The sequence below is a fragment of the Homo sapiens genome, chromosome 1 (assembly GCF_000001405.40).
Source record: "Homo sapiens chromosome 1, GRCh38.p14 Primary Assembly".
In the NCBI taxonomy this organism is placed as follows: Eukaryota; Metazoa; Chordata; class Mammalia; order Primates; family Hominidae; genus Homo; species Homo sapiens.
This window is the reverse complement of record NC_000001.11, coordinates 104988060-105060148: the sequence shown is the minus strand read 5'-3', so window position 1 is coordinate 105060148 and position 72089 is coordinate 104988060. Positions and strand designations below refer to the sequence as shown.

The following is a 72089-nucleotide window of genomic DNA, read 5'->3' as shown; positions in this document are numbered from 1 at the left end:
AATATTATGTCAAACTGTAGTTCCCCAGTGTTGGAGGTAGGCCCTGGTAGGAGGTGACAGTATCATGGGGTCAGAGTTCTCATAAATGGTTTAGCATCATTCATCATTGGTACTGAACAGTGATTGAGTTCTCATGAGACGTCATTGTTTAAAAATATATAGCACCTTCCCCCTCTCCCTTTCTTTCTGTTCTAGCCAACTGAAGTGCTGCCTTCCCTTTTACCTTCTTGCATGAGAAAAAGTTTCCTGAAGTCTCTCCAGAAGCTTAGCAGATTCCAGCATCATGCTTCCTGTATAGCCCATAGAGCCATGAGCCAATTAAATCTTTTTTCTTTGTAAATTACAGTCTCCATTATTTCTTTGTAGCAATTTGAGAACAAACTAATACAAATATATTTACCATTATGTTGAACAAATAAAACAATAAAATGTGATTATAACATGCAAAACAACCTTATCTTTTAACATTTGGCATTGCTAAACTGTTAGAGAACATCTATCTTCATTCAGAACACCTTAAAATTCTAAGCAGTTTTACATTTTTTTTAAATTTACTTGGATAATTAAAGTATCTTGTACACTTTCAACCACAGAACATGGTCAGAACTGTCTTCTTCTACCTTGGATTTACTTCCTACAAAAATCCTGGAGTAGAAATATGATCTGGGGACATGATCGGTTACTGTACTTTTTTCTCCATCTGTCAATTTTTCATTTCTCCTCAGTTTGTTGGCAGAGAATGCTGACTTTCCCAGTATCAAAGGGATTTTTTCTGGAGCTGGGGAAGAGAAGGAATCAGAAACTCAAAAAAATAAAATAAAATAGGGGTGAGGGAAGATCTTACCAAGGTCTTATTTGACTGGTGAATTTGTTTTCTAAGATTGGTGCTTACTGGGATTCATAATGTTCACAACTCTTGTGGTGTGTTTGTAATTTCAAGGTCCCCTATGGTGACCTTGATACAGTAAAGTTAACCAATTCAGATAATATACTCTCTTGCTCCTCTTTAGAGACATCCACTCTTATTCCCCTAAACAGTGTATGCCACAGCCTCTGATTCCTGGGTTCCCCTTACCCCAGAAGGCTGAGGTTGGTCCAACTTTGGCTATGTTACTCAGCAACCACTTGGCCTTTGAAACACTATATTTATGTATGTAACTGCTTTGCCCCTTACAATTCTGGAAGCAGACCATTCTCAACACAGCTACCTTTCCTTGGTGCTCTTTAGCCAGCTGGCCAGCAATAGTTTCTTTCTTTTAAACTTTCTACCATATTGGCCTGGCAACAGCCTAAGTGTACCACTGACTCCAGGTGACACAAGTAACTCTCTCCCTTGAAGCTTCTTGTTTTAGGCTTGTGTTGAATCAGTTTTTGTCACTTTATAACCAAGTTTTGTCAAAGCAGTCTAGCACTAAACTTCCAAATAGAAAAAAATTCACATTGATGTTTTATACTTAATAGCTCCTACATTATCACAAACTGACACATAAAAAGCCTCATTCTAACATCTTGTACATGTGCCTTCCTAAAATCCCCAAACTGTCTGACCCAAATGATTATCTATTTTTTTAATCTAACCAGTTGTGAACGTTTGCCACAGCTAGACTTATTATTGCTTAGAGATGTTTAATAATGTTAGATTTGGGGGAAAATGGCAAATCATGTATAAATACAATAGTTTTTTCTTTATAAAGATTTACTTTAAGGATATGAGTTGATCTACTAATCCAAAGAAGTAACAGTATGTTATTTCTCATAATCAATAATAATTGTACAAATATTAGAATAGATATAAGCAATATTAAAATACATACATTAATTGTAAAGTAATTAATAAGTGAAAGTTCTTTGTAAGGAAACATTCTATTATTTATTTTAAATTTAAATAGAGGGACTGAAGCAACCACAATAAATATTAAATTAACAGAATATTTTAAATTGATAAAGTATTTTCATTTTTATCTCGTGGTCAGGGATGGGCCAGTCAAATCAAACAAACTGTAGAGTAGATAATTTTTAAAGAATATCATTTATGATTAAAGAATGCTTAAAGAGATAAAATATAATAAATTACCATTAAAATAAGTCTATATTAAATGTAATTTTATTTTTCATTGAATCAAAAAAATGAGAATTTTGACATAGAATTATGACTTTGAAAATAAAATATTGTTGTTGGAAAATACCAAATTATTACTGATGAAAGGCTGTTTACTAAATTACAAAACACTCTCTGTAATAGTATTTAAACTTCAACAAAATAGCACATGCATTTGAGTTGAAATGTGATACAGAATACCAAATTAAGCATTTCAGTTTAAAAAACTGTCAGTGAGAAGAATTTACCTAAAGGATAACGTGATGACAAAAACAATTTTGGAGGAAGTAAAATTCATGTCATTGATTTCTAAACTTCTCTTTGCCTTACCTTGAGAGGGTAGTTTGTAGGCTTACTTTAGTTTCTTTAAAAAGCAATCAACAAACCACGCAGGAGAAAAGTGGGCTGTATACCAATGAAGAAGACGATTGGGTTATAAATGCTATTTCTCCTTAAGAAGTGTTTCTTGAGTCATCGATCATGAAAGTGACCTTGCTGCTCAAAGCTGACTGAGTCCTTAATTGTCTGATTTCAGAAAGCAGATGAGTTAACCCAACCATGCTATCAATGTCATGTGAATTCTCATGTTCATCACAGGTCAGTGATAAGGCAATGTCAAGTTCTATCTTTCACTAGAAACCTCTTTGTGATCTTATATGGCTTTATTGAATTTCTGTACCTTGGGTGAATTTTAACTGCACTATTACCCATATAATTGCAACTAAAAATATGAAAGGTAGAATTTTTCTTTGTTTTGTTTTCTCAGCTATTGAAAAAGTTTATACCTTATTCAATATTCATTTCTTGCTAGTTGTTCATTTCAGATTAAAAAAGTTGATATTAAAGCAGTTTGTTTAATATATTTTTTAAGTTGCTGGTTGTTTGGCTATCAAGATATCAGCTGGTAAAGCTTTCTCAGAGATTAGTTTTTTTCTCTGTGTTAAGGAGAACCCAGTTTTAATGTTTTAAAAATTGTAGCAACTTTTTAAAGGGGCCAATTTGTATAAACTCGAAATGACTTTCAAAAGTATGCATGCAAACAATTTAGTAAGAAATCTAACTATTCCATTTAATTTACACATGTAAATTATATTTTCATACAGAAGGTTTGTATATGAAATTATAGAGCCTGCATTAAAATTCAGTCTGAAATGTCAAAACTATTAATCTACTCATCCTAAAAACTTTGTATTTTAATTAGAATTAGTATTTTAATTATTAGGGATGTTTTTATTTATTAAAATATGACAAATATATCAGAATAGTATAATTACAAATGACAACTGTAATTAGATTTCTTCTTAACTACTACTTTTAGGAAATTATCTTAAACGAAGCCTGCTACAGGAGTAATCCTTTATCAGTAAAACAAACAAAAAGCTAAACAAAATAAACTTTAATGCCACTGCTATAAGCAATACAATTAAGTTAATAAAATATAAAAGTGCAATGATTCTTTTAGTTTTTTAATTTACTCTGTAAATTTTTTTTACTGAGTAACTAATAGATATCACTTATCATGCTGTAATCTGGATATACAAAGATAAATACAATTTGTTTTCTAATCCTGAGATGCACAATTTGTAAGATTGCAATCAAATTATTATAACAAAATGTTATATTGATGTATACAATTATTAACATAATTATGTAAAATGCCATGAATAACTCAGACTAGTAGATAAATCTGGCAGAGGAACAACACTTGGGCTAGTTTATTCAAAATGAATTGAAGTTTAACATAAATAGATAGATTGATATAAGAGAGAGAAAATTCTAAGTTAAAAGAATAGCATGAGCAAAAGAAAAGAGAGAAAAAGAGCTCAATGCATTTGAGTAGTGTGCATATTTCAGATTTGCTACTGCGTAGGACATGTGGATGCACTTGACAAGAAAAGGCAGGACAATCTGATAAATTGTATACGTCCATTTTTATCAAGAGAAATATTTTATACATTGTTCTATATGTACCTAGAAGACAAAAAATCAATCAACTCTGATGTGATCATCTGTGTGTCTATGTGTGTGGGTGTTTTGAAGGGGCAGTTGGGGAAAGAAGTAGGAGCAGTCATCTATCATCTTAGATGCCACCAGAGTGCAGAAAAATACATATTGGGAGGGGGAAAATGTAGAAAAAGATCTATTAAAGACTTTTCCTTTAACAAATTGGTCAAGTAGACATTTTTGTGATCAGCATAGATGAGGCTATAAAATGTGATGCAACATTCTAGAGTTAAATGTAGAAGGTAGGTAGCCAGTGTACATGCAGCTCTGAAAGCACCTCTTTATCCCTCTGCTTCTTACCCAGCTTGCTCTTGGTTATCTAGGGCCTTCAATTTTGTTTCTCCTTGACTTAATTATCACATTATTTTCTTTGATGGCTGACTCAGTTCAACTGTTGTAAATATTCAACTTGATGTTTTCTGAAAACTCTGTGAGCTCTTCTATTTTTGTGATATTGTTTTCACAATGTTTTCATTTCTGATTAATCCCAGAATGTTTTTCTTCTTGCCTGCCTATCATATTATACTTGTTTCAGATCAGAGGTGTGTAATTGTCTTATGGGATGCCTAACCTACTTTAAATTAGAAAATTGACACTACAAAGATCACTGAGTACGGTAATAAAAAAAATCCCCAGATGTGATTCCTTGCTTACCACTGTTTTCATTCTCTTTATATTTTCCTATGTTGGAGTTGCTGTTCTGGTTCATTGCTGCTTGATAAGTGTATTTTTTCCTGAACTTTGCTCTGATGTAGTACAAATATATACCACATCTGAGTTGTATACTATCTGCTCCTTGCTATATTTTGGCAATGCAAACTCTTCCCAGACCTGTGTAAACTGTTTTTGAGTTCTCTCTTTTTCACTATGGTCTAGAAAGTACCTCTATTAATAAGCTGAATAAATTTTATAATGTAATACCTCCATTTTTTTTTCTTTCTCTGAAGGATCACAGTCCTGTGGTGCCTATTGCTCTATATTGGAATACTAATATTTCATATACATTAACTAGTTACTCAATTATTTATGGTAGTTACCTATTCTAACAGTGTTCAATGGGCCAGTAATAGAGAAATCTGTGTTGCCAACTTATCTGTGTGTATAGCCAAAGTGAAAGTACTATCCTCTTTGGACTTATGGTGGGAGTTAAGGCGTTATTTTCCTGGCTTTGGAGAAGTTCTGATGATTCTATAACTCAATCAATATCATTTGAATTAAGAGTTTTTTTACCCAAATTAGCAAGTGTTGATTAATTTTCCTTTCAACTAAGAATCCTAAAATACATAAATGGCAGTAATAACTTTGTTAAATGTATGTTGCAGAAAAATCTGGTCCTCATGCCTATAGGCTCAGAAAAAACTTGCTCCAATTTCTGGCAAATCAGTACTGAATTTCATATATAAAGGACATTTTAGCATTATTCAATTTCCTAAAGCTACTATATAAAATCATAAAGCTAAATTATTAATTTCAATTAAATATATAACTCAAACAATATGCAAAATAATTTGTTCTACATTGTTGGTTATTTGCCTTTAGGAATCTCTGAAATATTTTATCATAATCTGAAGAACCCATTGTAAATATGTTCAATTAGAAAACCATAATTATTCTATTCAAATATTTATCATTAATAGACTAATTCAGCCTGATGTACCCATATCCCATTAATGATTATAACATTCACATGTATTGTATTCAAACCCTTTATACACAACATTGAATTGAGGAGTGCCTTGCCTGTGGAACCATAATATCTAACCTATTGGTCAAAGGCTTTTCTTCCCTGGATACTGTGTGGAGAATTCCCACAGGTGTTTTGGTTAAATTCTTTATTTTGTTGTGCCCCCTCTTGTTCTCTGATTGTATAGTTAATTAATTCACATTTGTTTTGATTACATTTGTTTTTGGTATGTTAACAAGCTCTTAGAATACAACCAAGCCTTTCAGACTTTGGAGCTATTCCCTCCCTTTATGATTATTTTGCTTTTGTTGTTTTAATGTCTTTTTTCTTACTATTGATCTTTTGTAACCATTGTTCTAGTCCATAAACAACAGTAATTGTTGCTAAAGACAATGATATAATTTATTTTTGTTCCTGTTATTGTTTGTTTTTGCCTAAAAGGAGAACACAGTGAAATAAAGTTAGAGAAGTTGATAGAGTCGTTAATTTTACGTTAATAAAACATAGCCTCAATCGGTAAACTGTCTGCATTTAAACAATTTTATTGGGAAAGAGAATCAATTGAGGGATTTATTATTAAAATTAATCTAATTTTTTAGAGTCTCTGGTGGTGCTTGGGAAGTTGGCATAAACATGGTATAGTCAGAAAAACTGAGTAAGCGAGTAGTAAAACACAGTAATAGGTTATAATTAATAGCAGTTAACCATAGCTGCGGAAAGAGAAAAGTGGAAATGAATGGAAAAAATATATATATTTATTGAGCATCAGAAATGTGTCAGATATGACCCTACATTCTTTACATGCAAGTCACATTTAGATAGGGTTGTTTTTATTTCCATTTTGCAAACAAGTGATGAAGAAGCGATGGAACTTGCATAAAGTTACGGAACTATAAGTTGTGCGTACAGTAACTAGACTCAGGCAATTTTTCCCCAGAGGCCACTATCCAACATCACCTTAGCATAAAATCCAGGGTTATTTGTTACTCCTTCGATTTCTTATTATCCTCTAAGGACAGAAGAAATAGGTCTTAGTTACCACTTTGATTTTTTTAATCATAAAAAATTGAAAGAGTAAAAAAATGACTCTGGATATTATACTAAGTTAATATTGCATAGTGGCCTTTGCAGCAAGATTGCCGAAATTTAGAACCTGGGTGCACAACGTACAGCTGCACGACCTTTTGCAAGTTCCATAACCTCCTCATTGTTCATATATAAAATTGAGATAATAATCAATCATATCTGAAATTATTTTTATATATAAATAATGTAAGATAATACGTAACACACTTCAGGTATTCAATAACTGATGTGATATTTATTTTCAGACTCAGAGTCACTTGAAAAAAATGTTGGAATCATGGAAAAAAGTAGAAAACAAGTTTTGTGGGGGAAATAATATATTCAACAATGTAGAGTGAGTTTTAGTTGGTTGATAAAGTTCTAAGAGAAGGTATAGGAAAAAATGTGGAAATATGAGTCAAGAATATAAAATATCAAGCTTAAATTTATTGCTTTTGTAGTTGTCTCCACAGAGATGATGCATACAGCTTAAAGAAGATAAAAGATCACTAATGGAACAAAAATAGAAAGAAGAGGAACAAAAAGGAAGGATTTGTGGTACAACAGCCTTATTTTGACTTAGTCATGATATTTATCATCTTGCTATTTATTACAGCTAGCATTGCTATCTTCAAATAGCACAAAATATTTTGAATTACAAAATGAAATTATTAGTGCATGTATTTCTATGTTCTTAAACATAATTTTAAAAAATGTTGCTTAAAATTGTACAGAATGCTAAGATACAAGAGACAGGGAAAATTTTATTTGATATTTACTGATAATCATTAGCAAGTCAAAGTAATTAGTAAATTAATAAATAAAAGAACATAAAAAATGTTATATGTTATGGAGATTGGATGTGAATATATATTATATATATTTATATGATATCTTTATATGTCTATCATCTATCTATCTAATAAAGAGGAAAGAAAAATCAGCAATCTAATATACCATGCAGATGACAATTAATTAGTATACTTATCTGAGATTTTGAGATGATTTTGACTATGATTTCATATGCTCTTATATATACAAAGTTATGCTAAAACTGGAAAACAGAGATACAATATATTTGCTGAATTTCACGAAATTCCTATGGTTCCTTTCCTCAAGTTAAACAATACAAGGATTATAGGCTGGTGAAAAATGCTTGAAATCTGAAGTAATATTATCAGATTATCAGACCTTGAATAAGCATTTCTCTGATATTCTACAAATTAATGAATTCTGTAGGCCTCATGGTTTTGTTTTGATTGTTGCTTTATACAAAAGGACCTAAGAATATTAAACCCAGGCTTATTGTGAGGCAATAATTTAATAAGAATGAGCTATTATCTAACCCTTATTATGTACTAGAAACTTACAACTTCGAATAGCCTTTTCTAATAATTTCTAAAAATCAGTTTAACAGGTATTTACTATTCCTATTTCTATTATGCAGATAAAGAAAACTAACTACATAGGAGTTAAGCAATTTGCCCAATATCTTACAGCTAATTTGTCTGAGCGAGGATTCTAATCTGAATGGTCTAATTCCAAACCTTATCCCCTCAATCATATGTATAATTATTTGTAAAATTGTTTTGAAAAATATAAAAGTTCCAACTGAATGTTACATTTTTGAATTTTTAATTAAAATTAATCCAAGATTAAAACAGTATAAAATTCAAGTACGCATATTTAATTACCAAATATATTTATCTGTGCCCACATCAAAGTATTATGTGATCTCCAAAATTAAACTTTAACAAGATTTACAGCCTCTAATCAGCATTTGAATTTATTTGGCCTTTGCTTTATATTTATGCTTACATTTAAGCATTTAATAAATAAAGAATTAAGGTGGCACCATTAAATAAAATAAGCTCGGAGAAAAATTTAATTATTAAAAAAATCCAAATGTTGGAATGAATTAGTTTATGAAGAAAGTAATTCAAGAAATATACAGAAGAAAATATAAACATGTATACAATTATTTAGTTGGCATATTTCCTATATTTGCAAAAAGAAGCAATTCTACAATATTGTGATGAGTCTGTAAGGAGTCACTATTTAGTGTGATAACTGAATAAATGTGCTGTAATAGCTTATCACTAAAGTTGACGCTACAGCCAATAACGTAAAATTACACTTAAAAATAATTTAAAATTCATTCTTTTGTATCACTATATAGTATTCCATTGTATAAATATATCATATTTTTTCCACTTATTTCTTGATGAACACTTCAGTTGATTCCATATCTTGGCTATTGTGAATAGTGCTTCAATAAACATGTGAGTGCAGAAATCTCTTTAACAACCGATTTCATTCATTCCCTTTGGATATACACTCAGTAGTAGAATTGTTGGATCATATGGTAGTTCTATTTTTAAATTTTTTAGGAACCTCCACACTGTTGTCCATGATGGCTGTGCTAATTTACATTCCCATCAACAATGTATGAGTTCCCTTTCCTCCACATCCTAGACAGAATTTGTTGTTTTGTTTTTGTCTTTTTGATAATAGCCATTTTAATGAGAATGAAATGATATCCAATAGTAGTTTTGGTTTGCATTTTTCTGATGACTAGTGATGTTGAGCATTTTTTTTCACATAACTCTTGGCAATTTATCTGTCTTCATTTAAGAAATGTCTATTCAGATATTTTGCCCATTTTTAATGGATTATTTATTGTTTTTTTTCTGCAACTGAGTTATTTGAGTTTCTTATATATTCTGGATGTCAACTCATCAGAACTATAGTTTGCAAACATTTTCTCCCATTTTATAGGTTGTCTGTTCACTCTGTTGATTGTTTCCTTTCCTGTGTAGAAGCTTTTTAGTTTGATATAATCCCATTTATCCATTTTTGCTTTTGTTTCCTGTGTTTTGAGATATTATTTAAAAAATCCTTGCCCAGACCAATGTCAGGAAGCATTTATTCAGCCATAAAAACAATAAAATTATGCCATTTGTGACAATACAGATAAACCTAGAGGACATTGTTAAGTTAAATAAGCCAAGTATAATAGGGAAAAATACCATATGGTCTCACTTCTATTTGGAATCTACAAAGGTTGACCTCATAGAAGTAGAGAGTAGAATAGTTGTTACCAGAAGCTGGGGAGGGGAGGAGGGAAGGGGATTGTTAAGAATTTGGTCAACATGTAGAAATTTACAGTCAGATGAGTGAAATAACCTCTGGTGTTCTATTGTAAGGTAGAGTGATGATAGTTAGCAATAATGTGTTGTACATTTAAAAATAGATAGAAGGGAAGATTTTGTATGTTCTTACCACAAATAAATGACAAGTGTTTGACAGGATAGATATGCTCTTTATGCTGACTTGATCATTACACAATACATATATGTATAAAAATATCATACTGTACCCACAAACATATACAATTATTATGTCAATTAAAAACAAAATCTACAAAGCTAATAAAAAATAAATAAATATTCAACTTCAAAAGAATATTTAAAGAAGCACTTAAAGAAAATTTAAAGGAAATATTTGACATTTAAAGAAAATCAAATTTAAATATTTGTTTTAAAAAATAAGTGCTTTTAAAGACATTTCCTCATGTATATTTTGACAAGCATCGATATGGTTAAAATAGATAATTGGCAGTAATAACTATTTCAAGTTATTCATTTGTGGGCAAATTGGAAAGGGTCTTATAAATCCATTGCATACCTTTTTGTAGCACTTGGCAATCTACAATATTCCCATAGACCGAGATCACTTTCCCTTATACATCATGTAAAAAAAAAATAATTATAAGAAAAAGAAGAATCTACAATAAAATGGAAATTTTTATAATAATTCTTAAGTAATTTATAGAGAAATCATTGATAAAGAAAATAATACAAACTATAACTATTTTAACACTAAAAATAACCTCAATACAATATTTTTGTTAGGTATATATTTAAAGTGCATATTGAGTATTTACCAAACAAACAAATAAACAAACAAAACTCAGGAATTGCCTAGAGCAAGTGTCTACAACAAATTTCTAAAGATTGAAAACATCCAAAGTACAATCTCTGTCTGTAATAGAACCAAGTTACAAACCAAAACACAGACCATGAATGTATTTAAAAGCCAAGCAGAAATTTCTAAGTAACCAAAGGATCAAAGAAATCACTATGAAAATCTGAAAATATTTTGAATTAAATAAATATTGAAATATAAAAGTTAACCTTATGGAATGCAGTTAAAATCATGCTTGGTGGGAAATTAGTCTTTAAAGCATTTATTTTAGGGTAGGTAAAAATGTGAAAATTAATTCACTAAGCATTATGTCAAGAAGCTGAAAAACAAATGGAAGTTAAATTCATCAGGAAGTAGAAAGTTTTTAAAAGTGAAATAAGAATTTATTAGAATAGAAAAATAAAATTGAAGAAATTAATAAAACAAATTTGACTATTCAAAAAAATTGATAACTTTCTACCATTTCTGATCAAGACAAAATGCAAGTAAGCATAAATAGCCATGTTAATATTCAGAGGGGGACATTACTGAAGATATTATAGTAATTTTAAAATCATCCAATAATAGACTTTATGTAGATTATTTTTATAATTTAAATAAATTTTCAGAAAACCACATTTACCATAATTAAGCAATGGAAAACTAAACCTAGTATTGCTATAAATATTAGAAACACTGAATATGTAATTTAATATCTTCCCATGAAACTAAAGATTCATAGGACATTAGCAGTAAATTTGATCAATTATTTTAAAAATCCCAATATTTCTAAAACTCTTTCACATGACTTGTCTTATGAGGACAGTAAAGCAAGATCAAACTTGACATTTCTATAAGAATAGAGGAAAATTTCTTTTATTAGATGGGAAATTGTAAATGAAATATTAGCAGTCAATGATACATAAAACAGATAATAGAATATGCTCAAATTAGATTATTCCAAGAATAAAAAGGTGACTTAACATTAGAAATTCAATTTTTTTATTTTAATTAATTAATTTTTTGAAATAGAGTCTTGCTCTGTCTCCAGACTGGAGTGCAGTGGTGCGATCTTGGCTCACTGCAACCTCCGCCTCCCGGGTTCAAGCAATTCTCCTGCCTCAGACCCCTGAGTAGCTGGGACTACAGGTGCACGTCATTATGCCCAGCTGATTTCTGCATTTTTAGTAGAGACAGGGTTTCACCATGTTGGCCAGGATGGTCTTGATCTCTTAGCCTCGTGATCCACCTGCCTAGGCTTCCCAAAGTGCTGGGATTATAGGCGTGAGCCACCGTGCCTGGCCAAAATTCAATTATTTTAATGCAGCACAAGACAAACAAAAGATAAAAAACAAGTAAAATTTCCACATGAAAAAAGAAAGTACTTCTCTGTTCAGCCAATTCTATTATTCAGCATAACTTTCACAAGAGGATTTAAAGTATCTGTGTAGCTGCTAGCACTTATGGCCTATGGAGAAAACATCAGGTATTATAGAGATTCAGTTGTATGGGATTAATGAAGAGACGGCTTCGTGGATTTAATAGACTCTTTATCTAGCTCATTCTTTGATCTATTTGGCTTTAGGTGGTTTGGCTTATGGGGACCCTGGTAATGAGCATATGCCAAACTCTTGGTATTATCCTCCCACTAGTCATAATAATAGCCTCCCTTGTATGCTATATTCTCTCAAAGGTTTTAAATGTTTGTATATAGCCATCTCAAGAATGTCAAATGGTCTCTCTTCAACTGGATTGACCAGAGCTGAAAGAAATGTACAACCATGAGGACACTGTAACCTATGAATGACATGCTGAGACCAGCAACCCGAGATAATGGTACCTGAGAGTGGTGCTAAGGCCCCAAGCTTTGGTCACACTCTCACTTAAGTGAGAATCTCAGCAAAAAGGGTGAATTTTTTAAAACAAAATTATGGGAGGCCATTTTTGGGGGCTGAGCTCATGCACAATGCCCCAACAGACCAAACCAAACAGAAATGGAGCTGCTTATGCAAAATGTGACATAATCAAACTAAGACTTTAAGGAAATACATAGATCCTTAAAGATGTGTTCAACAAACCAGGTTTTGTTCTTCTCCTGTAAACAGGACGTTCCAGCATAGGAGATAACCCTCTACTCAGTCCTTGTTCCTACCTTTGCAAAACTGACTGTTCTACTCTTTCCCAGTAGGTTTCAAGACCAAGTAAGTACATTTATGATGGTAATAGTGACATCGATGACTAAAGTTTTGGTCATTCTCTCAAAACAGAAAATGACCCAAAGAGGGGAACTGTTAAAGTTAATTAATATGGCCTGAGTAGAACTCTGTACTTCTATATTTGAGACCTTGCAGACAAACTGTAATCTAACATAATAGACACACAAGATTGAAAACCTAATTTAGGAGTATTCACCTGTAACAGTAGCTGAGTCTTGTCCAATCTCAGCAGCCATACCTCAACCACTCATGCACTGCTGAGTGTTCAAACTGTGTTCAAATAAGGCAAATGTTGAGCTGTAACCAATCCATTTGTTTCTGTACCTCACTTCTGATTTCTGTACCTCATTTCCCTTTTTTTCATCTATAAATTTTATTCCATGACATGGCTGTGCTGGAGTCTCTCTGAATCTGCTGTAATTCTGGGGGCTGCCTGATTTGCAAATCATTAATTACTCAAACTTATTTAAATTAAAAAAGTGAATATAATAAAATTCAATAACCACTCATGATTAAAAAAACCTAGCCAAAAAATATATGAAAAATGCTCAACATCACTAATCATCAGGGAAATGCAAATCAAAACCATAATGAGGTATCTTCTAACTTCAATTAGAATGGCTATTATCAACAGAAAGTTAAATAAAGAATATTCTTACTCATGTGGAAGTTTGAAAAAGCAGATCTCATAGAAGTAAAAATAGAGCCGAGGATATTAGAGGCTGGGAAGGGTACTGGGAAGGGAGGAATATACAGAGGTTTGTTGAAGGATACAAAATTACAGTTAGACAGGAGAAATAAGTTCTAGTGTTCTATACCACTTAAGAATATTATAGCTCACAAAAATACATAGTTTCAAATAACTGGAATGAGGATATTGAATGTTCCCAATACATAGAAATGATAAATATTTGAGACGATAGATATGCTGATTACCCAGATCTGATCACTATACATTATATGTATCAAAACATCACCATGCACCCCATGAGTATGTACAGTTGTCAATTAAAAATAAATTCAAAATGATACCCTAGTAAAATATATGTAGAAAAAAATTTCTAAATCTGATAGTGTCATTAAAATAAACTTACAAAAACCGTGATCATTAATAGTAAAATCTTTAAAAACTTTCACTCTGACATCAGGAACATGATAACGATTTCTACTGTCATCATTTCCATTCAAAAGCATACTGGACATCTTACTTGAAGTACTTAGACAAGAAGATGGTAAAATATCTAAAAGTGATAGTTAAACTTTTGCTATGAGCAGAGCTTTGAGTGCACATGTTCAGTATTTTAATTATGACTATACAATATATAAAATAATCTACAGACAAATCACTGAAATTAATATATGAGTTCATAAAATTATCTGAATGAAAATTTAATGTTTAAGATTATTTATATTTCTGTATGGATAGAACAAATACCATTGTCTCATCACTTCATTGATTGTTTATTTTGTTGCATAGATGATTTTAGTGTTGATGCAATCATATTTGTCTATTTTTCCTTGTATTACTTGTGCTTTTGAGGTCTTGCCCCCAAAATATAGTTTTATTATTCAGGTTTTATATTTAAGTATTGAATCCATTTTGAGTTGATTTTGGCATATGGTGAGAGGTAGGGATCTAGTTTCATTCTTCTGCATATAGTTACCTCATTTGCCTAGAACCATTTATTGAAGAAAATGTCCTTTTCTTGGTGCACATTCTCGGCACCTTTAGAGAAAATCAGTTGACTGTAAATGCGTGGACTTATATCTATATTCTCTATTTTGTTGCATTGGTCTATGTGTCTGTTTTTGTGACAGTGCCATGCTGATTTGTCCACTATAGCTTTGTGGTGAATTTCGAAGTCAGTGTGATGCCTCCAGCTTTGCTTTTTCTGCTCAGGATTGCTTTTCTATTTGGGGTCTTTGGTGGTTCCAAATAAATTTTAGGATTTTTTTAGTCCGTGCAGAATGTCATTTGAATTTTGATGGGGATTGCATTGAATCTGTAAATTGCTTTGATAAATATTATTATTTTAACAATATTACTTCTAATTCTAAGGCTATCTTCCATTTATTTATACCTTCTTCAATTTTTTCATTAGTGTCTTATAGTTTTTTATTGTAAAGATCTTCCACTTCTTTAGTTAAGTTGATTCCTAGATATTTTATATTCCATGTTTGCTATTGCAAATAGGATTGCTCTCTTGGTTTATTTTTCAGTTGTGCACTGTTGGCATATATGAATGCTACTGCTATTTGTATCTTGATTTTGCATCCTACTACTTTACTAAATTCCTTTTCCAATTTTAACAATTTTTTGAAGACTAAGTTTTTTTCTAATTTAACATTATGTTCTCTGCAAACAAGGCTAATGTGACTTATTTCTTTTCAGTTTGTATCCCCTTTATTTTTTTATCTAGCCTATTTTCTCAGGCCAGGACTTCAAGTATTATGTTGAATAAAAGTGGTAGAAGTGAACACCCGTGTCTTGGTACATCTTTAGAGGAAAGTCTTTCAATTTTCTGTTGTTCAGTCTCATGTTAGCTGTGGACATGTCATATATGGCCTTTATTATTTTGAGGTATGTTCCTTCTCTACCCACTTTGTTAGAGGTTTTATCATAAAGGAATGTTAAATTTTATTGAATGATTTTCAGTACCAATAAAAATAATCATATGGTTTTTGTTCTTGGTTGTTTGAATATGATGTATTGCATTGATTGATTTGTGTGAGTTAAACTATATTTGCATACCTGGGATGAATCCCACTTGATCATGGGGAATAATATTTTTAATGTGTTCTACAATTTGATTTTTTAGTACTGTGTTGAGGACTTCTGCATCTATGTTCATTGGGGATATCGCCCTGCAGTGTTGTTGTTGCTCTTGTTGTTGTTTTATGTGTCCTCTGATTTTGGTATCAGGGTAATGTTGCCCTCACAGAATGAGTTTGGAAGTATTCCCTCCTCTTCACTTTTTTTGAAGGTTTTGTGTAGAATTGCTATTAGTTCTTCATTAGAAATAATTCAGGAGTTAAGCCATTATATCCTAGGCTTTTCTTTGTTTGTAAACTTCTTATTATGGCTTAGGTCTCCTTATTTGTTATTTGTTTGTTCAGATTTTCTATTTTTTATTATATTTATATTTTTGTGTAGTTGTACATTATAGTCTCTATTTAACTTTTCTCAGTTGTTTAAGTCTTTTTAGTTTCTGATTTTATATTTTGGGCCTTCTTTATTTTTTTTTGTTGTTGTTGTTAGTCTAGATGAAGTCTTGTTAATTCTGTTTATCCTTTAAAAAACAACTTTTTGTTTCATTCTTCTTTTTTATAGTTCCAAATTTATTTATTTCTGCTCTGATTTTATTTATATGTTTATTTATTTATTGCTTCCACTAATTTTGAGTTTGGTTTGTTCTTGCTTTTCTACGTCTTGAGGTGCACTGGGGTTGTGTTGTTAGGTTGTGTCTTTCTACTATTGCTATAAAGTTTCCTCTCAGTACAGCTTTTGCTGTATTTGGTAGATTTCTTTATGCAGTATTTCCATTTTTATTTAATAAATTTTTAAATTTTATTCTTAGTTTCTTCATTGTCCCATTCATCATTCAGGAGCATGTTGTTTAATTTCCAAGTGTTTGTGTGGTTTCCAAAATACTTGTTATTTGTTTCTTAGTTTATTTTATTGTGGCCAAAAAGATATTTGATATGATGTCTACTTTTTTGAATTTGTTGAGATTATTTTGGGGCCAAAGATATGGTCTATTCTGAAGCAGGTTCCATGTGTTGATAAAATGAATGTGTATTCTGCAGCAGTTGGGTTACATGTTCTGTAAATGTCAGGCCATTTTGTTCTAGTGTGCAGTTTAACTCCAATTTTTTTGGTTAATTTTCTGTCTGAATGATCTGTTCATTACTAAAAGTGGGGTGGTGAAGTCACCCACTATTATTATATTTTATTGTATTTCCTGCTTTTGATTGGTTAATGTTTGCTTTATATACTTTGGCACTCCATGGTTGAGCATATACAATATTTAAAATTGTTATATCCTCTTGCTGAGTTGACCATTTTACCATTATATAGTAACATTCTTCTTCCCTTTTTATAGCCTTTGACTTGGTGTTTAATTTATCTGATACAAATATAGCTACACCTATTCTTTTTTTATTTCCACCTTCATGGAATATCTTTGTCTATTCCTTCACTTTTAGCCTGTGTGTCTCATTATAAGTGAAATGGATTTCAGTAGGCAGCACACTCCTGGGTCTTGTTCCTTTATTTATGCAGCTACTCTATGTCTTGTTTTTTTTTTTTCCCCCAGGGTCTCACTCTGTTGCTCAGGCTGAAGTGCAGTGCTGTGATTATGACTCACAGCAGCTTCAACCTCTCTGGCGTCAGGTGATCCTCCCACTTTAGCCTCCTGAGTAGCTGGGAGTACATGTGCATGCCACCAAACATGGCTAATTTTTTCTTTTTCCTTTTTGTAAAGACAGGGTTTTGCCATGTTGCCAAAGCTGGTCTCAGACTCCTGGGCTAAAGTTATTCATCTACCTCAGCCTCCCAAAGTGCTGGTATTACAGGTGTGAGCCACCACTCCCTGCCCACTCTATGTCTTTTAATTGGAGAATTGAGTTTACATCCATTCAGCAGGGAGTTGCTGCTATTTTGTTGTTTATTTCCTGATTCTTTTGTAATTCCTCTCTTTTTCATTTCTTACTACCTTGCTTTGTGGTTAAGTGGTTTTCTGTGGTCTATGTTTTAATGTTTTGCTTTTTATTTTAAGTGAATCTATTATAGATTTTTTGCATTGTGGTTAACCAGAAGCTTACAAATAATATCTAATAGAAAAAAATGTTTTGAAAAGAGATGACAGCCTATCTTTAATCAAAAAGAAAATAATAGAAACAAAGAAAAAAAATTTAAAAACACATCTATAGTTTAACTCCATATCCCCTCTCCCATTTTGACTTTTTATTATCTCACTATATTTATTTTTATGTTGTCTATATCTTAACAGGTTGCAGTAATTCTTACTGTTTTGATAGATTTGATTTTCGGGATTCATCCTAAAGTTAAGAGAGGATTGCACACCACAATTATGGTATTAAAGTATTCTAGGTTTGTCTGTGACCTTGGTTTTACCAGTTGGTTTTATATTTTCAAATGTTTTCCTTTTGCACACTAGTGTTTTGTTTTGTTTTGTTTTTCCAGACTGAATAACTCCCTTTAGCATTTCTTGTAAGATATATCTCATGGTAGTGAACTCTCCGGTATTGTTTATCTTAAAAAAATGTTTTATTTCTCATATATGAAGAATATTTGAGGAATATTTGAAGGAGTGCTTTGCTGGGTAAAGTATTCTTGGATGAAAATTGTTTTCTTTCAGCACTTTGAAAATGTCATCTCATTCATTCCTGACCTATTGGTTTCCATTTAGAAAGCCTGTTGCTAGAGGAATTGGAGCTGTCTTTTATTTTATTTGCTTCTTTTTTTCTTACTGCTTTTAGGACCTTTTTTTTGTCCCTGACTTTTGAGAATTTTATTATTATATGAGTTGGGGCCTTATTTGGACCAAATCTATTTAGTGTTCTCTGACCTGGACACTTATTTGTGTCTCAAGTTTAGAAAATTTTTATGTGGTTATTTGTTTCAGTAAACTTTCTACTCCGTTTTCCTGCTCAATTCCCTCTTGAATATCAGTAATTTTTAGATTTGGTCTTTTGAGGTAATTTTCTATATCATGTAGGTGATTTTCAATTATTTTCATTTTTTCTCTTTTTTTCTCCTCTGTTTGTGTATGTTCAGTGTCATTAAGCTCAGCCATTATTTCCCCTCTCCTATCCATTCTGTTGTTGACAGCCTTTAATGAATTTTTCCATTCAGCAAATATATTTCTCAGTTCTCCAATTTTTTAAAAAAATTATTATTCCAATTTCTCCATTAAATTTCCAAATTTCATTTCTATGTTATCTTGGAGATCACTTAAAACTCCTATTTTTGAATTATTAATCAGAGAGCTCAAATATTACCATCTCATTGTCATCAGTCAGTGATCCCTTGCTTTGTCCATTCTAGGACATCATGATTTTCTGTTTGCTGATGTTTCTTGTGAATGTCCATCTATTTATTTACACTGAATTATTATTTATTCTACTCTTCTCTTTATGATTTGTTTTGGCTTTTATTGGCTATATTGTTAGATATCCTTTATAATTTATGTGTTGAATTTTTTCCCCAAATTTTCTGTTTGCTGCTCCCTTTTCAGTAATAGATGGTGCCTTAGGACCAGGTTTGCCTCAGTTATGCTAAATCATCAAAGAACTGCTGATATCAAATTGGGGATATCCCAAAGGGGATATCCTTACAGTGTGAAAAGGCTGGCTAGGGGTTCATGCCCAGGGCACCTATAGAACATATCTCCTTCAACATGGTGCTGCCGAATAGCCATTCTGGTTTGGTGTTTCCTTTGGCCAAGTTACAGAGTTTCTAGGGCTTGGGAAGGTAGTTTCACTTCTTCTCTTTGTCTTCCCTTTTGCTGTCCTCTGAGATTTATCTTCCTTTTAAGGCACTTGCAATGCTTCCTGTGTGTTGAGACAGAATCAGATATCTTGACAGGGAACCAAAGGTGATGGGAAAGCTGGTTGTTCACCTTAAACTCTTATTTCCTAGTGGAAATAGGAAACGGTGAGTTGGGGAGATATTTTTTATGTACTTGGGTGGCAGACAAATTGGGAGAGTAGCATCATAGACATGGAATTTTTATTCTTCTACCATCTCAGATTTTTAAATTTCTCTGTGGCCCTAAGAACTGTCTCATTCTCATATTTGAATTGTGAAATATTGCTGGTGATCATCTCAATGCTGTGTATTTGTTTTGGTTCACTGTGGTGTGGGGAGGGTTAATAAATCCAACTTTCTACTCTCCCATTTTGCAACTGAAAGTCATCACTTTTAGTTTCTGGAAGACATTCTCTATAAAAAGAAGCTTAGTCTAGACTCCTGAATGCTACTGGCCAAGCAGATTGGCAAACTGGATTCTAACTAAAACCAATTTGATTCCAATATGTCAATAGCCAATAAGAAAAACTGGGGTCCCAATGCAACACAATGGAGCAAGAAGGACTATTTTGGCAATTCCAGGGTTGACTACAGTGCCTCTTAGTTATTCTTTGTTTTTTTTTATTTTAGTGAAAATGTTACAACACAGACACACAGACACACAGACACACACACACACACACACACACACTACTAAAACTCATATCATGTCATCAAATAAAGAACACTGTAGAGTTGAAGTGCTTAGATGAGTCAAAGGGAATGTGAGATGAGTAGTGAAAGAAGGCATCTATAATGACCTGGCTAGGCCTCTTTGCCAGCTATAATATTTTAGGCTTCATGTAGAAGTGTGAGAGAATTGATATCACCCCAAATTATAAGCTGGCCCATCAGACTTGGCTGTTTTCTGTATCGGGAATATAAACTTTTCACCCAGATGAAGGCAGCCAAACTATTGAAGGATAGAAGGTATGGACAGTGTTGGGTAGCTTATGTTTAATTTTTTATTCTAGTCTTCATCGCTTCTTATGCTGCCATCTGTTCAAGGATGATGACCTCTATAAATTGCATCAATAGGTTCCTTTGCCTCATACTTCCAAGTCCAATGTTGTCAGAGGATTTCTCAGAATATTTGGAAAGAAACAAGTGAGACAGGGAAATTTTTCTCTCACTCTTTCCCTGTGGGATTGATTTTGGCTGGTTGTGTTCCTTGACTGCAAGCCACTGCCTTTTTAGTGCTACTTTTCTATAGGACTTTCTCCTTCCCATTTACAATACTCTGTACCCCTTTTTCCCCCTTCATGGACCTAGGGATAATAACTGTAACTCTAATGTTAGCCCTTGTTTATAGTCCTATTTTTCATGTTTGCCTTCATGTTGTGCAAAGCTTTGCAAATAACTCTTTTATTACACCCTCCTTACATATTGTAATTAGTGTGTGTTCTCTGTTCCCTGATGGGACCCTGGCTGGTATACTAGTTATCTCAGGGAAGAAAAATTAAGGCAAAGTGAAACTACTCAAGTCGATAAAGTGATTGGTAATGTCCTAGATTCTCACAATTCCTTCATTATCTCTAAGAATCAAAGTGTTTTGTATATCACATGACAACACACTACAAGAAAATACTTTTTAGACTGTATCCTAGTCCTAAAATTCCATCGGTAAGTTCTTTAATGAGTTTTTTTAATACTCATCGTTACCAGCTTCTCTCCTACCCTTCTTAAGCCTAGCTTACCACTGTTCACTTAGGTTTGCCATATTATAAGATGGTTCTCTTACTCACTGATCACCAACATTCTCCAGTCTTTACAATTCTGTGGCATTCTTATTCAGTGTAATTAATTTTGGTACTTTTTTCATTAGTCAATGTCAGTTTAACTAATAGACCCTAAAATCTTAAACATCATAACACAGTAATAATGTATCTCTTTCTATTTCGCTCTCACAAAAAATCTGATGCTGACTGGATCACCCTCCAAAGCAACAATTTTCAATATAGAAATTCTAGCATCTAGGCTGTTTCTATTTTGTTCCAAAGTCATATCAACACGTGACATTCATGTTCATTATTAAAAAGGAAGAAAAAAATGAGGAGGGACACCAACTCTTCTCTGGAGAATTCTATCTTCTCCAAGCCTTCACATATAAACAGCAAAAGGAAGACAAAAATTGTACAACTCTATTACTTTCTCTGGTATTCATATGTTAATAATTAGGCACATATTCTTTTCCTATAAATTTCTGAATGTGAACTGATTGCAGTCTATAAAAAGAGAGGGCCAGTGAAATTAACTAATCTATATATTAAGGTAGCTAGTTATTATCTCCCCTTTAATTTTTCTATAATAACCCAATTGTTAAATAAAATAGTTGGTTGTCAAAAGAATAAAGAAACTGAGTATTGTTAGTTTCTCTAATATAAAAGAGCATTACTCCAAATATGTAAGTATTAATTATATTTGGTAATTATTTTCTAAATACAAATATAATATTCCTGTGTTTGCTTGCATTTGCATATTAAAGGACATGATTAAATTTTATTTATTATAATAACAAGTTGAAAATAAAGTAAATAAACAAATCAGAAAAATGAAATAAAACAAAACAAACAAACATACCTAAAACCTTGTTATACTTCCAAATCCAGTAGCCCATCTTGTCATCCAAATCAAAAACTGTGACTGCATGATACTGACATTTCATTCAGCTTTTGGGAAAGATATCAATTTATCAGACATTTTCCCTCCAAACTGCATCAGCTAAAATCTTTCCTTACCATTTCTATTAGACAATTCTAATACAACTACTAGCCAGTTATCAGAACCTTTCCATTTAAAGTTTCTATCTATTTAATTCTATTTTCTAAATCAGACAGTGACATGATCCCGATGACCATAATAGGATACCAATCTCCTTAGGCAGTCCTTCCACTGGCATGGCTACACAAATTGTATGACATTTTCTATATTTCCACAATGCCTCCATCATTTGAATCCTGAAGCTTTTCAAGAAACAAAGAAACAAAAAAATCAAAGGAAAATGTGTAACTTCTAGAAATTAAAGTGGCTTTATTAGATAAGAATATATATATATATATCCTAGATAATGAATAATTAGTGCTTTTCACAGTACTAATATAACATTTTGTGCTTTTCACACATATATTATGATTTTATAGCATGTAATCTTTAAAAAAATCTGATATAGACATCAATTTTAAGCACAATTTAAGAATGCTGGATATTACAATTAGACAAACAAGTACACATTATAATCATTTTAACATAAAAGCAAACAGGTCTTAAATATATTAATTGTACGTGCTTGGGATTACTGGTAATTTATAAGATATTTCTGAATGTCATAGATTGTAAGGTGATAGTGCTTTTTGTACTCTTGTATATATTTAAGAGAAAGACAATAAAAGTTCAATTACATATTTTACTATTTAATAGCTAAGTATGCTTTTAATATTTTCCTACTGATACTTTTAGAAAATCTTATTACAGGCTGACATACATGAGGCAAATCTTTATTTCCAGGAACATGACAAGGTTTTTATTGTTTTAATTAGAGAATACATGTGAAAAATCAAGGTTGTAAAATAAAGTGCATGGTTTCTATTAGTGTGACATTGAGTTTCAAACTGTAAGTATCTTCTTAAAAAACATAATATTCATGGTAAACTATGATAGATAAGCATGGCATATTATCTTTCCCTTTTTACTATCACAAACGTACATGAACCAAAAATCTGTAAAATAGAAAGTCTAGCCCTTTTTATCTTCCCAGACCTGCAAAGAGCCCAAAAGGTTCCTGTAATTTTATTTATTATAAATTTTGTCTACTGATGCCGATTACCATGGTGGTTTCCATTCATCTAAACAAGAAATTTTATTGTTTTAAATAAATCCCTTGTAAATGAATACAGCATTATGAAAATAAATGGCTCTTAAAAACATGTAAGAAATAGAAAATAATGGCAGCAAGTTAATTTATGTCTAAAATGTTGTTAAGCATTTCTTCTCAAACTCAGATATTCTTAGGCTTTAAGGTATGCTGACTTTTGACTTTCAAAAGGTAATATGATGTGCAGGATGTTTATACCTTTTATGTGAACAATTTGTTTAAAGGTCTGATATGAAGCTATTGAATGGGGAATAAAAGGGGATTATCTTTTTATTTTACATGGTCACTCTCATTACTTCCAAAGTCTATTAACACAATGGTAGATTTTGGTTTGAGTAATTTTCATTAATTGTCTATTCTAAAAAGCTTTTAATATGGCTAAAAACAGTAAACTTCTTTTCACACTAGTGATGACTTGCTCATGAGATTATTTCTCATGAAGTATTACATATATATATATAAAAGAGGCAAAAATATAAATACTGTTTTGAACATTTGTCCTTTTTACATATCTAAGTCATTATTGATTTTGACTGGCTTTAATTCTATTGTTTAAGATTGTCATGATATATTTTAGCACTTCTCTTCTACGGGACATTTAATTTTCCAATATTCTTACCTATTTATAAAAATGCTGCAATGAAATGTTATTACACGTATCCAGGGTACTTGTTTGAATACTTAATGGCAAATCCTAGAGATTTACTTCTGTTATAAAAGAGATAACACTTTTTTTTTTTTTGAGACAGATTCTCACTCTGTTGCCCAAGCTGGAGTGCAGTGGCAGTGATCTCTACACTCTGCAGCCTCGACCTCAAAAACTCAAGCAATCCTTTGACCTCAGCCTCCCAAGTAGCTAGGACTACAGGCACGTGTCACCATGCCTGGGTAAATATACATACACTTTTTTTTTTTTTTTTTTTTTTTTTTTGAGAAGGAGTTTCACTCTTTTTGCCCAGGCTGCAACGCAATGGCGCGATCTCGGCTCACTGCAACCTCCGCCTCCCAGGTTCAAGCGATTCTCCTGCCTCAGCCTTCCGAGTAGCTGGGATTGCAGGCATGAACCACCACGGCTGGCTAATTTTGTTTTTTTAGTAGAGACGGGGTTTCGCCATATTGGCCAGGCTGGTCTTGAACTCCTGACCTCAGGTGATCCGCCCGCTTCAGCCTCCCAAAGTGCTAGGATTATGGGCGCGAGCCACTGTTCCCGGCCAAGTATACACATTTTAATGATTTAATATATACATACATTTTCCTGGCCAGGTGTGGTAGCTCACGCCTGTAATCCCAGCACTTTGGGAGGCCAAGGCGAGTGGATCACCTGAGGTCAGGAGTTCCCAGACCAGCCTGGCCAACATGGCGAAACCCCATCTCTACTAAAAGTACAAAAATTAGCTGGGCATGGTGGCGGGCGCCTGTAACCCCAGCTACTCTGAAGGCTAAGGTAGGAGAATCACTTGATCCTGGGAAGCAAGGTTGCAGTGAGCCGAGATCCGCACCACTGCACTCCAGCCTGGGTGACAGAGGGAGACTTTGTCTCAAGAAAAATAATAATAAATAAATAAAATAAAATAAAATATACATACATTTTGCCAAAAGACGCTGGAATAAAGTTCCAAAGGAGTATAAATATTTATAGACGTGCATTAGACAAGACTCCCCATATAACAATGCTAGGAATACTCATCAATATTACATATTGTCCTTTTTTTTAATAATGGTTTATCAAATATTCTGGATAAGATCTTGTAATAGAAAAATGCATTGCAAATATTTTTTCTTGTATGGTTTTTATTTTCTCACCTTTAGTGGTGTCTTTCTATAAACAAAATTTGTTTATAAGTTATTCTTGTATTTTTTAGAGACAGAGTCCCACTCTGTCAGCCAGACTGGAGTACAGTGGCACAGTCATAGCTTGCTGTAGCCTCAAGCTCCTGGGCTCAAAAAATCCTCCTGCCTTGGCCTCCCAATGTGCTTACAAGCATGAACTACCACACATGGCCTTATAACTATTTTAAGAGCTTAATAGAGGTATAATTAGTACACAACAAAATGAGTGTATCTAAAGTCTACTATTTGATAAGTCTTGGGATATGCATATACTCAGGAAAATACTCCCAAAATTAAAATAATGAATATGTTCATTACCCCTAGAAGTTTCTTTATGACTATTTGTAATCTCTCTTGCCATTGTTCCCAAACCCCCAATTCAGCACATCTATAGGCAGACACTAATTTCCTTTCTGCACTATAGACTAGTTTGTATTTTCTAGAATTTTCAATAAATAACATCATACAATAGACATCCGTGTTTTTTGTCTTGCTTCTTTCTCTCACAAGAATTATACTGAAATTTTTCCATGCTGTGTATATCAATAATCTACTCCTTTTTAGTGCTGAATGGTATTACATGAATGAACATATCGGAGGTTGTTAATCCATTTCCTTGTTAATGGATATTTGAATTATTTCCAATTTGATTATTAGAAATAAATGTTTTAGGAATATTTGTGTACATGTTCTTTATGAACTTATGCTTGGGTAAATATCTAAAAATAGAATGACTAGAAAAATATAGTAAGTAGATGATTCAATGTTAATAATCTGCTGTCTTGTTTTTCATCAGGGTTGTACCATTTGCCTTCTCATCAGAAGTTAAAGAGAATTCCAAGTCCTCAGCACATTTTATAGAGAGTCTTTTTTTAATGTTGAGTACTCTAAGCCATATGCAGTGGTATGTCATTGTGGTTTTATTTTGCATTTCTCTAACGACTAAAAGATGTTGAGGATCTTTATATGGATTTATTTACAATCACCTGCAGTATTCAAATATTTTGCTCCCTTCTTTATTGGATTTTTTTTTTAATTATTGGCTATAATAGGCTGATAATGGCTGCTCAAATATGTCTATACTCTCATCTGTAGGACCTATGAATATGTGATTTCCATGGCGAAAAGAATATTGCAGAAGTTATTAAATTGAAGATCTTAAAATGGAAGATTATTCTGGATTATCTGGGTGCTCCTAATGTAATTACCAATGTTCTAAAAAGTGAGTGGCAGGAGAATCAGAATGTGAGAGAAAAGATGTAAAGACAGAATCAAAGGGCAGAGAAGATTTTTTTTGTTTCTAGCTTTGAAGATGGAGGAAGGCACCAAGAAACAAGGAATGTTGGCATCTTCCAGAACTGGGAAAGGCAAGATAATGGATTCTCTTTCTGAGCTTCCAGTGGGAACCAGCCCTGGTGAAATCTTGATTTTATTCCAGTGAAACTGATTTCAAGTTTTTGGTTGTCAGAATTTAAGAGCATACATTTGTTTGTTTTAAGTCACTAAATTTGCAGTAATTTGTTACAGCAGTAAGAAGAAACTAATACAGATTATGAAACAAGGAATAGGTTGCTCCCCTAAAAAATACATAAGACATGGAACTTATTTTTGGATTAGACAAATTGGAAGAAGCTGGAACAATTTTAGAAGTATCACATTAAAAGCCTAGATTGCTTTCAACAGACTCTGAATACAAGTTTGGAAGTAAATGACTCTGCTAGGAAGGCCTCAGAAAGAAGGGTGGAACATGGTAGTAAAAAAATTATCTTAGATAATATTCAAATAATAAACACACTGTAAAAACATGCACATTAAAGGTGCTTCTGCTAAGGGAGCAGAAGGATGTTAGGAACATGGAAGCAAAAACATATATGGTCTGAGAGAATACATAAGTCACCTCTAACAGGCTATTTATAAAAATAAATATATCAAAGGGGTGTTAGGGAGGACTTAGATGAATATGAGGAATATGTTACTAGAAAATGGAAAATAGATACTCCTTGATCTGTAGTGGTAAAATGTTTAGCTTAATTGTTTTCTGTAATTGTGTAAAAAGCAAACTTTGTAGATAATGAACTCTGATATTTAGCTCAGGAAATTTCTAAGTAATGTGTTAAAGATGGAATTGATCATTTCTGGCTGATTATAGTAAGATAAAAGTGGAAAGAGATGAATTAAAGAAATAATTATTAAGCAAAAAAAAGAAGCAAGACTTGATGATTTAGGAAATCATTTACTATCCTATCCATTTGGTAAAAAATCAGGAGATTCACTGTTAAGAAAACCTGCTTCTGAGAGAAAGCCAAGGGTGTGGCTGGACAACCTTTTGTGCAAGATGGAAGGATGGAAGCAGAGGTCAGAGAGAACAAAAGATGCCTATTAGTTTTGAAGATGAAATAAGGAACATGAGCCAAACAATGCAGGTGGCCTCTACAGACTGGAAAAAGAAAGGAATTTAGACCTTAGTGCTGCCTGAAGGAACACAGTCCTGCCTATACTTTTACTTTACAGCCAGTGAAATTGATTTTGGATTTATCTACTGCAGAACTGTAAACATTTTTTTAATTGTTTTAAGTCACTAAGTTTACAGCAATTTGTCAGAGTGGAAATAGGAAATTAATCCACTAGTTTTGGAAAACTATTTGTTCTGAATACAAGCTTTTTATCCAATATATGCTTTACAAATGTTTTCTTCTGTCTAAGGCTAGACTCTTTTCTGGCTTTCAACAGCATGTTTTGAAGACCAGGTATTTTTAATTTTGATTAAATCCAACTCAACATATTTGTTTTTTGAATAAGTCCTGTTTTTGATGTAATTTTAAGAAACACTAACCTAACTCAAAATTATGAATGTACTACTTTTAAAACTATATAATTTGGGTGGTTACATTTAGGTCTATGAACCACTTTTAGTTAATTTTTGAAAAAGATAGTATCAATATATAAAACAGTATGAGGGAAAATACCATGACTAATATATCCCTTTCCCCATTATTTAGTACTTAAACATTTTTTTCTAAACAATGTTTCCAAATTTTCCGTGAAAAAGTCTTATACATCTTTTGCTAGAACATACATGTTATGACTTTTCAATGTATTGCAACTTGTTTTATGGCTCAGAATATGGACTATCTTAAAAAGGCTTGTGTGCTTTTGAAAATCATATGTATTCTGCTTTTTTTTTTGAGATGATTATTCCATAAATGCCATTAGGTTCGGCTTTGGTTGATAGCATTATTCAAACTTTCTGTATCTTTACTTATTTTCTGTATATTCCATCAACTAAAAGTATTTAAATCTCTTATAACTTTTATTTCACTTATTATATGTATTCTGAATTTCTGTTATTAGGTCTGTTAACATTTATAATTATACTGATAGATTCACATTTTATCATTAAGAAACAACCCTTTATATCCCTGATATTTGTTGCTCTGAAATCTTAGTCTGATATTAATATAGTCATTCCAGTTTTTTTGACTAGTGTTAGCATTTAATATATTTTATAATTATTTTACTTTTAATCTATTTGTATCTTTAAATTTGTTTCTTACCAGAAAAGTAGAGTTCTTTCTTTTTTACTTAATGTGCTATGCACCACTTTACCACTTTTATTTGAGTTATTACATCGTGTTTATTCTGTGTTTTCATTGATTGTGTTTTGATTGTGTTCAGGTTTAAATCTATCATCTTACTATTTCTTTTCTGCGTGCAACATTTTTGCCTTATTGAGATTATTTGAATATTTATTTTATTATTTTTGTATGGCCACTATAACATATAAAAACAAATAGTGGCTTAAAACAGAACAAATTCATTATATGACAGTTATGAAGGTTAGTAGTTGAAATTGAGTAGCAGTTGGCTAAAATGAAAGTGCTACCATAGCTGCGTTCCTTTCTGGAATGTCTTAGAAGCCATTTTCTTGACTTTTTTTTTAACTTCTAAAGTCTTCCCTCAGTTTTTGGCTCATGACCCCTTCCATCTTCAAAGCCACAAATAGTCGATTCTTTCTCACATCATATCACTCTGGCTGGCATTGACTTGCTGCTGCTTCTCTCTTCCATATTTACGGACCATAATAACTGCAATGGGACACCCAGATATCTAGAATAATTGCCCTGTCTTAAGGTCAAGTGATTAGCAATCTTGATTCTATATGACACTTTAATTTTCCTCCATCGTGTAACATAACATATTCACGACTTCCCGAGTTTAGGACATGGGCAGCTTAAAAAGGATATTACTTGGCCTACCACAGATTCCATAGCTTCTTATTTTTGGCTTATGCTCTAAACCTATTTGTTTTGTTATAAAGTCATAATCTTGGATTTATAGTGTATATATTTAACTTGCAGTTCACCATCAAGTGATATATATCACTACATAGAGATTATAATAAACTTATAATAACAGAATTCAATTTACCCCTTTGGGACCTTTGTATAACTGTTGATATCCATATATTTACCATTTAATTTTTATTTTTATATTTGTTAAAAACCTCACCTACATTGTTATATTTTGTTTAAACTTTCAATTTTTTTATTTTTAATTTCTGTGAATACATAGTAGGCATATATATTTATGAGATACATGAAATATTTTCATACAGGCATACAAATAATTTTTATTTGTATAAAAATAAATAAATAAAATAATAAATAAATAAATAAAAATTTTTATTTGTATAATTATCTCCCACAATAAGTGAGAACATGTGCAGTTTGCCTTTCTGTGCCTGGCTTATATTATTTCACATAATGTCCTCCAGTTCCAACCATTATGTTGCAAATAACAGGAGCTCATTCATTTTTATGCCTGAATAGTTCTCCATTGTGTATCATATCTTTTGATTGGAGAGTTTAGTTCATTAATTTTAAATGTTATTATTGATAAGTAAAGACTTACTTCTGCTATTTTGTTTGTTATTTGTTTTCTGTTTGTTTTGTGATTTTCTCCTCCTTCTTTCCTTCCTTCTCGCCCTCCTTTTAGTGAAGGTGATTTTCTCTGGTGGTATGTTTTAATTTCTGTTTTTTTTTTAATTTTTTTTTGTGTGTATCTGTTGTATATTTTTTGATTTGAGGTAACCATGAAGCTTGCAAATAATATCTTATAACTCATTTTCTTAAACTGATGAAAACTTAACACTGATTGCATAAACACACAAGCAAGCAAAGAGAAAACTAATAAAAACTCTACTCTTTAACTTCTTCCCCTTAACTTGATTTAACCTTTTGTTGTTGCTATTTATATCTTATTGTATTGTCTATGTCTTAAAAAGTTGTTGTAGTTATTATGTTTTATTGGCTATCTTGCTGTCTTTCTACTCAAAAAAATAAGCAGTTTACACAACACTTTTCCAATATTATAAAATTCTGTGTTTTTCTGTGTACTTACTATTACCAGCGATTTTTATACCTTCTGATAATTTATTAGGCTCATTAATGTCTTTTTCTTTCAATTTGAAAAACTCCATTTAGCATTTCTTGTAGGACAGGACTGGGGTTGATAACATCTCTCAGCTTTTGTTTGTGTGGAAAAGTGTTTATTTCTTCTTTATGTTTGAAGTATATTTTCACCAGATATAATAGTCTAGCATAAAAGTTTTTTTTTTCTTTAGCACTTTATGTCATCCCAATGTTTCCTCATCTGTAAGTTTTCCACCGAAAAGTCTAGTGCCAAATGTATTGAGCTCCCTTGTATTTTTTTAAAATTTATCTTGCTATTTGTAGGATCGTTTCTTTATTCTTGAAATGTGGGAGTTTGATTATTGAATGTCTTGAGACAGTCTTCTTCAGGTTGAATCTGCTTGGTGTTCTATAACCTTCTGGTATCTGTATATTGACATCATTCTCTAGGTTTGGGAAGTCTTTGTTATTATTCCTTTGAATAAACTTTCTACTGTATCTCTTTCTACCTCCTCTTTAAGGCCAATAACTTATATTTGCCCTTTTGATGCTATTTTCTAGATCTTATGGGCATGATTCGTTCTTTCTTATGCTTTTTTTTTTCTGTCTCGTCTTACTGTGTATTTTAAAACGGCCTATCTTTAAGTCCTCTAATTCTTTCTTCTGCCTAATCCATTCTATTTTTAAGTGACTCATGTATTCTTCCCTATGTCAACTGCATTTTTTATCTCCAGAATTTCTGCTTGATTCTTCTTAATTATCTCAATCTCTTGTTTAAATTTATCTGATAGTATTATGAATTCTCTCTCTCTGTTATTCCAAACTTCATTGAGCTTCCTCAAGACAGCTATATCAAATTCTTTGTCTGAAAAGTCACATATCTCTGTTTCTCTAGGATTGTTCCCTGATAAATTATTACATTTATTTAGTAAGGTCATGTTTTCCTGGATAGTCTTGAAGTTTTTGGAGGTTTATTTGTGACTGGAATTTGAAGAGTTATGTATTTATTGTAGTCTTTGAAATCTGAGCCCATTTGTACCCATCCTTCTTGGGAAGGCATTATAAGTTTTCTAAGGGACTTGGGTGTTGTGATCTAAGTTTTTGGTCATGCAGCCATATCTGCATTAGGGGGCACCCCAAGCCCATTAATGCTATTGCTCATAGAGGTACTGCCTTGGTGGTCTTGGATAAGATTCAGAGGAACTCTCTCGATTACCAGACAGAGACTTTTGATCTCTTCATCACATAGAGTCTTTCTCTATGTGCTGAGCTCCCTGAATCTGGGGAAGTGGTGACAGTGGTCCCCTGTAGCTACCACCACTGGGACTGCACTGAGTCAAAGTGGAAGCCAGCACAGCTCTGGGTCTTGCTCAAGGCCCGCAGTAACCACTGCCTGGCTACTGCTTATGTTCCCTCAAGGCCCTGGGGCTCTACAATCAGCAGTCAATGAAGTCATCCCCACTTGTGTCCTTCACTTCAGGGTAACATGTTCTCTCCAGATTCAGGAAGGTCCAGAGTTGCCATTCAAAAGCCAGGGCCTGGAGTCAGAAATCTTAGGAATCTACGTAGAGCTTAATTCAACTGTAGCTGAGCTGGCACTCAACCATAAGACAAAGTTCTCATTCTTCCCTCCCTTTTCCACAAGCAGAAGAGTCTATTCCCAAAGACACCACTGTCCCAGGCCTGTGGCAAGTAGTGCCAGGCTACCACTGAGCTTTACTCAAGGACCAAGTACTCCTCAGTCAGATTGTGGTGAATGCTACCAGGCCTGGGACTTTCTCTTCAAAGTAATGGGCTCCCCTTTGGCCCAGTCCAGGTACAGAAATGCCATCTAAGAGCCAAGGCCTGGAATGCAAGACCCCAAGAGCCTGCTTGTTGCTCTACCCCAATGTGGCCAAGCTGGTACCTAAGCTGCAAAACAAAGTCCCCTTTTCTGTTCTTTCTCTTTTTCTGAAAAAGAAGGAGTCTCTCCCTGTAGCCACCATACCTGGTAATGTGCTGAGTCACACCTGAAGCCAGCACTTCTCTGAGTCTCATTCAAGTCCCATGAGAAGTAATGCCTAGTTACCACTACTGATTATTTGGGGCCCAAAAACTGATTATTTGGGGCCCAAAAGCTTTTTACTTGGCAGGTGATGAATCCTGCCAGAACTTAGCCTTTCCTTTCGAAGCAGTGGGTTCCCTTCTGGCCCAGGATGTGTAGAGAAATGTTTTTCAGGAGATAAGGCTTGGAATGGGGATCTCAGGTCTCCGGTGCCCTATCCCACTGTGGCTGAGTTAGTATCTAAATTGCCATACAAAGTCCTTTTTAGTCTTCCTTCACTTTTTCTCAAGCTGAAGGAAGGTCTCTCCCAAAGCTGTGAGTTGCTGCCTGGGGTTGTGGGAGGGGTGACACAAGCACTCCCTTTGCTACCCCAGCTGGTGTGTCACCAAGTCACATGTCCTCCAAGTCCACTGGCTGTAAGCCCAGCACAGCACCAACTATTGCCCCCAAACTGCTGTCTCTTTCAAAGTTATCTAGGACTCCAGAGCAATTTAGCTCTTTTGATAAGCCTTGCCAGAACTCAGGTTCTGACCGCTGGAATGGGCAATTTCCCTCTGGCTAAGTCTGGTCTAAATGTTCCTTCTGTAAGTGCCAGTTGATTTCTACCCAGTGTTGCTTTCTGCTGTGACAGGGCAGCACTGAGTTGCAATGCAAAGCTCCACAGTCACTAGGCTCTCCTTCCCCCAAGAAAACAGATTCTCTCTCCATGCCATGCAGCTGCTGCCAGAGAATGAAGGATGGTGTTAGCATTTCAAGACTGTCTTTTCTGCCCTCTTCCGTTCTGCTTTCAGTGATATGAAGTTAAAACCAGGTACTGTGATTGTTCACCTGATTTTTGGTTTTTATGAAAGTGCTTTTTCTGTGTAGATAGTTGTTCGATTGGATGTGCGTGTGGATAGGGCAATTAAGGAGGGCTTCTGTTCAGCCAGCTTGCTCGAACTTCTTCTCTATTTTTTTAAAGTGATGTAAATAATGAGAAGAATTTGTCTGTGCAAATTTATATATCCATCTGGTAAAATTTTATTATTGCCTGAAAAACTTCCTTCAACGTATCATGTAGAGTGGATCTACTGGTAAGTTATTTAAGCTTTTGTCTGCATGGAAAGATTTTTACTTTGCCTTCATTTTCAAAAGATATTTTACCAATTATGGAATTCTGGATGGAGAATTGTTTTGCATGCTTTTTTTGTTTGTTTTCTTTCAGTACTTGGGAAATGTTGCCCAACTCTCTTCAGACTTGCATTGTTTAAGATATTTGTTCCTCTGTCCATACCATGCCTTTTTGTTTTGACTGATTTCAAGATTTTGTTTTAATCATTGGTTTTCAATGATTTCATTATGACGTTCTTTGGTGTAGCTTTGTTTATAATTCTTGTGCTTGGAGTTTGTCGAGTTTCTTGGATCTTGTGAATGGCACTTTTATTCAAACTTGTAAACATTCTGGCCCATGTTAGATATTTCTTGTTTACTGTTCTTCCTTCTTTTCATCTTTCATCTTCTATGAATTCTATTTGCGTATGTATTAGGCAGCTTGAATTTGTCTCACCATTCACTGGTGCTCTGCGTATGTATTCTATAATTCTACTTATTCTCTGTTTATAGATAGATAGATTTTTTTTCTATTGCTATATTTTCAAGTTTACTAATATTTTCCTCTGCGAAGTGTAATTTCCATTCTGCATTTTTTTTCAGCATTATATTTTACACTTCTACAACTCTGACTTAAAATATATCTTTCATATCTCCACCTAAATTTTGAGTATGGAGAAAACATTTATGGGGGGGAAGGAATGCCTATGATTATGATAGCTTTTTAGATATCCCTGTATAGCAGTTATACCGTTTGTGCCACTTTTGAGTGTCTTTCAAGTTGTTTGTTGTTCTCCTTATTAGTTATTTCTATTTTTTGCATGCATAGTAATTTTTGCTTAGCTACCAAGCAGTTTTTTTTATCTTGTTGAGTACTGGATATTTACATATTTCTATAAATATTGGCTTGCAATCTAGTTTAACTACTTAGAAAATGCTTACTGGGAAGGGGAGTCCCGTTTGTAAGAACTGTTTGATAGGAGTAGTGAAGTGTTTCGTCCAAGATTAATTATACCCCACTACTGACTCAAGACCTTCTGAATACCCTACCCAATGCCCTGTGAATTATGAGAAATTCACTGTGGCTTCTGAGAACAGACACTATTTTTGGCCATGTGTTGGTACCTAATCTATTCAGGTGGTTGTTATTCTGACCTAGGATGTTTTCCTTACAGGTATGGACTTATCTGTACTCAGCCAACTGTAGAAGAACAACCCTTCAGAGGTATCGAGAATTTTTTCCCTTTGTAGAATTTTTTTCCTTAGCATTCTGTTCTGAACTCTCTTGATGTTTAATCTCCCTGGACTCTCGGCTTCATCTCCTAACTGCAAGTTTTATTAGGACATTCCTGAATTTCTCCCTCCAATGTCCTGCTGCCAGGAAACTCATACAAGGAAGTGAATTAAAACAAACCCAGCGCTCACTTTATTTGTTCCCAGAATCTCAGGGACCATGGTCTTCATTGTCTGATGTCCATCGCCTTTAAACTGTTTCATATATTTTATTCATTATTTTTTTTAGAAAGAAGTGTACATCTGATCCCTATTACTAAATGTTGATTAAAAGACCAAGATTTTTTAAATTTATTTTCAATTATTTATTTTTATTATTTTTAAAATTTTATCATTTTTAAAATTTAATATCTTGTTAAAGATATCTTTGTTTACTTAAACTACATTAGAGATACTACTAAAATATTCAAAATATTTTTGAGAGAAATAAGTAATCTAAATAAAAGGAAAGATAATGACAATGGTCATTAACTGGAGGACTCTAGCTAAAAACAAAAATTATAAAACTTTTTGAGGAAAACATATCAACTATCTTTAAGATATTGGTAAAAACATATAGCCTTACCACTGACTTTTCAAATAACTTGTTAATACTCTACTCTTACACATCATGTTGATAGCTTTTTCTCTGCTTTCAGCCAGCAATCCAAACAACTATTTCTTTAAAAGACCTTACCTAAATATGTTAACATACGAATTGTCATTTAAATCTGTTTATTTCTTTAACACTAATTCTACTTGATAATATTATACTTGTTATTTATATGGTTTTCTCTTTTTTACTCACTGACAGGAGGTTCTGTGAAGTCAAGACTAAGGTATATCTTCTTTACCATGGTGTCCCAGGGACCTAAAACAATTCCTGGAATAAAGTACTACTTTTAATTATGAGTCCAATAATTTATTACTCAGCACTGAGCAATACTTTTACATTTTTGATATATCTTGAGCTTTCCTTTGAACTGTTTTCCATTTTCAGCCCATATGTGCCTTCCTACCAGGCACTTTTCTTGCTCTAGCTTGGCTTTATTTGCCAATATATGTTGATGATTTCCAACTTATTACTGCCAACTCATCATTTTTTTAAAGACCATAAAAACATATCTGTTTATTTGAAATTTTAATTTCAAATATTGGTTATTCTACTAAATATTATAATTAAATATGACTAAAATTAATCTAATTATCTTTCATTCCCTTACCATAAACTTTGTTTACATCTTGTAATCTGTTGCTTTCAGTGTATGAAATATATTGCTTCTTAGGTGTCATTCAGAAATCATGTCACTCTGGCCTACCCTTTCTTTGACCACCTCCATACAATCAATCATAGACAATATGATGTTTCTGAGGAACAAATATGATTGGCCACAACTCTTCTCAAAACTTTGCTCATCCTTTTCTATAGCTTAAAGGCCGACTCAATCTGTAGTGTTAGAACTAACAGTCTGCTCCTCATTGTCTATCTGGCTCCTTTTTTTCTGCTGTTCTCCTTTTTTTCTATTCCAGAGACATATAGAATTACTCTCCCAATTACAGAAAAAAATTGATGATGTTTTTTCTCTTAAAATGTTGACCATAATGTTTGTAGTGTCTATGATGCTCAACTTGTACTCCCAATACTACCATTTGTCTTCTCCACTCAGTTCTTTATCTCAGGAGGCTAAGATTGTAGTTTGTACCAATGAGTTCTTTTGCACTTTATCTTGTTGGATTTGGCCAATAGGAGATATTTTCAGGAGAACAGAGAAGTGGAGGAAAGATAATTCAGGATATTGTTTCTCCTGATTATCTTTCTGACAGGTTAACTTCAGTGGTCTGTGTCTTTCCCACAGCTCCTGAGAGTTGGTCGTCTTCATACAGCTACTCTGGATTTAGGTAAGTGGTCCCTCCTCTTGCCCAGAGGTGCCCAATGGTATCTATCATGTAAACTCAGGAGTGCTGTACTCTTCCTATTTTGTTTTCTTTGGTGAATATTTCTTTTATTAAACTTTCTGAGATGTACTCCTTCTAGGATCCTGACTAATCTCAGTACTAACATGCACGTAATTGCCAAATAATTTTAAGTGGAAGCAGCAAGTTTAAAAAGTGGTAAAAGTTATGAATCTAAATAATCCTGAACTTATTGTAGGTCCTGGGAGCCAAGTTTGGTTGTACAAATTCCTAAAATATTTTAGATATATAGAATTCTATGTACTTATGTAAAAATTAACCTACTTTGTTAAAAGTGTAAGTGTGAAGCTCCTTTTCTACTAAGAATAAGGCAAATCTTTCCTTAATTTGGAATTATATAATGTTAATGTCATTTTTTATCTATATCATTAAGCCACAGTGCCCTAATTAAATATACTATTAGATGATTGACAAAATAAATTATTGGATAAAATAGAAACAAAGATATGAGATAGAAACTGTTACTCAACACTATCAAATTTCAAAATATATTACAAAAATTTATGGTTTCATAGATATTATTTAGGAAAAATATAATAAGTATTCTAATAGATTTGTTATATATCAAATGAAATTTTATAGTAAAATGCACTTTGACTAGCCATAAATTGTTTAATTTAATGTAAAATGTGGGAATTAATTTATATCCATTTTAGAAAAGATACCGGCATGATTATTATAGTTCCCATTAAATTCATTACCTGTACATTACAATCCTAAAGATAAATTTAAAATACAATGCATGATTAATATTATTACTACTAATACACTATTAACACATTGCATTTTAAGTTAATCTTTTGATGTAAAAATTAACACAAAGAAATGTTAATAAAAATGGTCACTGTCTCATTAATAATGCATACATTTTACCAAAATAAGATACAGCAAAATGTTATTTATAGAAAACTAAGTATATATTTTTTGTGAAGACTTACATTCATCTGTGTAAAGAGTACTCTGCTTACATAATACTAAGGATTTATTTCTTTATGGTTCATATTTTCAATGGGGTTTAGTCTCTCTTGTATAATTTTATCATAGCTTTTATTCTGTTTTCTCCTTTTGCAGTAACACATAAAATTAGGTCTGTTTCCACAGGGTTGTAAAGATAATTTCAAGTCTTTTCCTTTCAAATTGATTTTTACCTTAGCTGTTTTTCTTGTTTAATAAGGTGATAAAATCATATTAATAATATATTTACCAAACTCAGACCTGCATGTACATATTAATGTTGTTTCTAGCCAAAGTAGAATAAATTTAGGCAATGTAGACTCAAACATAGTTAAGTAATTATTACCATATTGTATTGTGATATTTTTCTTCAGAGGACATTTCTCCCTTTACAAGTTGGTGATAAATGTTTCCCGCCTTTTTTGCTCTCTAGTTTCTTTGCAGTGACTCATTGCTCTTAGAATATTTAGAAAAATTATCTTTCAGTCAAACTATCAAAGACATTACACTACGTCTTGCTGTACCTTACTTTAAGTGGCAATTATGAGACATTATCACACAGCAATATCAAATAACAATTAACATCCTACAGGTTCCTATTATACTTTTAGCATTGTGTCTTGATTTTCATTCTCATTGCATCCTTTGAAAGAAAATAGACGCAACTTTTTTTATTACTTAGAAGTGGTATGAATATACTAAGGTACAAATAAATTTATATACAAAGGAAAAGAGAGTGTGTTTTATAGTTTTGTTATATTTTTAAAAAGTGTTTTCAGGATATCTGAAAATATGCATAAACCTGTAAAATTCAAGCCCAGTATATTCTCTAGTGTAGTCCACTGTACTGTAGAAAATAGCAGCGTCAAAATGCAATAAAAATATTAAATCATATAAAAAGAATTAACCTATAATTAATAAGCTCAGTAATGAAAATCTGGAATGAACATAGAAACAGGTTGTAACTCCCTATCCCCCAAGATGCAAAATTAAGTTGAAAGATAATATCATTTTCTTTGACCCAAATATATTCTTCGTTACTCTTATCTAAATTCTCTTCATTATAATTTTATGGGTAAAATACTTTATGGCAGAGAATAGATATTCTTTGGTACTTTGTTTTGTTCACGTTTTTCTTTATGTAAATAATATTTTTGTAATCATGACGGTAAGATATAGGGGCATCATTTTAATTAATTTTTTCTTTTTGTTAGATATTTTTATTCAATTCTGCAAAACTGAGAGGAGAGAATGTATCATTAAACCCAGTTGGATGAGCATATTTTTTGACATTACGGCACTAAAAAGCAAACAAATACCACGAAACAGAGACAAGCAAGCAAACCCAGTATAATAGAAATAAAAGCATACTGAAAAGTCAATAAAACCTTAGAAAATATAAAGAAGATAGACAAAATAGCTTAACGTATCAATTTAAAATGTGTTTAAACATGAAAATTAACTGTTCTCACATTCTAAATAAAAAGCAATGCCCTGTTGAGATTCCTGACAGATAATTAAAGTTTTGGGTAATTTTAAATAATAATCTGAAAAAGAAGTAACTGGTTAAGTAGAAGGTTAATCCCCAGATTCATTTTCCAAGCCTATTATCAAGTGACTGGGCCTCACAAATGTAATGTTTACTTCCTGATACTAAAAGAGACAAGTGCTAGAACATAAATACCAGACACAACTGAGAATGAAAGTGAGGTGCCACACTGAAAACAGGTAGATTATATGAAAATTGGCAGGATGAATTTGAACAACCTCAGTTTGTTTTTTTTGTTTCTATTAGATTACTATCAGAATACTAGAATCTAAATTTACAGTCCCCCAGAAAGGATACTGAAAATTGCCTTCTTGAGAAACTAATTTGACCAGGAGAAAAAAAAATGTATATATATATATATATATATCTGTGTGTGTGTATATATAATATGTGTATATATATATATATATATATATCTGTGTGTGTGTATATATAATATGTGTATATATACACATATGTATACACATACATATGTGTATATACATTTTCATATATCACATGTCTTACATGCATTTTCATGTATCATATTTTCATATATCACATGTATGTGTATATATATATGTGTATATATATATGAATTTTAGTAAATTCTCCAAAAAAAGACCCAGTTTTCTGACTTATCAGTCCCTATGGTAAGAATGACCAATGCTCAGAGAGCTTCCAAACAACTTATTAGTACTTCATTCATAAACATTCACAATTACCACAAAAAAGAATAAAATTCCTAGAAATACAGCTAACAAGGAAAGTGAGGGACCTCTACAAGAGAAACTACAAACCACTGCTCAAAGAAATTAGAGACGACACAAACAAATGGAAAAATATTCCATGCTCATGGATAGGAAGAATCAATATCGTGAAAATGCCCATACTACCCAAAGGAATTTATAGATACAATTCTATTCCCATTAAACTACCATTGACAGTCTTTGCAGAACTAGAAAAAAAAAACTATTTTAAAATTCGTATGGAACCAAAAAAGAGGCTCAATAACCAAGGAAATCCTAACAAAAAGAACAAAGCTAGAAGCATCATGCTACCCAACTTCAAACTCTACTGTAAGGCTATAGTAACCAAAACACCTTGATACTGGTACAAGAACAGACACATAGGCCAATGGAACCGAATAGAAAACCCAGGAATAAGACCGCACACCTGCAATCATCTTATCTTTGACAAACCTGACAAAAACAAGCAATAGGGAAAGAACTCCCTATATAATAAATGGTTCTGGAAAAATTGGCTAGCCATATGCAGAAAAGTGAAACTGGGCCCCTTCCTTACGTCATACACAAAAATCAACTCAACATGGGTTAAAGACTGAAATGTAAAACCTAAAACTATAAAAACCCTGGAAAAAATCCTAGGCAATACCATTCAGTACATAGGCATGGGCAAATATTTTATGATGAAGATGCCAAAAGCAATTGCAACAAAAGCAAAATTTGACAAATGGGATCTAATTAAGAGCTTCTGCATAGAAAAATAAGCTATCAACAGAGTAAACAGACAACCTGCACAATGGGGGGAAATTTTTGCAAACTATGCATTTGACATATCCAGGATCTATAAGCAACTAAAACAAATTTACAAGAACAAAACAAACAACCCTAGTAAAAAGTGCAATAAGGACATGAACAGGCACTTCTCAAAAAAAAGACATATGCAAATATCAACATCACTGATCATTAGTAACATGCAAATCAAAACCACAATGAGATACCATCTCACACCAGTCAGAATGGCTATTATTAAAAAGTCAAAAGACGCTTTTCATTCATGCTCTGTAAGCCAGCTAGAAGCCGATGGTCAGTACTCGTTTATCAGGAAGGAATGCTCTGTAAGCTCGCCAGCTGTCATGTGGAAATCCGGAAAATGGAGGGGAGCCTGGTAGTGGTGTCATGAGGTTGGTGAAGTTGAAGTCGCTGTAGGAGTCTTACATTCTTTGTTTTCCAGGGCTGGATTCTGTTTAACTATTAGGAAAAATATTCTGTTAATGGTTAGTGAGGAAGAGGGTATCGTGAGGTGCAACTGACCTCTTGTCTTGTCATGGATGGGGAAACTTTTGAAAGTTATTCTGTGGTCTCCTTGGCCAAGAGGGGTCTGTTCAGTCAGTCAGAGGGATAAGAATTTTACTTTTATGTTATAAATCTAGGATATTTTCAGAGTCAGCCTATACCACACATGTGATATATGAAAATGCATGTAAGACTATGCATCAGACTAATTCCTGAGATTCAGCAAAGGATAACTTTCATTGATGCAATGAAGGCATTCCAGATAATGGGGGTAATAACATTTCTGAGGGAGCTGAGTGAATTGCAGGTGACATTTAATTACATGCATTGTGTGAATTGTGTGGCTAACTAGGTATCAATGCTTAAATAGCCCTGAAACCACCATTGCAAAATTGTAATTGGGACAGTGAAAGAGATATTACCTAACCAACTCTGTCTTGCTTCTAAACTCCAAGCTGTCCTTTTTTATTCCTGGGCGTAGGACAAACTAACTTTGGGAGGAACTAAGTTTACAGTGTAAAACAAAGATGATAACAGCTTTTTCCCAAGACAAACCTCCTTCTTGCCTGGGGACTAGACTGCCTTTGTAGGACTAACAAATTAGCCACAAGATTAGAAATTATGTTTTAGGAATCACGCAGCTACCAAGGGAGGCTGTAAACTGGCTCATCTGATCTTGTGTGCCTCCCAACCGCCCCCTGGCCCCCGCCCCAGGAACTGACTCAGCACAGGAGGACAGGTTCATCTCCCCGTGATTTCATCTCTGACCGGACCAATCTGCACTCCTGGCTCACTGGCTTCTCTCCACCCACCAAGTTGTCCTTAAAAACTCTAACTCCCAAATGCTCAGGGAGACTGATTTGAGTAAAAATGAAACTCCGGTCTCCCTCACAGCCAGCTCTGCACGAATTATTCTTTCTGTATTGCAGCTCCCCTGTCTTGATAAATCAGCTCTGTCTAGGCAGCAGGCAAGGTGAACCCATTGGACAGTTACAGCCCCAGAGCTAATTATTTCCCTGAATGGAAGTACCTATATGATGTGATTTGAATATTTGTCTCCTCCAAATCTCATTTTGAAATATAATCCCCATTGTTGGAGGTGGGGTCTGGTGGGAGGTGTTTGGATCATGAGATGGATACCTCATAAATGGCTTAGCACCATTTCCTTGGTGATAAGTCAGTTCACGCGAGATATGGTTGTTTAAAGTGTGTGGCACCCCTTCCCTCTCTTTCTTGCTCACACTCTCATCATGTGAGACAACTGCTTCCCTTTAACGTTCCACCATGACTGTAAGCTATCTGAGACCCTCACCAGAAACAAATGCCAGCCAGCACAGTGTTTCTTCTACCGTCTGCAGAAATCTGAGCCAATTAAACCTCTTTTCTTTATAAATTACCCAGTCCCAGGTATTTCTTTATAGCAACACAAGAATGGCCTAATACACCACGCACATTTACATCGTTTTATGATCAAGGAAAGTTGTACCTTAAAGACATGACATATGAATTATACCATGAATGCTATGTTATTTCTTAACCTGCATGCTTTTTAATTTATTTATTTATATTTATATTTTTACTTTATAAAAGTTAGGATCTTGCTATGTTGCTCAGGTTGGTCTCGAACTCTTGTGCTCAAATGAATCACCTGCCTTAGCCTCCTAAAGTGTTGAAATTACAGTCATGAGCCACCATGCCTTGTCCCTGCACAGTTTTTTAAACCTAAATAAAATTGTGCTGGGTGAAGCTCATGAATTTGAATTTTACTCAGTCCCCAGGAACTCTACTAGTAGAGTGAACACTTTAGAATAGAACATTAATCTCAATAAATAAGTAGCAGCCCTGACACATTTGGAAGTTGTCATCCTATCCTTACAAAAAAGACCAAGCTGAACAAACCAAAGTAAATGACTTCTTGGACTCATCAGAGATGGGAGCTTGCAAAGCAAACCACCACACCCAAACTTGGAGAGATTGCCAAAGGAAAAAAGTAAAAACACAGCCAACATCTGCTTACCTGAAGTAGATCTGCTCCAGCAGCTTCTGAGTTTTTGGGCTGCTGGAACAATAAACTGGTAACACTTTAATAGTGATTTCGATGAATTGCTGGAGGCTGAGTATAAAATAGCTTCAGGGTGGGAGCCTTATTTATTTTCCCCACACCAAAATTAATACAGTGAATGAATGATACCTCCAGGAATATTACCAGATTCTCATCATAAAAAGCCAAGAAAGAGTCCCTGTTACCTCTGGCATAGGAAAGAAGAAAATGACCATGATGAAATGCATCCAGAGAGTTAGCCATAAGAAAACAGGGGGAAAGACTTTATCGGGAGAAGAAATATTACCAAAACCCAGATCTTCTTGCTCTCCTGTCTAACCTAAGGAGAGAAATTGGAGATAAGAAATGCTTGAGAATATCACAGCCTAGGGACACTTACCCACTAAAACATTGAGATAAACACATATAATTATCTTATAAAATCATGGAATATTTCCCCTTCCCCACACTTTACCACCATATAAACAGGGCTCCACTATAGTGGATTATAGTTTTAAAAGATGCAAAATAGCAAGAACAATACTTGATAGAAGTTCTTAGGAAAACCCATACACAAGGGAGACAAAAATACTAGACATTAGAATAATTTTAAGCACCTACAGCTACAGAAAATATGAAATAGAACACAACTTCTAGCCATATTAGCATAAAATCACAGTAAAGATCTATTTTTCTCAGTTCCTATTACTCAATACATCATGCTTATCTTTAAACAAAAAATGCTAAAGGCAAGACAAAAATACTGTCTGAATAGACAAAGCAAGAATCCCAACCAAACTCAAACATGAAACAGATTATAGAATTATCTCACAGTAATATAAAATACCTATGGTTAACCTGTTGAAGGCTTTAATGGAGAAAGTAGACAGCATGCAAGAATAGATAGACAAGTAAGCAAAGGGATGGAAATGATAAGACAGAATCAAAAGGAAATGCTAGAAATCAAAAACTCTGAAATGGAAACAAATTATGCTTTTGATGGGCTCATCAGTAAACTGGCAGACCAAAGAAAAATATTAGCAAGAATCAAAGAAATCTCCCAACCTGAACTGCACAGAGAAAAAGGAATGAAGAAAAGCTGAATGTGAGACAATTTCAAAGGGCATAACTTATGCAAAAATAGAAAACCAGAAGAGAGAAAAGAGCAGAAGAATAGCTTTAGATAATAGTGGTCAAAAAATTGAAAAAATCAATTACACTAAAAAAAGTCAATTACAGACAAAAAAAAAACAAAAACAAAAACAAACAAAAAAACCCACCAGATCCAGAAATCTCAGAGAACACAACGCAGGATAAGTCCTCAAGCATCTATACCTAGGTATAGCATATAAAAAGTGTAGAAAATCAAAGACAAGGAGGAAAATCTCAAAAAAAAAAAAAAAAACCTAGATGGAGCAGGGGCAGAGGACACATCTTACATGTAAAGAAACAAGGATAAGAATTACATTGTACTTTTTCTTAGAACCGTGCACACAAGGAGAGAATATAGTAAAATATTTATGTGGAAAGAAAAAAAAAACTCTATGAGCCTAGAATTCTATATCAGGCAAAATTATCCTGTAAATGTGAATGGAAAAGCCTTTCTTAAACAAACAAAAATCAGGAAAATCTATTGCCAGCAGGCATGCCCAGAAAGAAATGTTAAAGAAGTTCTTCAGGCAAATCAAAGTCAGAAACTCAGATTGACATAAAGAAAGAGTGTTGAGAAGGGATAAATAAAGGCTGAATAAAATAATTTACTTATTCTGTTTTTAATTGATCTACATGATAAGTTTTTTAAAGTAATACTAAAACAGTTATTCACACAGCTTTGTGTGACTATAACATAAGAATAAATGAATGACAACAGTGTTGTAATGTATGGGAGGGAAGTATTGAGAATGATCTGCGTTAAGACAACTGCAGTATATGTGAAGTGGAATAGTGTTATTTTAAGAGAGGTTTAGATTAGTTTAAGATGCTTTTGAAAACTCTAGAACAAAACTAAAAATATTACAAAGTAATTTATATTATTGATATAACTGAATAGGGGTTAAAATGAAACTATATAATACACCCAATTAAAACCAGAGAAGGTAGAAAAAGAAGGGGAAAAAAACAAAGAATAAGTGAAATGAATGGAAAACAGTTATAAATGTGATCGATATTAATCAAATGTATCAATGCTCACTTCAATAGTAATATGACTTAACTGCTGAAAAATAAAATAAAATAAATTGATTGATAGTATTGGCATTTATCCATATGTAAGGCAATAAATGTAGCTCTATAGCTCATACAATAAAATACAAATATCTGTATGTGATATAAATTTAAAAACCAAAGCAGGACAGGCACGGTGACTCATGCCTATAATCCCAGCACTTTGGGATGCTGAGGCAGGTGGATCAACTGAGGTCGGGAGTTCAAGAGGAGCCTGACCAACATGGAGAAACCCCGACTCTACTAAGTAAATTACAAAATTAGCCGGGTACGGTGGGGCATGCCTGTAATCCCAGGTACTCGGAAGGCTGAGGCAAGAGAATTGCTTGAACCCAGGAGGTGGAGGCTGCAGTGCCTCCCGCCATTGCACTCCAGCCTGGGCGACAGAGTGAGACTCCATCTCCAAAAAAAAAAAAAAAAAAAAAAAAAAAAAAAAAAAAAAGTAAACAAGAACAAGAAAGACTAAAGACATTGTTTTTAGAAAAAGTACAATAAGTACAATCTAGGGATCACGGAGCACAACCTTACCAGGATCAGTGGCTATCTCATTCATCACCAATAGAGATGTAAAATAATGCAGACATTCTAGAAAATAATTTGACCGTTTCCTTTTGTTTTGCTCCATTTGTTCCAGCCTTGGCCACTTGGAGCTCTTTCAGTAGGCACATGTATTTGCTTGACATATCGTTTTCTTTTCTTTTTTTTTTTTTTTTTTTTTTTTTTTTTGACAGAGCCTCACTCTTTTTGCCCAGGCAGAAGTGCAGTGGCTCAATCTCAGCTCACTGCAACCTCCACCTCCCGGGTTCAAGCAATTCTCCTGCCTCAGCTGCCCAAGTAGCTGGCATTACAGGCACACACTACCACACCTGGCTAATTTTTGTATTTTTAGACAAGGTTTCGCCATGTTGACCAGGGTGGTCCCAAGCTCCTGACCTCAAGTGATCCACACACTTCAGCCTCCCAAAGGGGTGGTATTACATGAGTAAGCCACCACAGCTGGCTGACATACCATTTTCATTACATTTTGCTCATATGTATTGCATGAGAAAATTTATAAGACAGTGGTTTCTTAATAGGCCCTAAAGGGCAAATTACTTAAAGAATTTTCACTTCAAAATAATTTAATCTAAGTTTAAAGAATTACTATATATATACTTATAGTAAATGTAAGACATACAGATGAAGACACAGATGGGCATGTAGATATAGATAGATGATAGATAGATAGATAGATAGATATTGATCTAGATATATAAAATATATAATATACATATGTATGTGTGTGTGTGTGTATAAAGGATGCTTTTCCAATGTTAAATGATAGACATATCATATCAGTTAGCACTTGAAGAAGTACTCAAGGATGGTGTGGTAGCCAAGATAGGAAAATGCTTGGTCGAAACAGGAGAATGCTTGATGTGTGTTCAGAATAGTGAAAAACTGAAGTTTCTGGATAAGAGGTAGAGCAATAGGTGACAAGGTCACAAAGATAATGACAGAATAGATGTCTTGCAGGAACTTTTGCTTTTATTTTAAGTGTGAAGCCTTTAAGGAGGTTGGAACAATGGTATGACATTATAAGACCTACCTTTCTAAAAGATCACTTTGTCTGCCTTTGGATAGGAGAAAGTAATATGACAAGGTCAAAAGGTGACCAGTTAGGCTATTGTAAAAATTTTGAGAAATTATGGTGCTTGAGCAAAAGTAATGGAGACTGTGAGAAGTGATCAAATTCTACAAACATATTTCAAGTAGAGTCCACAGAATATATGGAGAGATTGAACATATTCAATTAGAGTCCACAGAATATATTGAGAAATTGTATGAAGTGGAAAGAATGGGTCAACTATAGCATTTGGGTTCCATTTGTGCAACCAAAATAATTAAATAACCATAACTATTTAGTAAAAATGAGGAAATCTATGACAGGTTTTGGGGGAATGTGCAGAGAGCATCTAAGTGGAGATCTATATCAAATCATTAGGTTTACCTGTACGGAGTTTAGGAGAGGAAACTTGGCTAAGGATGTACATCTAGGAATTTTCATTGTGTAGATGGCATTGAATCTGATGAGACCACCAATCAGGGAGAGAGAGAGAGAGACCTATTTAGAGTTCAGAGTTAGAATCATTCGTAGGCACTATAAAAATAATAACAATGAGGGTTCATACTATCGTATCGATAATCTTCTTTTCCTACTTTTTACAACTATTAAATGACTCTGGTTGACAGGTTGTTGTATACAGATTTAGAGTTGTTAGAAAATAAAAGTGTGGAGAAGTGCAAGCTTAAAAAATACAAATATAACACAGCCTTTGGGTATCTCAAAACATTATGGAACAATTCTTGTCAAATATTATATTGCTTTTCAAAGGCTCTTTTTTATACTTGAGAGTGCTGAAAATTAGTCTTTGTGCTATTATGTACACACCTGTTTAAAATAGCAAAACTTTCAGGTTTTCTATCAGAATCAAGTGTTTAAATCAACACTTTATAGGGAAAGTGCTGGTAGGGCAGGGGGAGAAAAATTAACATTGCGTGTGGAATAATGTATTGGTAAAAGTAACTAATGTTTGTTATGTCTGTAATTATGCGTAGTTTTTTTTTCAATTTTCTTTGGATACCCTTTGGCCTTTATAGGAAAGTTTGTTGTTACTTTTCTGATGGAATTTTTTTCAATATTAGATCAGATGTTTAAAGAGATTTAGATTTGAGGAAATGGCCTTTTCTGTATGCCACATCTAGTTTGCATTTATATGAGGAGATCTGCAACTTTCAATCTTGTTAAACACAAAGTTCCTCTTGGAAAGAGCAAGATATTAGAACTTTAAAAATTATTTTTAGCCTATTCAAATTTTCTTATAAAATTATCAGTTTTATAAGTGAATTACATTTATAACCCCGAACTTTTTGTCATTATACAACTCAATGATTAAGAAAGTTTGAAGAATTTCTTAAAAGAAAGAAATGTGGTTAAAAATATATATTTGTATCATCAAGCATGAAAAAAAATTCTGTGGAAAACACGGATTTGGTATGATGTGAATTAAATATCTACATAACATATGTATTTATTTAATTGGTTAATTATTTATGATCTCAGGTATAAAGTTGAATTATGCATAGTTTTTGTTTTATGAGAACAATTCCAATATTTTTAATGCCTGGACATTTACTCATGCAGATATGTAAAAACACTGTCGAACAAAAGTAGAATATATCCAAAAATGTATTACATAGGTAATAACATCTTATTTATTTATTTGCTTGTTCTCTTTCCTTCCATCAATTTTTTATTTTGTTTTTATTTTTGAGTTTTAATATTCTCATTCTTTAAAAATATTTATCATACACTCACATACATTTATAAAGTTTTATCATATCTTTTTTTTTCCCCCTTAGTGACTGAGTTTTACTCTGTTGCCAAGGTTGGTGTATAGTGGCACAATCATAGCTCACTGTAACCAAAACTTCCTGGGCTCAAGCAATCATCCTGCCCCAGCCTCCCAAGTACCTAGGACTACAGGTACACGCCACCACATTCGGCTAATTTTTAAATTTTTATAGAGAAGGGAATCTTACTTGCTCTGGCTGATATCAAACTCCTGGCCTCAAGTGATTCTCCTGCCTAGGCCTCGTGTAGGCCACCATAACCCCCAACCCTATTATCTATTTCTGTCTATATACTTATCAATTTGTATTACTTGCTGAATTTTATGAAACACTCTCATATTATATTTTCATTTCTGGGGCTTGCTTTTTTGACTTCATGATATGATATTAAAATTTTATTCTTGTCATAGCTTATAGTTGAGATTCATTCCTTATCATGACATAGTATTTCATTTTGTGACTATTACAAAATTTATTGATCCATTCTTAAATCTATGATTACTTTCATTGCTTTTCTTTTTCTTTTCTTTCTGCTAAATGTTTCTGTAGACATTTTACTATGGTTATCCTAGTAACTGTGTTCTGAAATTCATGTTGAATTTGTTATAGCTAGTAGATTGCAGGCTTATTAAGTGTGTGATATTCAAATTTAAACACTAATGTCAAAGGCCAGAAATAGCAAAAGGAGACTAAAATTCATTATGAAGCCTTAATAATTTAGATAGTATGATATTGGTATAAAAATAGATAAATAAAACAACAGAACTGAATAGATAACCTAAAGGGGTACATGAATATATGTTTATCTGAATTATGAAAAACAAAGTTGCAGTGGCAATGGAATCATCTTTTCATTAAATTGTGCTGGATCACTGGTTACCTACTGGAAAAAATTACTTAGAAATTTACCTCATAGCACACTAAGTCTACATAAATTTTAAATCTAAATGTGAAAGCCAAATGATAAAGTGCTTTGAAAAAAAAAACAGACGATACTATTTTCATGACCATGGAAGTTAGGCAAAGGTTTCTTAACCAAGGTGTGAAGGATAAAAGTGATAAAACTAAGAACCTCTATTTATCAGTAAGCACCTTTAATGGATTGAAAAGCAAGCCAAAATGAGAAAAGTTGTAAAAGAAATTTTATATCCGTATCACACAAATCAATTATAAAAATTAACACCCAACTAAATAGATACTTTATAAATACATAAAAGACCCATTCAGATATTTTAAACAATGTTTTAAAAACCAGTGATATTATGAGAACATGTTCAGATTCATTAGTTATTGAAAAACTGCCAACTAAACCACAATAACTTATTCCTACATATTAATCAGAACGTCAATTCGTGTATCTCTGTGTATCTCTGCAGGGATGGGCTGCTTCTTTTGTCATTCTCTAGTACCTTACCTTCTTTCTATAATCCATGATTAACAGCAGAGTTAAGTCATATAACAGCTTTCTAACCAAAAATACATTTTAAACTTCTACATAGCACCAAGCTGAGCGTATATCAAACGTTTTCTGATGTATTGCTATGGAAATTTCCATGATTATGAAATAGGTTTGAATTTGTCTCCTAAAACTAAGAGCTCATGCCTGGGTTGTCAGAAGACAAAGTCTTCTTATTTCCGGTTAATTTTATATATATATATATATATATATATATATATAATAACATCATGCCCCACATTCTTAAGTAAAAATGTGTAGGCCCCATGTTGTTTTTTAGAGACTTGCCAACTCCTATACTGTATTATCATAGTCATGGGGATTTTTGTTGTTATTTGTTCCATAACTGTTTTCTCAAACTATTTCCAAATGATTTTACTGGAAACGTTTTTTTAAAACTGGCAATAAATTTTGGCATAAAAATTTTAATCTTTTCTGACACTCTTTCTATTCTTCATTTAAATCAGAAATCTAAAATTATGCTCTGACAAAGTACATGTAAAATGAATATTCTAGTGTATTAATACTATTTTATAAATAAAGTAGGATCAACGGTATATTGATATGAATGATTATTGACGTGTTTGCAATAGTTCTTGGATTTCATCTGAGAAACTACTCCCTTCAGTAGGTGATATAAATAATAATGTATATTAAATATAGGAGCAAGGATATTAATCAACAAGTCAAAGTCCTGGTAATTAATTAGTTATAAACTAATTAGTTTAGAAATTATAGATAAATATTTTCTTTGGGGGAGGCAAGCCAAACACATTCTCTATTATTAGACAAAATTTTTCTTAAAAAATGAGAGAATGTTTATGATAATGCTTTAATATTGTATAATCAAAACACATAGTTAATAATCATGAGATTCTGTGCTTATTTACGGTAAATTCACTCTGCTCTACACAAGCACATGATATTTTCCTATATCTATGGCCAACCTTATGTCTTAGTATTCCATATTACTTTGTCTTATTGTTTTCTTTTAAAATGTGTTAGAAATATCATATATGACAGTATCTTTTCTTACATTTTATATTATGGTATAATGCATTTTTAAAGCTTATTTATAGACTTTCTTCTTTGTTTCCATATGTCAATGGGGGAAAATTTCCTTGCTAAAAAAATACTCTGGCACTTGCTAAAACAGTAGGGAAAACTTTAGTCAAGACTATTGCAATAGGGATATTGCAATAGGAAATAAAGGTGAGGCTTAGCTATGAATATGGCAAAAAAAGAAAAAAAAAGAAATCAATGTAACTGACAAGCAGGATGAGGGAATCAATGGATGGAAATTACTGAAAGGAGACATCAAGGAGAGAGGATTTTTGATAAACCCACTTAGAATCTTTGCTTAAAGCAGGCCAGGATGATCAGATATCAACAGTGATGATTTCTTGTTAAACTGGCTTAGGATTCTTGCTATCAATGAATTTGACAAAGATGAAGACAGAAGCCCAAGGTTGAGACCTAGTGGAGCAGAGGGCTCACAGTTACCTGACTAAATTTTGGTCAAAGAGGAAGTCTTTGTCACAGTGAAGGCAGAGTTCTTTCAACCACACTAATATACTTTTAACAACGAGGCCTAGAGTTTTACTCTTCAGCACCAGGCCTGGAGGTATTCCGTCAGAAATAGCATGATGCTGTTGAATACAAGAAACTATAGTAAGGTTAAGATCTTCTGATCCAATATTTGCCTTTTCTGACTGCATGTGTGAGACATACTGTTTATAAAAAATACGCAGAATAAAATCTTATGTTAGATCTCCCTGGTTTAAAAATCTTTGTTATTCATTTAGTAAACAAATGCAATGTTTTCCTATGCATGGATTAAAATGATCACCTTGGTGTACTTTCCAAGTATCCATGTAGAATAGTTTACACATTTCAGAAGATACTCTACTAAGCAGATGACAGAATAATAAGTAGTCTTTTTTCTCTCTCAAATTTCTGTAGTGTTTTAACTTAATGGGTTGTGTCTTTCAAGATAATTTTCCCTCGCTGAAGTCAGTGATTATTTGGTTATGTATTTTAAGAGTGAAAAGATGTATCTCAAAACATAAAGCTACAACTAGATCTGTAATTTTCTAGTGGAAATATAGGCTTCACATCCTTTTTGTAACCAAGAATTTTGTACAAAGTTGTTAATATCTGCTGCTTGATTTCATTAAAACTTAACTTGATCAATTGCTTTCTTAGCCTGGGAAAAAATTATATCCACTCTCTAGAATATATAACTCTTAAATTGGTATTTTATCAAGTAGATATAAAAAAGAAAAAGACAAAAATGGTTATTTTTAAAAATAAATAATCTGTTTTGATACATTAATTGAAGTACAACATTTCTGTGTAAGAAGCATGAAAAAGGATGACAATAAAATACATTATCCTTGGCTTAATATGATAATAACCTACAAAGCACAGAAAGCAAACATGTTAATATGATCAAGGTGATCATATAGTGTAATATTTTCTTTATTAGTGCATATTATTTAAATAATCAAAGGAAATATTTTATCTTAAAGACAGCATTTTAAGTTTACCTGTTTATCTCATTTTGCATTATGAAGCACTTTAGAATTTAAATTTGTATTTATGTTGTAATTTAATCAATTTGCCAACAGTTAAATGGAGATGTTTTGCAAATGACCTTGTCAAAATATTCAACTATATCTAATTACGGACTAACTGTATGAAACAGAGATTAGCAACCTTACCCAAATAATTATTTTTATTTAATTATAAGAGAATAATGTTTCTTAAAAAGGCAGTATTGAAGAATACCTTGAATATAAATTACATAATATACTAATACTTTGCCTTTATCCTTGATTATAAGTCTCTCTGAACTTTTTACACCCATTATTTTAAGAACTAATTAACATTAATTGATATATTAATTTATTAAGCATTTATTTATTCAGCATTTATCATGTACAAAGCTCCTAATCTTGGGACATTCACATAAATGTTAAAATGTTTAGTGGGTCTGTATTTCACAACTGTATGAAAAATAATGTATCATTTAAAGTCTCTCCAAAACATATTCCCTTTTCCAGCTATGCCTCAGGATGTCTGGTGATACTTTATAACTTTTATAAATTGCTATAGGGGGCCTTGGTATTATCCAAAATTGGCATTCTCTCAATAAACTACTAATTGCAAGAGTGGCCCGTCTGGTGCAGCCACTGTGAAAATGCTGGCTGCAGCGGGGCTTAGGTCTACTCAGAGCCAGCGGGAACTGAGAAAAGTCAGGAGCCCTGCCCTATACTGACTTGGTGGAGCAGAAGCCCTGCACTCCTGGGTGTAGCTGCAGCTGCCCAGCGGTGGCTCTGGACCAGGGCATAACTGCCCTCTTAGAGACCCTGGAAGCCCCCAGCTCTGGTGCACTCGGAAGTACCTGCTACTGCTCACTGGCCTCTCCCCACTCTCAGTGCTTGCTCTGGGGGCACAGTGAAGTTGTGGCTCAGCCTGAGTGCTGTTGCAACCTGGCAGGGTGTGTGCATGCTCAGGCTGGTGCTGACATGCCAGCCCCCTGCCTTATTGGCCCTCTCTGGACTTGGGCATTGACAAGCATGGGAGGGAGCCTCAGGTGGGGCTGAGAGTGGTTTGGCATGGGCCTTCAGGCGCTTCTTGACACAAAGCATGGGCACCGTGGATGGCATGTTTATGGTGGCAGGAGGCAGACAGGGTTCTGGGTCGAAAGGGGTGGGTTCCTGGTAAAACTGCACCTTCAAACCAGGGACAGCCTGAAGCCTTGGGTCCAAGCTGCCAGTTCCAGGTGGAGTCCATGGCCCAGAGTGAGAACTTATGGTGCTTTTTCCAGGCCCACCCATGATCACCCATGTATCAATCCACATGCACTTCCTCCCTTCTGAGCCCATAAAAACCCCAGACTCAGCCAGACTAGGACAGACATTGGGATACCCTGCTTGCAGAAAGGAGCTACCCACTGAGGGTCTCCTCTCTGCTGAGAACTGGACACTCACTGGGATGACCTGCCTGTGGAAAGAAGCTACCCACTATGGGTATGCTCTCCACCGAAAGCTGGACACTCATCAGAACAACCTGCCTGTGGAAAAGAGCTACCCACTGTGAGTTTCCTCTCTGCTGAGAGCTGGACACTTACTGGCATGACCTGCCTGCGGAAAGGAGCTACCCACTACAGGTCTCCTGACAGCTGTTTCATCACTCAATGATGTTCCTCTCTACCTTGTTCACCCTCCAGTTGTTTGCATACCTCAATCTTCCTGGATGCAGGGTAAGAATTTGGGTTCCACTGAATGGCAGGACTGAAAGAGCTGTAACACAAACAGGGATGAAACACACCCTCTCACCCACAACTGCTCTCCATCTTGCAGGCGATAAGAAGGAGAGAAGACCTTTTGGAGAGCCCAGACCTAGAGGATCCTAGAGCCAAGGTTGTGATGCCCTCTTCAGGGCTCTGTGGTTCCTGGTGTTTCCAAGCTTTTAGGAACCATCACATTCCCCTTGTCCAGATGCAGATGCAGATGCCTGCAGCAGATGCCTCATGCAGTACATCTTGTCTAGCCACAACCTTCAGAAGCCTCATGCAGTACATCTTGTCCAGCCACAACCTTGCATAGAGCCCACACCTGTGCTGGCACCTGGAGCTGGCCTGCCCTGCTGCAGCAGTGACATGCCTGGCTGTATGCAGTGGCCAGACCCTGTACTTGCTTGGCCACACACCTCTTGCCACACTGTGCCTAGCTCCACCTTGGCAGGTATGGAATCTGGGTCAGTAGTTCAAGCTGAGCGCAGCCTGCTTGGCTGTGTGGGAGGAACAAGCCCAGCAGGTGTGAGCAACACTCAGGCAGAAGGTGCCACCAGCCACAAAAGTTCCCAATTGGTGAAGCTACACTCCAAGGATCCTGTGACACTAATATATGTCCATATCAGCAGTAGAGGTGCTACTTTTCAATATCATGAGTATTTCCTTCTGATGGATTACATCTCCAAATTTTTTAGGTATTACTTTTTATGCAGAATACCTGCTGCATAACCTGCTCCCCCTTGAACCAACTTCATAATTTTCTGGCTTAGTCATAAACCCTAATAAATAGCAAAAGATAGATGTAATTTGCTTGTTTTTAGATTATGTGAAGTTGCAAGACTTTATTTATTTTCAAAATGTTGACACTATTAAATTATACTAGCTACTAAATATTTTACGAAATTACTTCTGAAGAGCTGCAAAATTTTAATATGTAAAGTTGTTAATGGAAGTAATATTGTTTTTCATAAATTAATAATTTTAAAAATATTATTTTGAGCTCAGGATGAATGTTTGCTTCTTCATTTAACAATTACAGTGTGCCTTTCTGTGCTTCTCTCTTCTTTTCTCAAGACTGTTTAGAACATATAAAACTCTTGCAGAAAAATACTTATTAATCTCAAGGTGCATTATTACTTATCTATTGGATAAAGCACAAACTTGAGAATATTGTTTATGCCTCTGCAAGTTTCGTTTTGTGTGTGACCTTTGTTACAACTCATTCTTGGAGGCTGCTTGGATAAATTACAGAGAAATTACTAAATTTTCAATTTGATTTTTTACATATGCAGAATTGCATATATACATTCGATGCAATACATAGAATTGCAGAATTATGTCATACCAATGATTGTCTTTCTCATAATTTTTCAGATATATTTCCTTAAAGAGAAAATTAAAATATGAAATTTAGACTTATAAGATGGTTTAATTTGTAGAAATATTAAATTGGGGAGATATTTAAAATATGAATATTGCTGCTATTTTCTAGAATCACATTGCACCAGTTAATTTGATAACCAAGGTGTTGAAGATACATTAAGAATTGAAATATAACCCCCAAAATACAACCTCCAAAAACATAAATATAAATACCTGATACTTGGAAGCACTGAATAAACTAGAGTTCGCTTGCAGCCAAACTTGGGCACATTTATGCCTATCTCCAAAGATGTCTAGAAGTCTTGTATTGGCTCTTGGTCAACGTAAGGATGAAACAGGATAATTTCATAGTCTTAGTCTTGACCTAGCACAGAGTTTAGAGGAAAGGTAGTTTTTTAGGTTTAAAAAAGGTACAGTACAGGAACAGCATGCCAGAGGTCTCACAATTCCCAGGCAAAGCTACCAATACTTCTAGACACACACACACACACACACACACACACACACACACACGCACACCAGAACCACAAGAAATAAGCTTAAATGGGTGCAGTCCACATTAGCACAGTGAAACTATCAGCTCTGGGTCTCTCCAGCCTTTATAACTTGCTAGTCAAATAACCCCCTCAGAGATATATGACTAGCTTGTACTTGTTGATTCAGCTATAGGTCATCAATTATAAATTAGTACACTGAACAATGTTGACAAAAAGTAAAGTATTATATACAACGTAAATTCCTGACAGTCCCATATTGATCCATATTTTCATTCCTGTAAATGAATTCAGTACAGCTAATTAAGACTCTTTCATTTTCCTTAAATTAAATAGAAAGCAGTTCAAACAAGGGTCAAATCCTAAAGATCTCTGTAGCTGAAAAAATATTATACTTCATTATGTAACCATTTTCTTACAATAAGAAAAAAATAGCAACATAACTTCAAAGAGAAAAGTAGGAGAATATATCACCCTTTGTAGATAAAGATTTCTTAAACTGAACATAAGAGCACCATTGTAAAGAAAGTTTCAATTTAAGTTATATTAAAATTGTAAACTTCTAATTATCAAAATATTCTATTAAGCATTTGATAAGATTTCTACACATTGTGTGCCTGTATCAAACTATCTCATGTTCCCCATACACACCTACTATGTATCCACAAATTTTTTAAATCAATTTTAACCTCCCACAAAAATACATTGATAAGGAAAGACATAATGTAAAAATGTACGATACATATGTACAATAAATAAATACTAATAGAAACTGTGAAAAAGACAGAAAACATAAATATGGAAGAGTCTTAAACATATTTCCTGTAAACGATATCCAAATAGTCACTAAACCTATGCAAAAATGTTCAAAATATGCTTAAAATTTGGTAATTAAGCTAATATATGCTATTTTAATTATATACTATACCCTACCTTCAATAGTTGGAAAATATTATGAGAAAAACAATACCAAGTGTTGTCAATAGTGTTCACTAACTAAACCTTTCATACACTGCAGATGGAAGTAGAAATTGACAAAAATATTTTGAAAATTGATTAGCAGTATCACTAAAGTTGAATGTGGACATAGTTTATGACATAGGGGTTCTATTTATAGGTCTATACCCCAGGGAAATGTACACATAAGTACACCAAATTATCTTTACAGTTGGCAGCATTACTCAAAATATTCCAAACCTAGAAACAGTCCATATATCCATAAACACTGTAATAGATACTTAAAACTACACTATATTCTGACAAAGAGAGTATTACACAGTAATGGAATAAACAAGCTAGTAAGTACAACATCAAAAGAGATCCTAGAGACAAAATGTTAACCAAAAGAATAAAAAAAAAACCTTAGGCCTTTGACGATAATAATTTTTCTAGAACAATATTAATAGTTTATGGAAATGAAAAATAATTTTATCAGTCAATAGAAAAAAAATTGCCATTGTGTCTCCATAGTCATATGTTTAATTTAATGCTATTAATTAAATTAATAACCCATCTTCATTATTAGATTTTATTCTTAATGGGTACTGACAGTTTCTAATATATAAAATATACCTTAGAAAAATTATTATAATTTGACATGCTAATAAATATTCTTTTATCTCTGAAAGCAATTCTAATGGAAAAATTTCCAAAATATTTCAGGAAATATTATCATCAAAGGACTAAAGTATTATTCTCATCTAGACATATATTTTGGGATATTTGTTAAAGTAAAAAGAGAGGGGAGGAGTGCAATTCTTTCTCACCAGAAAGCATGCATCAATTTTGTAGCAACTGTCCCACATAAGAAGAAAACATTTTATCAATAAAAATATTTCTGTATACCACAATTTTATTTCATGAAATTGATTTTATCAAATTTGCATAAATACCCTGTTTTTATTGCTTTGAAAAAATACATTTAGTCTGATTTTATTTTGATGGTTATGAATAACTTTATGAGTAAAACATTCTTCCAATTGAAAGCAAATTTCAAAAGGAATAGAAATTGTAAAGAAAATTCTGTTGTGTCATTATTAGTAGAATTGTGCTGTGGAAAGGATTAACTGAATGAGTGCATTTTGTCAAGAACTATGGATAATTAGAGATTTTATCAAACTTTCTAGCTAATAACTTGGCCTGCCACAGTCTCATGGATCTGGCAGAAGACATGAAACTCCTGGGTCAGAAGAAAAGGATTTTATGACTCGCAGTACAACAGGCAGCTCTTACTTCGTCTTCACATCAGTTACCTTTCTCATCTAAGTCCCGCAAGGGTGATGCTGAGGTCATCCCAGATGGATGCTAAACACAAAACATGTGAGTGTCATAGCTGAGGAACCCTAAGCTTAAGAAAACCCTAATTTGATAACAATGCTACTAGCATACCTGCTAGACTCTTGCCCTGAAAACACATTTTTTTTTTTTTTTTTTTTACTATGTCTATCAGGAAACAAAGCTACCCTCTGCCCTGGTAGTGTTTTCTTATAGGAAAACACTATTGCTATCTTTCAGGATTGCTTGCTACACAAATGTTCTTTGAAAGATAGCCCTGGAACAAACACAGAAACAAAACTTGCAGAAATGACACGATGAAGTGTTTCCCAGCGTATGTTTGTACAGTGTTCTTCCTGCTGAGATGTGACCCTAAGTTTTAGGAATATTCTCTCCTTCTTCCACTGTCCCAGGTACAATGACTGCAGCTAAGTTCATAAACATTACCTCGTATATCATCCAAATTGAGCTAATAATGGCCCTCTGCCCAAATTTGCTCTATGCTTTGGCAAACAGGGAGAACTGTACACCACAAAAACTAATATGCAACTGTACACCACAAAAACTAGTATGTATATTAGGAAGTTGCAAGTACCATTTTTAAGTCAAATATCAAAGGTTAACATACAGGCATAAGAATGAAAGAGATAGGCAGGGTAGAGAATAAATAAGAGATAAAAACAGGAAACTAGGACTTGAGCCTTGAGCAGTGGCCCCAAATAGGTTCTGAGTCCCAATTGCTTGCTTGACTTTGAGTATAACTTCCCCATGAGGTTCTCCTTTTTGCCTAAATTAACTCGAATACATTATTTTTATTTACATATGCATATGAAAAAAGAGATAACTAAGACAAACATAGTATCACTTATCCTTGGAACATTTTTGAGCTCCTTATCTGTGCTAGACAAGAGAATAGGTGCTGAGATGGGAAGACTATTCCCTCTTTCAAGTGCCTCAAAGTCTAGATGTTACTTGCAGGACAATGTGGCCAGTTCTGTGAGAGAGATGTAGTCAGATTGTATTTGGAACAAAGAACAAGGATAATTAACACAAACTGGAATTGGATATTGAATTATTTCAACTCTCAGGTTTAATATGTGAATTGAGAATTTGTGGGTTGAACCATTTCACTAGGCATGCTTGGCCTTTGGAATAGTTTATAATTAATTATTTTATTATAATACTAGCTTAGTGTCAGAAGAATTATATATAATTCAACACCCTTTATAGAAAGTAAAATTAATCTGAGATTACAGAAAAGTTTAAATACTAAACTAAGAGTACATTATTCATCCTAATATAAGAAACTGTGTTTTATCATTTTACTAATTCAGTTTACACTCCCAAATGTGTTCAGTCTTTATACCCATTTACAGGTGTGTGTATTGAGGTTTTTTTTTACAATTTTACATGTCAAGAGTTTTTTCCTTCATGGAGCCAATTCCCAGGCTCCTGAGCTATTAAAAAAGAAAATTCCTCGTCGGAATTAAACCAGGCAGGGTTGGTCTTATCTAGAGGCAAACTTAGACGCTATTAAATGTGTATCAGTGAATAGACGAAGGGTTAACTAGGATAGTTAGCCAGGTAACAACAAAACGAACGTGTACATTAGATTTTTTGATGCCATTAACGCAAGTGGCACTTGAATATCAAGTTGGAGGTGGCTGAGGTCCCATGAAACTCTTGGAAAACAGATTATGCTTGAACATTTTCTTGATTCCGCCACCTTCATATAAGTGACATTTCCTTTTCTGAGAATTACCTGTTAAGACATTTTGCCTTTTTCTTATCATGTTTCTTTATATTTTTGTATTGTTTTACAAATGTCTTTCAATATACTTATTAACAACCCCTTTACGTTTATGTCTTGCAGTATATTCTAATTGTAAATTTGTTACTTTTTTAAAAATCACGTTTAATATCTCTTGATGTATAGAATTTTGAAAATATAATTTAATAAAACATATCAACATTTTTCTTTATGGTTTTTGCTTTCCATTTATATGTATATATTATTTATAAAATCTGTGTTTAACTTGAGATCTTAAAAATATGCACTGATACCTATTTAAAAGGTTTTAAAATTCGAAAATGCCAACTTTTATATAGAGGATTTCTGTATAAATGTATGTCTCAGTTCTGGTCTTTTTATTCTATTATTTTGATCTATCTCACCAAACATGACCACCCTATTTTAGTGCTATAATTTAAAAATGTAAATTAATATGTGTGAGAGACCATTTTTTCTACATTTTTATTCTATTTAAGTTTTGATGAATTCTTCTTTGCTATTTATTTTCTCACATTATTTTTACATAAAGTTTTAGATACAGTGTAACAATTTGTATCAAAAATTGGGATTTTAAAAACTGACATTGATTTAAATGTGTATGTTAATTTGGTGAACTTTTTTATGTTATTATATACCTTTTGCATAAACATGGATTATTTCTCTATTTATTAAAGATGTCTTGTCTTTTTTTTTTTTTTTTTTTTGAGACGGAATCTTGCTCTGTCACCCAGGCTAGGGTGCAGTGGCGCCATCTCGGCTCACTGCAAGCTCCGCCTCCCGGGTTCCTGCCATTCTCCTGCCTCAGCCTCCCGAGTAGCTGGAACTACAGGCGCCCACCACCACGCCCAGCTAATTTTTTTTTTTTTTGTATTTTTAGAAGAGATGGGGTTTCACCGTGTTAGCCAGGATGGTCTTTCAATAGCTTTGTCATATTTTTCGTAAAACCCTGCAAATCTTTAAATACATTTAATCATATATACTTTTTCTAACTTTAATTTTAAATTGTATCTTTAAAATTCACTTATTAAACTCTTCTGTTCATCTTGACATAGAAAGTGACTATATGACTATTTCAAATTTGAACATACATTACTTTGGTAAAACTAAAAATCATTTTAAAGGTTTAAACAAGTTATATCTTAATACCATTAAATTATAAATGGTGATGAAATCCATGGCTATGACATGTGGTCTCATGTAAAGAATAAATATAAATCTCATAATTGAGCCCCTAATCCAGCCTGTGGTGTTTTTGTTTTTGTTGTTGTTATTGCTGTGGTTTGTTTTCCTTTATTTTATTTGCCTAGTATCTGTTTTACTTTTGATTTTATTTTCCGAACTGAATTTTTACTCAACTTTTTCTAACAGTACAATGAATACTTTGTGCAGTGTGTGATATATGTTTCAAATTATAACAGATATATGGCTTTAATCTAAATTATGACACTCTTTTATCACTCTTTTTTAAGGTAAAGCTCTTCCACAAATCTAGTTGATCTGGTGAGTGACAGAAATTCAAATACTCAGGCTTCTAGAATTCCATAAATATTCTCTTTCTGCCATTGGAATTATGTTCTGCCATATTTTCATAAAATTTTTGCTGCTTCAAGGCTGAGACACACCACTAAAATTAAAAAGATGGTGATTTTTTCTTTATATTCTTAAATACTGTAAATTTAAAAAATGATAGTTTACTTTATGTATACCAAAACAATGTCTTAAAATTAAAAATTACCATAAAAACAAGCACACATATACATATACATGCATATTTGTGTATGTATATATATGTGTATGTATATATATATGTAGAAATATATTCCTTTTTGTCACATCTATGGGGATTAATAAATAATGCTGCTGTTGATAAGCCATGTAAATATTTATTTTCTATGGTCATATATTTATTTAAAATGCTCTCCTTAAAATAAGCATTCATGATAAGATAGTTGGTAAATTTTTAATGCTGTACGATTTGACTGTTATTGACAATTCTTTCATCAATGTGCATTGGCAGTGCCTTCTGTCTTCTGCCTTCAATGTTCAACACTCTGAGGTATGTTGAATCACAAAGAGGTACAAATGGAACTGCATTATCTCCATATTGATGCACATTGGGCTGTGGGTGAAGGTAAAGGTGAAACCATGTGTTCCAGCAAGAAGCCAGATGCCCCTGTGAGAGCAGATGTATTTGTTCCTACACATTTGGGGACATTTGCCAATTCATAAATATAACGTTAATTAGATTAAACACAACACTTGAACTAAAATTCTTATAGTACAATACTGCAAACTCCAGAGCCTACAACTCAATAACTGTAATGATCAAACTTCTACTTGAACAATGTTTTCATAATACATTTTCATTTTAAATTCTGACTGCAAAACCAAAACTTAGAAACTACTTTTCCTTTGAGGAGGTCAAGTGGATTTTTGTTTAATCTCAGAATGATTTTAAGAATCGTTAGTGAGACAATCAAGTTGTATATTAATATAAATGTTCAGGGTACACTATAAAACATCAAGAAGTAAGAACACAATTTACTCAGTATTTCAAGGTAATACTGCTAGGATACAAGGGAATTGGGTTTCTCATTGTTCTTGTACAGTATCCTAATCTCTTAAGACTATATATATATATATATATATATATATATATATATGTATATATCTGTGTATATATACTGTAAAATTAGTGACTGTTTGCTTTGACTTCTCCTAGAACATGTTTACATACCATAAAGTTCAGATTTGCAGTTATTTGTTTACATTTTTCTTATCTCCCCAAGATCCAAATAATTACATCCTGGGATATGTAGCTAAGTTAGTGCAGAAGGTAACTGGGAGACTGGGGAATTGTCTTCCTACACATGCAAATTCCAGGGAGACATCTAGTGAAAATACCTGGGGCTCTGTTGTTCCTGACGATATTTTATTTATGTTTTAACAACAAAAGAACTGGAGTCAGAAAGAGATCCCTTCTGGAGAGTGGGGGTATGGGTGTCTCCTATACCTTAATAAACAGAAAAAAATTGTTTCCTCTTTTCTAGCCTGTGGAGGGTCTTGCAACTTGCCTTGGACAATTGACTAGTCTCTCATCACATCGCCATAGGAGTAACTCCCAGGGCAAAGGGAAACAGATGCACTCATCATTTACTGTGTAGTATTTAAAAACTGTCTCTGACCCAGAACACCAAATGGACCCATTTAGGATAAAAAATATAAATACAGAAAATTAAAAAAACAACACAAATAAATATTTGGGTTCAAATAATTTCAACAAAGGGATTATAATTTGCTGAGTGTCAGTCATTCAAAGATATTCAAGTAGAATTTGAATAATGGTAATAATTACAAAAATAATATAATATCCCCCAATTTTAGTATTTATGCCAAGAACTGTGCCATACTTATTATTAGAACTTTTTATCATATGTACAACAAATCTCTATTTCGCAGATGTAGTAACCTAATTTTTGGATCTAACGTGAGTCTTCAACTCCCTCAAAATGTTTTAGCTAAACATTCTTTTACATAGTGCACTACAGCTTTTTTTCTATAATGATATTCTATCTCTTCTCTTTGCTAATACTTACCAAAGTTTACCATTATTTCATTAAAAGGTTGATTTTTAATTGAACGTCAATACCTCCCCCAAAATAATGCAAGGTCCAATAAGTAAAAACCTTATATGACTTTTCTAACATTTTATTTTCATAGCTAGCACTGTGGCTTTGTCCATTCTACACTCGTTATCCTTTTTGAATGAATGAATGTATAAACGAGACCTACAGGTATTAAATAACCTTCTCATATTCCCACAACTACCAAGAGACAAAGCAGGAATGCGAGCCTGTCTCACTACAAAGCCTGCTTCTTCATCATTTTACAAAATGGTTTTGCCCAAACATTTTGTAATCTTGGGTTTCAAATATGAGTACCATCTTAAACTCTTACTCTTTTGGCTTTCTTAGGGAGTCTAAATGACTCCCTCACTTTTTTTCTGGCAGTTTTCTATGCTAGCCATGATGTAAAAGTGTCCCATACCACCTCAGCTACTCACACATACATTTCAAGATTTTCTCCACTGGGATAGCTGACTGGAACATGAGAGGCATTCTTTGAGAATTACAGTAGAGTTGAAGTTTTCTTCATTGGCAGTGAAGTGACAAAGTGGTAATTTACATGTCTTCTGTTTTTTTCTTTCTTTTTCCTTTTTTTAAATTTCCATTTTATTGCCAAGTTTTTACTCTAAGAGAGTGCAGGGGTAACATATGCTGGGCCTTGCATGTGACTTTCCCTTGGGTGTTTTCTGTTTGATTTTGCATGGTGACATGGAGTTCTGGCAATGAATGGCAGTGGTCCTTGGAAATATGAGAAAATGGTACAAATACTTTGCAACTAACTAAAAATCTGTGGTGTTGACATCTGCTTAATATAGGTAGTAATTTCACAAGTTGGTAGCAGACCACCTCTAAGCAGCAAGGGCATGGTGCTGCCTCTTTAAATAATTATGACGTGTAGTGGCATGGATATAAACTTGGAGGTTATCCAAATAGAGTCATAAAATGTGTTAATTGGTATTGAGGATTAGAATGCAGTAAATCAAAATTTACAATGCTATTTTACAATGGAAGTAACTTTTCTACTCCAAAGCCTAAAAATGCCCCTGAATATTAGGAGAAAAATGTTACTAGGTTTCAATTATTCTTGCAACTTTAAAATATTATAGGTTGTATTCATATTTAGGAATGTTATATAAGTGACTTTTAATTCACATATTTAGTTAACAGATACAAAGGAATAGTATCATTGTACAATTATTAACTATTTGAGGATTCTATCTAAATATGGAATAGTGACTTATGAAAACACTCAGAAATTACACTGAACCACTGTCATATAAATCAAGATACTGGCATAATAAATATTACAACTTTTATGTGTACATGCATACATTTTTGTCCCCCATAAAAAATGACAAAAAGATTTTAACAGATCAATAAATAGTGAATGTAATGTTAATATAATTGTAATTATATTTGTTTGCACTACATCATAGAAAAGTCTATGAGCTGAGGTTTTAAAATTATTATTAGGGTAAATTAACAAAAAACAAGAGTTAATTTTATTGTTTCACAACACATACAATTTTGAATCCATGAAATCCTGTGTTTAAAGGGAAGTTGAGAAAGATGTTTAATTAAGTATAATTTTGAAAAAGATAAGCTAAATTAAAACTGATGATAGAAAATCAATATGATTTTCATGGAATTCTACTAGAAACTAATGAGAATTTAATACTTCAAATTGTCATACTAAAAATCTAATTTTACATTTGAATTAGCAGTAAAATTCAAGATGATTAAAATTATAAAATCTGTGCTTCTATAAAAAATTGAATATATTACTTCAGAAGTAATAGTAATGAGATACTTTATTCATAAATCTTAAAAGAAATACTTATTTTCAGACTGTTAGAGTTTCTGATACATAATAAACATTATATAAAACTAATTATTCATTCATTAGTAGATGGAAATTTGGGTTGTGTTCACTTTTGAGCTACTGTGAATAATGGTGCCATTAATATTTGTGAGAATATTTTTATATGGACCTATGTTTTCATTTCACTTGAGTATATAACTACGAGTGGAATTGATGGTTCATGTGGTATCTCCATATTTCACATTTTGAGAAAGTGCCAAATTGTTTTCCATTTCACAATTTTACCTTATAAACGTTACCAGAAATGTATGAGGGCATCAAATATTCCACATTCTCACTGGTTATCATTTGTATTTGACTTTTAGTCATCATAGTGAGCATGAAGTGATAACGTATTGTTGTTATGATTTGCATTTGCCCAATAAATAATGATGTTCATGTGATTGTCAGCTATTTATGTATTTTATTTGAGAAATGACTATTCAAACCTTTTGCTCATTTTTAAATGAGTTATTTGGCTTTTTATTATCCAGTTATAGAGTCCTTAACCTATTCTGGATAACAGTTTCTCATCAGATATCTGATTTGCAAATATTTTCTTCCACTCTGTGGTTGATTTTTCACTTTCTTTATAGTATCATTTACAGCAAAAAGGTTTTAAATTTTTGATAACGTCTCTACTTTTTTCTTTGTCCTTATGACTTTGGTATCATGTCTAAGAAATCATTGCCTAATTCAAGTTCACAAATGTTTACTGCTATGCTTTCTCCTGAGAGTTTTATACATTTAGATCTATGATCCATTTTGAGTTTATTTTTGTGCATTGTGTAAGGTATAGTTCCCACATCAGTCTTTTGCTTGTGATACCAGTTGTCCCAAGACCAGCACCTGAAAATACTACTATTTCTCCAATTGAATTTTCTTGTGAAACCAAAAGACTGGCAGCTGGTGTACATCTTTTTCCTTCAAGGCTCAAGGGTTAGCTTTTTAGAGAGAAAGGCAATCCTAATCATAAACCTGACTGAATTTGTACAAAACCTTAGAGGTAACCAATCTCTGCCTGTGTTAAATCATAGTACTTACTTTTCTTCCTTACTAATACATGACTTTTGTGGCATATTTTTTCCAGATTAGGGTACTTTTGTTTGCATTAAATACTCATTCAGGCAAATATTCTATCTTCTCAATGACTTTCTTAATGACATATGGAAACTCATCTGTTACTCTTGGTTAGCAGGAACTGCTTCTCCTGTTATATTGACATTTTTTTCAGCCAAACCTCTTTCTAAAATTATCAAACCATCCTCTGGGATTAAATTCTCCAGCTTTAGATTCATCTTCTTTTGCTTTAACTTGTCACAGAATGACTTTGCTTTTTCTGGAATTATACTAGAGTTTATAGATATACATTTCTTATAGCAATACTGCATCCATATTATAGCTGCAATTTTAATACAAAATAAAAAGGTATTTAGCAAAAAGAGCAAGATTTTTGTGTCTGTTAGCATAGCTGCAATGACAGCTACAAAAATTGTTTTCTTTTCCTTTTTTTTTTTAAGTAGTCCTTATGTTGAATTCATTTCTCTTGAAATGGTGGGCAAGTGCGTTTGTAGGCTTCAATCTACAGTACATATTAAGGAATTCAAGCTTTTTTTTTGTAATGTCATGGCTTTTCTCTGCCTCTTGGGAGCACTTTCATCATCGCTAGTGGCACTTTATCTAGGTCTCATGGTGTTATTCAAGGTTTACAGTACTGGATTAAATAGGATGAAAGATACGTGAGAACTGTGAGAGATCACTTTTTATTGTGATAAGTAATTTACTAGAGAGAGACTGATCATGCAGAGATGATTAGTGTCACGTGGTGTTTAAAGTGAATCATCAGAGCACTTGAGCTCACTGCAGTAGCAACAGAAGTGACTATAAAATCATAGTAGTACAGTATGTACTGCAGTTAATTTATGCAGTTATAATTCAATACTGCATCTTTATGCTTGTTTACATTTCTTCTCAACCAAGAATGGTACCATGCATGATCTGTGTTTGTGTGTATAATTTTTAATAAATTATAACTTTACATAATATCTATATTTTATATTACATAAGAAAATAGACTAGTATTTACATATATTTTATGCATTCATGACATCTCAAACTTCTCAATTTTTTTGATATTTCTATGACACATGATTTTTCTATAAAAAATTTTCAAACAGCTGAAATCTCCCAAAATTTTTCTACATTTTTAAAATTTGCATATAAGTAAACCTAAATATAATAAGCTCAAGCCCCCACCTTTTTTTGCCATAGCCATAATCTCTTCCCTAATTTTTTTGATTGGCCTGTCATAAATCCTGCAAAGGCCTGCACAACATCTGGACACAGGTTTCTTTAGCAGAAGTTTATTGTTTTGGGCGTGATGGCTTTCACAGCTTTCCTGTAACAATGGCCTCTTCAATTGTGTAATTTTTCCTGAATTTCAGGTTCAAGAATCAACTGTATACTGTATTTTGCTGTATTTTAAGTTCAACAATATAAGTATAAATATATATTGCAATACTAATGCAAGTAAATATGTAATTTATTTTAAAATCATTTAAGAAAAAAGATATGTATGTATTAAAATACTGTATCTGTGATTAGTGACATAATTTTTATTGTGTGATATTTCTAAGGTTCTTTTTCCTCCGTGTGTGTATGTGTGTGTGAGCATGTGCACACACATGCATATGTGTATGTAATCAAACTACTGTCTGGTGTCACTTGGTTTTAACCTGAATAAATCATTTCAGTATTCCTTATCTCTAACACTTCTAATACCAGGCTATTTCACCTTTTGATTAATTAGGGATTCCTTTATTTTGGCTTCATTTTTGAAGACAGTTTGGTAGATAAAGTATTCTTGCTAGGCATTGTTTTTTGTTAGTTTGTTTGATTGTTTTGAACTTTTTAGCACTTTGAGTATGTTATCCCTTTGCCTATTGGTCTCAATTATTTATGTGGAAATATCAGCTATGGATTTTATTTAGCATTCCTTGTATGTGGTGACTGATTTTTCTCTTTCTGCTTTCAAGATTTTCTCTTTGGCTTTTAACATTTTGACTACAGTATAATGTAGATATTGATATATTTGCATGTGCCTTATTGAAGGCCATTGGTCTTCTTGGATGTGCAGATTAATATTTTTTATTATATTAGAGGGTTTAGAGAAATTAATTTGAATTTTTTTCTCTAATCTTTTCTTTCTCTCTTTCCTTTTGGTGTACCATGTGTGTTGGTCCCCTTAACAGTGTTTTACATTAATCAGAGGATCTATTCATCTTTCTTAACTTGTTTACTCTGTTCTTCGGATTGTATAGTTGTTCTATATCATATTTGGTGACTTTCCTGTCAGTTCTAAACTAATTTTAAGACACTATCAAAATTTTTATTTTTGTTATCATACTTTTCAATGGTAAAATTTTCATTCAGTTCATTCTTATAATTTATATGTTTGTATTTATATTCTTTTTTACATAAGATATTGTCATCATATATTTTTACTTATACATGGTCTATTTTAGTTTTCTGATTATACTAATATGTATAAAGCTACTTTAAAAATCTTCTTCTACCAAGTTCAACATCTGGGCCTCATCTAAAGCAACTTTTATTACCTGCTTTTTTCTGTGTATGAATCACACTTTCCTCCTTTTCATAATTTTTTGGTTGTTAAAAATCTTTACATTTTTATATTTTGTATCATTACTGTTCTGGATACTTCTCCTCCCTCTCCCCATGAAGGTTAATGTTTTTGCTGCTATAGTTTTTGTTTGCTTTGCCTTTTATTTATTTGCTTAATGGTTTTGCATAACTCAGTATGCAAAATTTGTTCTTCCACAAATACGAAGTCCTTGATACCTCTGTTTAAATTCTGTTTTTGTTTTATGTTTTACCTAGCAGTCACTGTGGGTCAATGTAAGATACATATTGATGAAGGGTTGTATCTAAGACCCTTTGGTTCATTCTTTCCATTTTATTTTTACTAGTTGTACTGTATTTACACTGGTAGAGTATATAGCCATCATATTCTTTATAGTATTCCCCATAACCTTTAATTTTCTTAGATCTGTGAGAAAACGTGTATTAATTCTCACTATTAGTATTTTGTGCTTAAGTATTTCCAGGCCTTATATGTTTCTCTAGTAGATTAGTGATGAAAGACCCATGGAAAGAATACTTCCTGAGCTCTTGTATGGTCATCACATATATTTTTAGTAATGTTTATACATAAAGCTTATCATGAGGATTAAAATGCTTGTTCTACATTAATTTATCTATGGATGTATAAATAGTGCTACATTGTCTTGTAGCACAAAATATTGCTATGAAAAACTATAATGAATTAAATTTACTTATCTTTTAATGGCCTGATTGTAATCCCCGAACATCGAAAATAATTGTCTTTTTTATTATTTAAGAGTATTTTAAATAATTAAAATAATAATTTTTTAAACTTAAGTTTTAAAAACTAATTTTTATACAAATTTTAATATTTTTATCACAAAATATTCAGACTGATTTTCCCCTCATATGTTCTTCCAATTGGTAGTTTCAAGTTCTTCTCATTTCAGTAAAATTTTTCAATTGTTGCCTTTATGTTTGCTCGTATTGTATTGCTTTTGGCATCTTTGTTTTTCCAGAGGTGTGTGATCTTCTCTATGATTCTCACCTCCTAGTATCCATTTTCTTATTTAATCCCATCTGCTTGAGTATGGGTGAGGTTTGTGATGTACATCTAACAAATACATGGCAAAGGTGATGAGATATCATTCCCATTATTTTATTTATTATATTAATTTTATTGTATTATATTTATATTCTATTCTATTGCAATAAAGATGAAATGTCATTACATTATATAAGGAACCCTCTTACTAGTAGAATTACCTTGGAATCTTTGAATAAGCAAGTTTCTTTGAATCCTACAGCCACAAGGAAATAAATTCTACAAACAGCTTGAGTGAGCTTGGAAACAGACCCTTTCCCAGCCAATCCTTTAGTTGAGAAACTAGCTACATCTAATACCTTGATTGAATTCTTGCACAAGTCCTGCACAGGACCAGCTAAGCAATGCCCAGACTTCTGACACACAAAAAAACTGTAAGATAGTAAGTGTATGTTGTTTCAATTCTCTAAATTTGTTATGCAGTATAGATTACTTTCGGCAGGATAGGTAAGAAGCTTTTATGAAACATATGCTGTGTTAATTCTGCCTGCCTTCAGTAACTTTGTCTTTTTAAAAAATGTTTTAAATATCTAGAAACATCTTATATATATATATATATAAAATCATTATTCATTGTTTCATTATTTGCTATTGCATTTCTTATAACTTGGTGTTTATTTATGAAATATATCTATTACCTTAGATATAAATATTTTCTCTCTTCTAACAATTCTTGCAAAAATCTTTCATTTTTTCAAATGATCTCATTAATGCTTTTTTCTAATTATGATTTATACTGTTTTGATTTTTCATAGCTTCTATGAATTAATTATTTTATGTAATTAATTACTTTTAACTTGCTTTAAAATATCAAAACAAAGTTCTGTTTATTTGCAGGCATCTTATTTGGCATGTATTTATGGTCTGAATTGACATTAGT

General features: G+C 33.0%; 1 long non-coding RNA gene across 1 annotated transcript, besides 1 other annotated feature; it reads left to right on the top strand.

Annotated features, from left to right (window-relative positions):
* Nucleotides 32655-32855: a silencer, noted in NCBI's record as "peak344 fragment used in MPRA reporter construct". NCBI's record gives its function as "represses an SCP1 promoter by STARR-seq MPRAs in K562 erythroleukemia cells {active_cell/tissue: K562}" and the evidence as "EXISTENCE:reporter gene assay evidence [ECO:0000049][PMID:32103011]".
* LOC105378880 (uncharacterized) lies at nt 35047-59123 on the top strand. Its single transcript, XR_947657.1, has 3 exons — nt 35047-35095; nt 36999-37041; nt 59054-59123. It is a non-coding gene; the product is annotated as an uncharacterized LOC105378880 (long non-coding RNA).
* The last annotated feature ends 12966 nt before the right edge of the window (nt 59124-72089 follow it).